At 37.0% G+C, this 72,089-nt stretch overlaps 2 protein-coding genes across 8 annotated transcripts in view; one reads left to right on the top strand and one right to left on the bottom strand.

The window, feature by feature from the left end:
- The window catches only part of COMMD6 (COMM domain containing 6), a 14,617-nt gene extending 6,314 nt beyond the window's left edge, over window positions 1-8,303 (bottom strand). The window contains exons 1-2 of one of the 2 annotated variants that reach the window (XM_084879955.1): window positions 8,191-8,303; window positions 8,089-8,100 (exon numbers count right to left, since the gene is read on the bottom strand). In XM_084879955.1, the coding sequence (XP_084736081.1) occupies window positions 8,089-8,100; window positions 8,191-8,232 (54 nt within the window). In that variant the 5' untranslated portion in view covers window positions 8,233-8,303. The remainder of the gene's footprint in view (window positions 1-8,088; window positions 8,101-8,190) is intronic. The other variant, XM_084879956.1, reaches the window with a different exon arrangement.
- Window positions 8,304-21,951: 13,648 nt separating this feature from the next.
- On the top strand, window positions 21,952-62,284 carry UCHL3 (ubiquitin C-terminal hydrolase L3). 6 transcript variants are annotated; one of them, XM_084876476.1, is made up of 10 exons: window positions 21,991-22,092; window positions 24,362-24,389; window positions 36,205-36,333; window positions 40,856-41,012; window positions 41,390-41,475; window positions 43,306-43,353; window positions 53,786-53,977; window positions 58,084-58,159; window positions 61,117-61,175; window positions 62,006-62,284. In XM_084876476.1, the coding sequence occupies exons 3-10, from the start codon at window positions 36,259-36,261 to the stop codon at window positions 62,087-62,089; spliced, it is 777 nt and encodes a 258-aa protein (XP_084732602.1). In that variant the 5' UTR covers window positions 21,991-22,092; window positions 24,362-24,389; window positions 36,205-36,258; the 3' UTR covers window positions 62,090-62,284. The 6 variants fall into 6 exon arrangements, with proteins under 6 accessions (XP_084732604.1, XP_084732603.1, XP_084732601.1 ...); XM_084876475.1 differs by lacking the exon at window positions 24,362-24,389 and having other exon boundaries at window positions 21,955-22,092; XM_084876479.1 differs by lacking the exon at window positions 53,786-53,977.
- The last annotated feature ends 9,805 nt before the right edge of the window (window positions 62,285-72,089 follow it).

The raw sequence follows: 72,089 nt of genomic DNA, 5'->3' as shown, positions 1-72,089 counted from the left end.
AGGACCAAAATTTCCTCGACTGGCTTCGGACCAATCAACTACAGCATGAAGGTCAGGTTGGTGCTCATAAAAGGTTAATGTATTTAATAAGTAAAAAGACTGTATATGTACATTTTAAATAAAAGCATCCCACACAAAAAAGATAGTAGGTATATAACAAAAGAACTACCAATGAATAAACATATAAAAGGAGCACAGGGAAATGCAATTTTAAACCACAATGAAATACCAATACCACTACACACCTATCAAAACAGCAATTTTTTAAGTCTGACAATTCTAAGTATTAGGGGGAAAAAAGATGTGTCATATGCCGTTGATGGGAGTCTAAATCGGGCCAATCTTCTGGAAAAATTTGCTTTATCTAGGAAAGCTGAAGTTATGCACGCCTTGCAATCCAGAGATTCAACTATGAATACAACCTAGAAAAACTTGTGTATATGTACACAGGATATCAAAATGTTTCTGGTAGCTTTATTCATAATAGCCCTAAATTATAAATAACTCAAATGTACATCAATATTAGAATGGTCAATGAAATGCAGCAATGAAAATGAATGAACTTCTGCTACACGTAACACCAAAAATGCTGAAATTAGTAAAATTATTTGATTAATTCACTTGAGAAACAGAAAATATAACAGTTTAGGAATGCAAAACTAGATGGCAAAACTATGAGAAGTGACAATATGATTATCACAAAAGGATAGGAAGGAAGAGGTTTGATTGGTGAGGGGCATGTAGTTAGACTTCCAGGACTGGTAATGCTCCATTTCTTGAGTTTTAATTGTAGTTACACAGATATTCAAATATAAATTATTCTCTTCTATTTATAATATAACTTTACTAGAGGCTGGTGTGTGTGTTCCTCAGCCCAGCCTACACACTCTCCAATCTGGGACACCCCTCTCACGATCCAGGACTGCTGGCTTCCAACCGCTCGCCTGCCTGCCAGCTTGAAAAAGTTTGTGTTTGGTTTGGTTTTTGTTGCAAAACTAGGGCTAACTAGTTTTCCCTGCCAGCCTGATCGATGCCTAACTGCTCCCCTGCCAGCCTGATCTCCCCCAACTGCCCTCCCCTGCAGGCCTTTTCACCCCTAACTGTCCTCCCCTGCAAGCCCAGTCCCAACTGCCCTTCCCTGCAGGCTTGGTTCCCCTCAAATGCCCTCCCCTGCAGGCCTGGTCCCTCCCAACTGCCCTCCCCTGCAGGCCTGGTTGCCCCCAACTGCCCTCCCCTGCAGACCTGGTCCCCCCAACTGCCCTTCCCTGCAGCCCTGCTGGCCATCTTGTGTCCACATGGAGGCAGCCATCTTGTGTGTTTTAGTGATGGTCAATTTGCATATTACTCTTTTATTAGATAGGATGAGATGAAGGTTAACTAAATTTACTGTGGTGATCATTTCACAGAATCTGTATGTGGAGTCATTATGTGGTGTACCTTAAACTTATATACAGTGCTTTATGTCAATTATATCTCAATAAAACTTGGAAAAGTTAAAATAATTCATTAGCCTGTCTATATGTTTTGTATAGATGTTATTTTGCACATATAGCAGAGTGGAATATAAGTCGGTGAGTTCCTGGTTGAAAAGAGAAAGTTATTGTAGGCCTGGGTGATCAAGAGAAAATGTTACAGAAGGGATAACTTTAAACTCAGTTTGAAGAATAAAAAGAACTAAAATTGAGAGAAAAATGTGGCTTATTTATAAATTCCATAAATACACACCTACCAAATAAGTGCCTAATAAATATTAAGCTGAACCAACTAGAGATAAAAAGAAAAATAAATCTGGTTAAGGAAGAACATATTTCCTATCTTAAGCTGGAAGGCTTTTGTAAGGAAGTTTGGAAAATAAAGCCAAGAAAGGTGATCAAGAGGCCACCAATTCTTTACAAATTATATGAATTTTCAGAGGTTTCCAAAATACTTTCAGGTTCTTTATCTTATTATGGAAAGCAATGTGTCATATAAGTCATTTAAACTTTTTCTGCAGGCAAAGAGAATGTTATATCACAGAGAATGATATAAAATAGTGTATTGATTAAAAAATAGCCATCTGGTGGCAGCAAAATACAATAATCCAAGTATATTAAATGCCCGAGCGAAGGTGGTGACAAGTAGGATTGAGCTGAACCTAAAGAATGAATCACTAGGTACTGATGATTATCTACACAGTTATGGGAGGTATCAAAGAAAAACAACTATAAAAATTTGAGCCCAGATGACTGGGAGAATTCTGATATCATGTATCAACCAGGACTTTATATATTTTAGGTACGAAGGTATTACCAAGAAATGAAAAGGAACATCTAAATAAAAATGTTCAATAAGTGGCTAAAAATCCAAGAACACAATTCAAGGGGGTTCATGATTAGAGACAGATATTTTATATCAGTTCAGTGGTGATATCCAAAAATATAACTGGATCCATTTTAAACTTATTCATCCTATACAACTCCTTGGTGTAAGAAGTTCCTTTTTTTTTTTTTTTTTTTTGTCCATAGTAAAATAGTAGAGTAAAATATTGCTTATGTGACTCTCAAAGTCTGAAATAAAACTCTGAATTATCTCAAGCAGAAAAGCAATTAAGGAAAACAGAGTTGGAATCCACGGACCATTACAATGGTGAAACTGGCAGATGAGAAAATGACAGCTGCCATTCAGACACTCCGTGTGCCAAGTTAGTATTCATGGGTTAAAGAAAGCTGGGTTTAGGTTTATGAGATGAGAATTTCCAAAATTCTAAACTGAACACTTAAGTGAAAATTAAAAGCAGTCCTTTTAAAAAATGTAGTTTAGCCTTAAATAAAAATTAACTGCATATATTTTTTTTTAAAAAAAATCAAAACAGAGCACACTTATCAGTATGGAGAATATTAAGAATGAAGTAATGTAGCCTTAAAATTCTTATAGAATGAAGAAAATAGTTTACAAAGAAAAAAGTTAGTAGGGGAAAAAAAATCTATAAGTAAAATGAATACATAGAAGAAAAATAGTCAGAAAACAAATGTAAAGTAAAAGGCAAAACTGATAAAGATAAAATAGATAAAGACCATTTCAGTTTAAATTTCATTTTTATTTTTCAAAACACAACACAGGAGAAAATTAAAAAAAATAATCACACACAACTCCATCCTAAAAACTATTTTCTTATTCCTGTGCCCCCATTTCAAGTCTTTATCTGTATGTAACTTTTATAGCTAGTCACAAAATATACATTTTTATGTTCTCTTCCTTTTAAATGGAAGTTATCAAATGGAAAGAATGTTAAGTGTTCTGCACACATTAATCTCTCTCAAAAGTACTATGAGGAAATGACTGATTAAACCACTCATCCAAAAACACAAAACTAGCAGAGCTGGTATTCCCCACCAAATTTGACTGATTCCATACTCCGCACACTTTTTGTTATACCTACCTGCAACATGATCACTATTTGGAATTAAACTAAGTTCTAGTAAGTCAAGGAAGTAGATTGGGACATGAATGTTTAGCATCTTCTATTGTACATGGTAGACCTGAGCTGTCCAAAACAGCAGCCACTAACCAAATGTGACTATTTAAATGAATTAAAAATAAACACAATAGCCGAAACTGGTTTGGCTCAGCGGTAGAGCGTCGGCCTGTGGACTAAAGGTCCCAGGTTCGATTCCAGTCAAGGGCATGTACTTTGGTTGCAGTAAAAAAAAAAAAAAAAGAGAGAGAGAGAGAGAGCAGGAGCATAATCAACCTAGTTTAGTACTGAATCTACTTAATAATATTTGGTACAAAGTGAATGTTCTAATAAATATTTATTGAGTTAATATGTTTAGAACTTCTGTTAGTCTCCAAAGATAGCTTCTAAAAATTGGTGTATGTACATGATGCTCCTTACATCAAGAAATGGAGCTTAGCCCTAACTGGTTTGGCTCAGTGGAAAGAGCGTCAGCCTGTGGACTTAAAGGTCCCAGGTTCAATTCCGGTCACGGGCATGTACCTTGGTTGCGGGCACATCCCCAGTAGCGGGTGTGCAGGAGGCAGCTGATCAATGTTTCTCTGTCATCGATGTTTCTAACTCTCTACAACTCTCCCTTCCTCTGTAAAAAATCAATAAAATAAAAAAAAGAAATGGAGCTTAGTCAGCCGGGATGGCTCAGTGGTTGAGCCACCGACCCCTGAACCAAGGGGTCATCAGTTCAATTATGGAACAGGCTCAGTTCCCATTAGGAACATGCAGGAGACAGCCCATTAATAATTCTCTCTCATCTCTAATCTTATTTCTCTCTCCCTCCCTCTCCCTTCCTTTCTGAAATCAATAAAAATGTTTAAAAAAAAAAAAAAAGAGAGAGCTTATTTTCCACTGCATGGGGAAATCACCGAGCTGTCCCTGTGATTGCTTTGACCAGCAGAATAAGGCAGCAGAGGCTTTCTGGAATCCTCAAGCATGGGCCTTAGGAGAATCGGAAGTGTCTGTCTCCTTCTTCATAGAACGCTGGCTCTCGGGGCTCTCCCTTTTGGAACGCAGCCACCATGATGTGGACAGCCATGTGAAGGAGAACCAAGTCACTCCCATTAACAGCTCTAGCTGAGCTCTCAGCCAAGGTCAGCACTGAGCCATGTGAGTGACTTCCGGCCCAATTAGGCTCCTGGATGACTAAAGTTCTGGCTGAAATGACAGGGAGTAGAAACTACAACTCAGCTAAATCCAGTTAACCCAGAGTCCTAAGAGATAATTAAAATAATTAAATAGTTGTTTCAATTAACTAAGTTTTGGGTAGTTTGTTATGCAGCAATAGACAACTAACGTAGAGCAACTGGCAGAAAATAACTTTATCAATAAGCTTATCATGATCTATGATTTACCAAAAATCCTAACTATATAATCTGAACTACATTAGTTTATAGAAATTTTAGCAAATACAAATAACCAAAAAATATTACAGGTAACCAGTTACCTCTTAGATGTTAATACACCCAGTAAAAATAATACAAAAAAAATAAAATAAAATCTTTCCCATTAAACACATTCACTACTAGTGCAATGGCACAGCAATGTCAAACATATCACCTTTCCTCAAAAACGTTTTTCATCCTCATTTCATTCCTACCGATGGCCCCCATTTTTCTAGTGATTCCCATTTGAACTGGAATCAACTTTGATTTTTCTCTCCCCCTTCCTCAAAGCATGTATGAATTGCTAGGTATTCAATATTTTATTTCAGTCAATGCCACTGGCATTTATTCCCTTCTTCCCAACCTCATTGTTTCAAACCTACTGAAAGCCCATTTTTAAAATCTTGCCTTAAATTTTACTGAAGCCTCCTAATCGGTTTCTTCTCTAAAGTCTTTCTTGGCTCCAAACCTGTCAAGTCTGCTGCCCTAAGAGCTCATTACCAACCATTTACCTAGCACTGAAGTCATGTCATGGAAATCCTGAAGAGCTTTCGCACTTGTATTCAAACTGCATCTCTTCTTAAGTTAACTTTCAACCTTTACTCATGCTGTTCATGCCTCTTGGCATTCAACTCTCAAACATCTTAAAATTTAAAACTCCTCTCGTATTCTACCCATTCTGTGAAGTCTTTCCTGGTTTACTCAGCCTTCCTATGAATGTTCTGTGTCACTTTTTATACCCTAGCATTTAGAACATTTTGCCGTGTATACTAGTTATCTGTGGGTGTGTTTCTCTCCCCCATTCACTGTACTACAAATGCCTTTGGGGCAGCTGGTACATCCAATACAATACATAGAACAAAAACAGTTACACATTTATGAAGCACTATATACACTGTACAAAACTTGTCATTATTTCTTATACATAGGAAGAGGGAAAATGGCACACTAGATATTGTGTCAATACAACATATTTCTTTTAACTTATTCCATAAAAATGGCAAGAAAATAAATAAAATGTGGCAGCAACAGGAACAACCATTCATCTATGAAGAGTTCTAATTAGACATCTATATAAGAGTCATGAATTACTTCAAAAATGATTCCAAATATCAGAGTGTGAAGTAATAGATATCTTACACCTCTAGTGCTGGGCAATATAGCACCATGGTTTGTTAAATTTAATAAGCACAGAATCTAAAGTCAGGCAGACATGAGTTTGAATCTCAGACTTTGTAGATAATGACTAAATTGAGAATCCTGAGGCGAAGTGTTTCCTGGGTTATTTTCCATGTGGGCCCAATGTAATCAGAGTCCTTATAACAGGGAGGCAGGAGAGTCAGGGTCAGACAAGGCAACATAATGATGATGATAGCAGAGAGAAAAGGGACAACAAAAGCCAACGTTAGAATGACGTGCTTGGAAGATGGAGGCAGAACTCACAAGCCACAGACTGTGAGTAGCCTCTAGCTGGAAAGGCAAGAAAACGGATTCTCTCCAAGAGCCTCCAGAGAGACACAGCCCTGCCAACACCTTCGCTGTTAGTCCTACAACACTAATTTTGGATTCCTGACCTCCAGAATGGTAAGATTAAGTTTGTGTTGTTTTAAAAAACAGCACTCCCCTCCCAACAAAAAGGTTCCATTTTTAAAACCTTATAATCTAGTATGATTCAGTTTCAAGATATCTTACTCCAATAAAGATGATTCAGAGTAAGTGAATGCATAAAATGAGTTATGAAAGACTGAATCAAAGTGCACTAACCCAGTAACTCTGAACAAAGCCAGACAAGAATGTGGTTTACTATCTCTCTGAGTTCTCCTAGGAATCCTCAAAAACAACAAACAGCAAGATCAATTGGAGACAAATGACACAGAGCAGTCAATGGTCATCTCTCAGCCCACTGTATTCTCATTCTTTCTTAATCTCTTACAGTATTTTGTATGGACCTGGGTGACTCCTGACCTAAAACAATACGGTCTTAGTACTGTTCTTCTGGGAAGTGTGTTGTCTAAAAACAGTTTATTAGCTAAAATAGGACAAGAACACTTGTTAACAAAGAATCAGGATTAAGATATACCTCAGAATTCAAATTCTTATTCTTAGTATAAATATATAGGGTGTCCCAAAAAAAATGCACACACACTTTGAATAATTATAAAGGCTGTTTATTAAAATACATTTCATTTTCAAAATTGAGCTATCAACCCTAGCCAGGATGGCTCAATAGATAGAGCATCAGCCTGCGGACGGAAAGGTCCCGAGTTCGATTATGGTCAAGGGCACGTACCTCAGCTACAGGCTCCATCCCTGGCTCTGGTCAGGGGGTATGTATTGGGGGGTAGGGGGAAAGGCAACTAATCCATTTATCTCTCTCAAATCAGTGTTTCTCTGTGTTCTTCCCCGTCCCTTTCACTCTTTCTAAAAATCAATGGAAAAATATCCCCGGGTGAGGATTAACAAAACAACAACAACAAAATTGTAGCTATCAGCTCTTAAACTGTGATTACATTTTTGGGGGGACACCCTGCATACACATTGGAAGATTAAAGAGGTATACTCTCCATTCTTAAAATAACTGGCTTTTAAGACTAAGAAAATGTTTGCGGTGCTATCTTTGTAAAGTTTAGTAATTTATTCCCTTAATAATCATTCTGAAACATATTGTGTACCTAGCCCCGCGGTATGCTCAGTGGTTGAGCCTGGACCCATGCACCCAGAGGTCGCTGGTTGGATTACTGGTCACGGCACCTGCAGGGGCTGCAGGCTCAATCCCCAGTAGAGGGCGCGCAGGAGGCAGCCGGCGGATAGGTCTCAGCTAGATGTTTCAATCTTATCGATGATCCTCTCTCTCTCTTCCCCTCTCCCTTCCTCTCTCTAAAAGGCAATAAAAACATTAAAAAGTACTGTGTAACTAATCTTGAATAAATGGAACCTAATCAAGAGCAGTACTTGGCCTGTACTCTTTGGGGCTGGGGAGAGAGGGGAGGTTAAATGACGATGGCAGTAGGCAGTGGCAAAGAGGAAGGAGCGACGCGGGGCCACACAGGGTGGGGGGACGACGGGGACCGGCTTGCGGGCACGGGCCTTGGACTTGGCGGGGAGGGGAGGCAGAAAGCTGGGGAAGGCTCACAGGCGCGACGTCCCCGGCGGCCCAAGGCCCGCCCCTTCCCCACGGAGGCCAGCGAGGACCGGGCGGGGCTGCCACGCACTCACCTGGTTGGTGACCTGAAACGGAAGCAGGAAAAACAATTCAGGGAATGACCTTCCTCGCACCAGAAGCCCGCTTCCCCGCCTGCCACCGGCCCCAGGGCTTACCTTGTCCTTGGCATCCAGCAGCGGCTCGCGAGACCCCTCCATGGCAAGCGTCCAGGGTTCTGCACCTCGGACTCCGGGGACGCTCCCGGAGCCACAACACTTCCGCTTCCGCTTCCCGGCGCGCGTGGCCTGGCGCACGCACCGGGAGGGGGGCGCCGCACACAAGCATTTTTGTATAACTCGCCCATATTATCAATTAAATACTAGTTTTAAGGAATCCACTCAGACAAAAACGTTAAATAATCTGGGAATGTGGTTTCCAGTACGTAGGCTATAGCCTACTATGGAAGGACCTGGGACTTTAGGGTGCCGTCTCCCCCCTATGAACGCTGTAGATGTGGACTCTTCCCATGGGCACAGCTCCCTCTGCGCAGGCGCAACCTAGTGGCCTGCGCGAGTAGTTGATCCTAATCAACTTGGAGAGCGGCCTCCCTTCCCCACAGAAGTTCGTTTTTCGAGGGAAAAGCTGCGGGAACTATAGTTAATAATCAGCTGTCGTCACTCGGGTTTCCTTCACAGGGGTCACTGGTGGGGGGCGGGAAGGGGGTGCTTTATCCCCGTTGCCATCCTGACCGCAGCAATAGCTCTCCATCTGGGCTTCCCGCTTCCTTCCCTCCTACTCATGGCAAATCCACTCTAGTTCCAGAGATTCCTCCCCCACCCCCTTCAATCCCCCCCATCTTTTGATTTAGAAAAACTTGATTTTCCCCCCAGAAAAGTTGCAAATAATTCAATACACATAAGTATATACTTCATCTAAATCCACCCACTTAACATTTTTACACATTTTGCTTTAACCCTAGTTTCATACTAGGTTACGGTGACCAGATTTTAACATTGGTAAAGCGGGACACCATTGATGGGGGAGGGAGGGAGGTGTTCTTGATTAAAAATTTGGTCTATATGGAGCAACAAAAATTTTCATAGAACACAAAAATAGTATTGTAATATATATATTTTTAAATTTCAACATAAGTACAATTTATAAATATAATAAATAAATAAAAATTATGTATAGCCGTATCACTTTCAAGGCCGGCGCTAGACTTTTTGCTGCCACTATAAAATATAAATAATAGCTGAAACCGGTTTGGCTCAGTTGATAGAGCGTCGGTCTGTGGACTGATAGGTCCCCGGTTCTATTCCGGTCAAGGGCATGTACATTGGTTGTGGGCACATCCCCAGTGGGGGTTGTGCAGGAGGCAGCTGATCAATGATTCTCTCTCATCAATGTTTCTAACTCTCTATCCCTCTCTCTTCCTCTCTGTAGGAAATCAATAAAATATATATTTAAACTATAAATAATACGAGTACTATCTGCTAAATTCAAGAAATTTATGTATTTATGAAATAAATAAATTACTTACCTAAGTTATTTGAATAGCTGATTTGTAATGACATCACTTGTTTAACTAGCTTACTAGCACACAGTACGATGCGTATAGTCTGAGAGACAGTTACAAACTGTTTTCGTCATTGCCAATCCCAAAAAATGCCATTGTTCATTAAGTCCAAACAATGGTGGTCGAATTCTAACAATTGATCAACAATGCGAATTTTAATAAGCAGTTCTCTATAATCAGTTCTCAACAATTATTTATTATTAAAGTTTAACATTATAAAACTAACAAAAATAATATAAAACTCATATCCTGGCTAAATAGCCACATGGCTGCCAAAAACCTATATTCCCTTCCCGTTGTCCTGCTGTTCCCTAGCTTGTTGTGCATTCTTTCCAAAAATCGGGGCTTTTTTAAAACGCCAAGGGACGCGGGACAAATTGTTAAAAATCAGGACTGTCCTGCCAAAAGCGGGACATCTGGTCACCTTATACTAGGTGTACCGGTTAATAATGACAGATTTTGTAATCAAAGAAAACATGACAATTTCAAGAGAAACATCAAAAGTGCTTTATTCAAAGTAATGTCCATCGCTAGCTATACATTTCCCCCATCTTTCAGATAATTTGTGGATATCTTCCCAATAGAATTTTTCTTGTTTTGAGGGAGACCATTCAGAGACCCAATTTTCCACTTCGTACTTTTTGAAGTGCTGCTCAGAAAGTGTATGTGCCATCCATCCGAACAAGTGGTAATCTGAAACAAGGTCTGGTGAATTTGGTGGGTGGGTTAAAACTTCCCAGGCAAGATCTTTTAATGTGTCTTTAACTGGTTTTGAAGTGTGTGATGATGCATCATCATGAAGCAAAATTACTTTGCCGTGTCTTCTGGAACATTCTGGTCATTTCACGATCAAAGTGTGGTTCAAATTGATTATTTGTTGTCAGTAGTGATCAGTATTAACAGTTTCACCTGGTTTTAGAAGCTTATAGTATACCACACCTTCCTGATCCCACCAAATGCAGAGCATTGTCTACTTTCCGAAGCGATGTGGCCTTTGCAGTCCAGGTTGATGGTTGTCCTGCATCAACCTATGATTTTGTGCATTTGGGATTCTCAAAATAAATCCACTTTTCATTGCCAGTCACAATTCAATGCAAAAATCACAATTACCACACTCAAGAAATTTAAAACTGATAAAATGTTATCTACCGCATGGGCCAAGTGCAAGTTTCCTCTGTTGTCTCAATAATATTCTTGAAAACTGCTCCCCACTGTACCCACCAATGTGATGGACGGCCACCAGAGGCATTTGGTTACAGTGTCTCCATAGTCTCCTCTAATCTAGAACTGCTCTGGTCAAATGGCAGGACTGCCGTGGTTCCTCCCTGGAGGCTCCGGGGGAGAAACCACTTTCAGGTTTGGGCAGAACTCAGTTTTACACAGCTGCCATTTCCTTGCTGGCTTTGGAAAGGGGAGGGGGGGGGGAGGGATTCTTCAGCTTCCAGAGGCCACCTGCATTTCTTTCTCCATCTTCAAAGCTAGTAATAGCAGGGCAGGTCCTCTGCACACTTGGAACCCCTCTGACTTCCCATTCTGCATCACCTTTCTTTCACCACATCGTTTTTAAGGTCTCAAATTATGACATTGGATTTACCCAAGTAATCCAGAACAACCTCCCTGTCTTAAAGTCCATAACCTTAATTTCATCTGCAAAGTCCCTTCAGAGCAGTGCCTAGATTGTCTCTGATTGAATGACCAGGAAGAAGACTCTTAGGGGGAGGGAGGAACATTTTTAAAATTCTGCCTACCACAAACAACCTTCATATAATTGTTGGAGAACTACATTAGTTAACACATGTAAAGCCCCTAGAACTGTGCCTGCCATGGAGCACTCAGAATCTATGCAAAAAAAAAAAAAAAAAAAAAAAAAAGGCCAAGGTTTTGGGCTCAATATTATTGGACCTGATTAAAAGTACTAATTAGCTTAGGAACACAATCTCTACAATCTCTGAATGAGAAAAGTCATTTATTTTCTATGGAAGTCTGATGAAAGGTAAGACAATGTGGTGCTTCCCTCTGGTCAGTGCATCAGTTTCATTTGTCAGTAAATATTTCTGTAGCCCTTAGTTTAGGGTTAGGGTTAGGGTTAGGGTTTCTCCCCCAGAGCCTCCACGGAGGGAATTGTACTCTATGCAAAGCTGTATGCACACACACACACACACACACACACACACACAACTAAACACACACAGGCCACATGTACACACACACACATTCACACACACACATATATATAAATCTTAACTATATAAAAATGCCCCCAAAAGATGAAATGAAACATATTTAAAAGTTAATTTTTTTATTTCTCTATATTTTTCATGCTTTGCCTTTAAAACTTGATTTTTTACAAATTTAAATTAGGCATGACTGTCCTTTTGTAAAAATCTATGGATCTGATTTGGGGAGAGTAAAATGTCAGTTGTGTGTAGCCCAATCTCTGCTAATTGTGACTCTTGTTCTTGTGCTCCTGACACTCTAGCAACACATGATCAACTGTTTATTTTTAAGACCTCATCTTACAAAATACCAGATTTTGTGCAAGCGTAATACTTGGAAAATGGAGATTTTATGAATAGAACCAAGAAAAATGCTAAAATTAAAGATGTGTAAGCATAACTTTTGTTTTATTTCTATTTTTGTTTTATGACATGTAAGTAGAACACATAAATCAGAAAATTCTTTTTAAAATATTTTTTATTGATTTTTAAAGAGAAGGGAAAGGAGAGGGAGAGAGAAACATCCATTCCCTACAGAGGTCAGCCTCCTCCCACATTCCCCACACCAGGTATTGAGCCAGCAGCCTGGGCACATGCCCGGACCAGGAATGGAACCGGCCAGCCCCTGGTGCACAGGATGATGCTCAACTAATTGAGACACACCAGCCAGGAAATAGTTTTGAGGCCCAGCTGATGTGACTCAGTGGTTGAGCATCCACCTATGAACCAGGAGGTCACTGTTTGATTCCAGTTGGGGCACATGCCCAGGTTGCAAACTCTATTCCTAGTAAGGAGGCGTGCTGGAGGAAGCCAATCAATGATTCTCATCATTGATGTTTCTATCTATCTCTCCCTCTGAAATCAATACAAACTTATATTTTTAAAATGAAAATAGCTTTGAAGCTCTTATAATAAACCTGGTACTGTCAGAAGTGCAGGAGGATGTACCGAGAACTATGGCAAAAACTCTGATCTCACAAGAATTCCAATGTAATGGGGAAAACAAAATTGACACAACTTGAAGCAAGCAATATTTCAAGCTAAGCTTGTATTCTTGGGGCTTTTGGATGCCAAATTATATAAATCCAATTCAAACTAGCCTGAGCAAAATATCAGAAATTACTGTTTTACAGGAGTGGCCCCTGAAATGTAGGGGTGGAACAAAAGGGCCCGATATGTCTGTCTGTTGGCTTCATTCTCTTGGGCTTCTCCCCGTTATGGGGGAGGGGTGTGTGCCCATGCCTATTAGACTGCCAGCATCTTTGGGGTCACAGCCTATGTAGTTCATGCTCCAAGGGGAAAGAGGGAACTGTTCTGTCTCAGTTCTCAGAGAGGGACTCTGATTTTCCTGCTTGGGTCATGTGTTGTCTCCTTGGACCAATAGTGAGTCTAGGGTGATGCATTAATAATTTTTTTCCCCCTGTGCTCCCTGTTGTGGCCACAAGAGGTAGAATTGTGTGATTGGCAGAGTTACTAGCAACAAAAGGAGTGAAATGTACTGTATAGAAGAGAGAAGTGCAGATGATGCAACAAAATGTGGGTGAAAATATTCTGGGAAAACTAAAACAATAGATGTCCACTAAACACATTACCATACCACAACATACCATACCATACCATACCATACCATACCATACCATACCATACCACAAAATACTATAACATACCATACCATACCATCAATGGGGGGAGTAGGCAGAATAATGGTTCCCTAATATGTCAACTTCCATATCCCCAGAATCTGTGAATATGTTAGGTTACTTGGCAAGGGAGGATTAAGGTTGGGATGGAATTAAGTTTGCTAATTAATGGACCTGACTAACAAACTTAATTCCATCCCAACCTTAATCCTCCCTTGCCATGTAACCTGGATATATGGGAACGGAGGAGTTAAAGCCAGAGAACTTTCAGGGATGCGATGTGAAGAAGATTCAGCCAGCACTGCTGGCTCTGAAGATGGAAGATGGCCAAGAGCCAATGAAGGAGGTGGCCTCCGGGAGCTGGAAACGGAAAGAAAATGGATTCTCCCATACAGCTTCCAGAAGGAACATAGCTCTACCCAGACCCTGATTTTAGTCCAGTGAAACCCATTTCAGACTTCTGATCCTCAGGCTGAAAGGGAATACATTTGGGATGTGTTAAGCTGCAGGGTTTGTGGTAATTTGCTCCAGCAGCAGTAGGAAACTATGACAGTGGAGGATCACGCCATGAGCTGGAAGCTTTAGAATCACATAGGCCTGAACTGAAATCTGTCTTCTACCACTCAGCTTTGTGACTTCAGTAAAGCTAGCCTTTCTGAACTTCAGCGTTCCAATCTGTAAAAACCAGGCTATTAATAGTTGTCTTACAAAGTATTTATTAAAGGTTAAATGAGATCACATATACAAAGCACATGGCAAAATTCCTGAACATAGTAAGTACTCTGTAAATACTAGCTCCTATTATCATCATCATATTCAATCCTCTAAAGCAGTGGTTCTCAACCTTTCTAATGCCGCGACCTTTAATACAGTTCCTCGTGTTGTGGTGACCCCCGACCATAAAATTATTTCTGTTGCTACTTCATGACTATAATTTTGCTACTGTTAATGAATCCTAATGTAAATATTTGTGTTTTCCAATGGTCTTAGGCTCTACAGCACCGGTTCTCAACATGTGGGTTGCAACATTAGAAAGGTTGAGAACCACTGCTCTAAAAAAACCTCTACCCTGGCTGGTGTTTCTCAGTGGTTAAAGCACTGGCCTTCACGCCAAAAGGTCAATGGTTCAACTCCTGATCGAGGGCACTTAACTGGGTTGTAGGTTTGATCCCAAGCCTTGGTAGGGGCCAGTGCAAGAGGCAATCAACTGATCTCTCTCTCTCTCTCTCTCTCTCTCTCTCTCTCTCTCTCTCTCTCCCCCTCCCTCCTTCTCTCTTCTCCCCTCTTCTCTATTTACCTCCTTCCTCCCTTCCACTCTATCTAAAATCAATGGAAAAATATTCTAGGGTGAGAATTAACAAAAATAAAATAAAATAAAGTAGAAGCCTGTGGATCATACATTATCTCCATTTTAAACATGAGAAAAACTGAAGTTCAGGAATGTTAAGCAACATCACCTAGCAAACGAAAAACTTTGTTTTTAATTTACAGTCTGCAGTCTGAGTTCAGAGAACTCCAGAGGGATTGAGCACTCCCAGTGTACCTGCTAAAATCCTCCCCAGGTGCCTTTGGCTAATTGAATGTTCTATTTGTGCTTCAGGCTATTCAAGAATGTGAATAATTGAGTGCATGTTGTGGGGGTGGTGGATAGTGGTGGTAATCAGTGGGCAGCATAAGCAACAATGCAGAACTGGGAATAAAGCAGTATTTGTGATCCTAGGATTACAGAGGTTTTAGAGCTTAAAGCAGAGTATACACAAATTCTTAGCCTCTGCACCAAACCTGGTTTACCCATGCATAGAAAAGAAAAGGAAAGGAAAGGAAAGGAAAGGAAAGGAAAGGAAAGGAAAGAAAAGAAAAGAAAAGAAAAGAAAAGAAAAGAAAAGAAAAGAAAAGAAAAGAAAAAATTGTATCGGAAACTGAATGAGAATGCATTCAGATTGGTCTCACATGTTGCAGTTTTGTCCCCGTCCCCACGTTCTTATTTCACTCCACCTGGCCAATTCACACAATTACCTAAAACCTGCATGACAGGACATAGTTTTCAACTTTTGGCTTAGGGGGATCTTACAGAGTCTCTCATTTTAAAAATTAGGTCTAAGTAGGGTAAGTGCTTGATAGATTATGGTAGTCACTATTTCTGACCAAGTGGGAAGAATTATTAAGCCATCCTGTAGACAAATATATAAGATCTGGATATGTTCCCAAGTACTGCAGAAAGACTGTTTGGAGATGGTGGTTTGTCAATGGCATGCAGGCTCATGACAGATGACAGGCTACACACACATGCAGCAGGAAGACAGCTGGATATATTCCTATTAAGACTAGAAATCTGAGATAACATGCCGTCACTGTGGTGCACCATGAATGAATTACAGGTACATAGAGACACCCCAAAGCTCCAGGGAAAACTGGGTGGAGCCTGAACCCGGAAGATCCCTGGGGCTGGTGAGGAGGACTCTGACAACTGTATTTGATTAAGTCAGGTGTTATATAAACACTGCAGTTCATCCATTGTCCAGTTTGTGCTTTTTCACATTTAATGTCTCAGAAATCATATCGCATATTGCATCAGAGGGCTTCTCACAGTGACAGGGAGCCAGGCAGCAGTTGTGACTCAGCTGTTTTTGCATGTGTATGCATGAAGTTGGTCATAGTTGGTCAACCCTTCTATTGAGCTATGGATATTGTTAGCAGTGTATTATGATGTTTAACTGTCATTCAAAATGTCTTTAAAAAGATTGGGCTGTGATTTGGCATAATAAGAAGTTATCCTCATATAGAAATAGGCATGAAAAGAGAACAGTGGGTTGCAAACTTGTATCAGTAAGACAAATGCAGATTATTTCAGGGATGACCAAAATTCCAGGTTTTCTTACAAAGCAACCAAATAATTTATAGTTCCAAAATAAGATAGATAGTCTTAGTAGATAATCAAAAGGGTTGCTTATTTCAGTGTAAGGTGAAGAGATTGCCAAATCCCTCAGAATATAAAAAAACAACTATTAGAATAAATGAGCAGATTTTGAGGTACAAGTACTATTGTTATGACATCAAATATCAAATTGTCCAGAACTTCCTGCTGCTTTTGAATAGAAATTGTTGAATTCTCATCAGTTGCTGAGAAAATGAAACTATGAGTTTAGTCAAGTAAGAAATGGTGGAAACCCTGTTATTATTTGACAACCATTAAAATTAATATGTCAGTATTGAAATTGCATGGTTTATATTATAATTTTATCTGTATCGTGTGGTAAAAAGCCTGGGAAGTACTGGAATAGATAATAAATGCAACTGGCTTTTGAGAAAGAATTTTAGGATGGATGGAGACTGTAAAGTAATAGCCAATTACAACTTCAAAAAATGTTCAAACTCATTAATGAAAATAAAGTTTCTTGACCTCCTATTAAGTTCTAGGGTTTATCTCTCGTAGGATCCTTTTCATGATCCTAACTCTTACCTCCTTTTACTTACCCCCCTCATTCTCTCCCCCTCTTTCTTCCTTTCTTCTCCAACTCTCTTCACGTTCTTCTGTCATGCAGAGGGGTTTAGCAATGATCTGTTGTTGGGTGTTCTCCTGACTCTGGTGTCCTAAGGTCTCAATCTCCAGTCAAGTGGCTCATCAATGGAATCTTTCTATATAGACAGTTCCTTCCTAAGAGCAATTCAGACACTGCTGTTGCAACTACAGACTTTTCACTTTGTTAAAGTTGCAATATGTATATCCATCCCTAAATGATCAGTTCACTGTTTGACCGCTCGCTATGATACGCACTGATCACCAGGGAGCAGACTCTCTCTGCAGGAGCTGCCCCCTAGTAGTCAGTGCGCTCCCACAGAGAGAGTGCTACTCTGCTGACAGAGGAGCACCAGACGCTGGGCTCACAGCTGGCAAGTGCAGCTGCTATGCGAACCTCTCCCGCCTCCCTGCCAGCACTGCCCAGGGAGGCGCAGCAGGGCCAGGATGAGTGGGAGCAGCGCAGTGCCCGGCCTGGTCCCCATCACCTGCCACTTTGTGCACCACTACATCCCTGGGGGATGTTGGACTGCCAATTTTGGCCCAATACCAGCAGGCCAGACTGAGGGACCCCACCGGTGCACGAATCCATGCTTCAAGCCTCTGGTAAATAAATAAAAATAAAGTCATTATCATAGATATAAGCAAGTTTCAACTCTTAAAAAAACCTTTTTATAGCAAATGCTGCTCTCTTTCTTTTTAAAATGTTTTTTTTTTTAATTGATTTTAGAGAGAAAGGGAGGGAGAGGGATAAAGATAGAAACATCAATTGGCTGCATCCTGCATGTCCCCCCACTGGGGATCAAGCCCTCAACCTTGGCATGTGCCCTAGTGAGGAATAGAACCGATGACCAAGAGGTTCACGGGTCGAGGCTCAACCACAGAGCTGCACCAGTTTGGCAAAATGTTTCAACTCTTGACCCATATAGAGGCAGATTTGTCCCTAGAATAATTGACAGCTTATTTCCTTTTTAGCCTTCTCCAACCCCCAGCTTTCTGAGTTCCATTCCCTGGTTTGTGAACATCATGCTGCTCTTCTGGCTTCTTTCCTGCTTTGAAAAGAATCCAAATATGGCTGCAGGAAATCTAGGCTGAAATCACTCTAGGACCTTGGGAAACAGCTTAACCTTCCCAAGCCACCCTTTCCTTGTTTGTAATATGGCGTCAACTGTATTTCCTTCCCTGCCCACTTCACAGACTGTGGTAGGGATCAAACAAATATATGAGAGATGTCAAGGTTTCTATTAAGTGTAACACCTGAATCAAGTCTGAATATCATTTTCATTGCTAAAATAACATCTCATTTAATTAAAATAATGAAACAGTTAATTAACAAATTAAAGTTGCATTAACATACACATTTTTCAAAGAATTCGGAGGTAAAACCACACATTTATATTTGGTTAGTAGAATTTGGGGGGATCCTTTCTGAGTCTCAGCTGAGGCGCTATCCCCCGCACAGTCACAGCGTGTTGCAGGCTGGGGCTCTCTGGTGGGGTTTGGAGGTGGGGCAGTTCTATCAATTAGCTGGGTATTCCTTTTAATTTGACTATTCAAATTCCTGGCAGGTATAGCAATTAGCTTTTGCTATGTCAAAATATAAAAACTGAAATGTCCACAAATCCCCAAAGTCATGCTACAAACAAACATTTATTTAGCTTATATGTCTGGGGGGCTAGTGGTGGGTTGGCCCGACTAGACTGGGCTCAGGTGTCTCTCACTCTGCTCCTGGGACCAGCTGGCTAGCCAACTAAGCACGTTCTTCAAGGCTATGGAGGAGGTGCAAGTCAGCAAGCAGAAACACAAGCTCATTATGGCTCAGATGTGGAACTGACACACCATTATTTATCTCCTATTTTATTGACCAAAACAAGTCACGTGGTAGAATTCAGTGTTGAGGAGTGGGGAAATATACAGTAGAGTCTGTATATTTATGGTATTTATGGTCTATACAGCAGAGTCTGTATATATGTGGTATTTATGGACTATAAAGTCACCATATACACTGAATTAGTAAAGACTAAACCATTGCTCCCAAGGGTTATATGGATTAGGTTTCTGTGAGACTCTGGTCACATTTTCATCCACAGGTCAATATATAACCTAGTTTATGTGTGTTTCTGTTTAAAGACACCTCATTTACTATATATCTTTAGGTCATACATGTACACAGTGAAATCACCAACAAAAATGCAAAAAAAATGTGCCCTGCCTGTGTGGCTCAGTGGTTGAGCATCAACCTATGTACCAGAAGGTCAAGGTTCGATTCCTGGTCAGGGCAACTGCCTGGATTGCGGGCTTGATCCCCAGTGGGGGGCATGCAGGAGGTAGCTGATCAATGATTCTCTCCCATCATTGATGTTTCTCTCTCTCTCTCCCTCTCCCTTCCTCTCTGAAATCAATACAAATATACATTTAAAAACGCAAAAGATTGTGGCACAAAACAGACCACAAAATGATCACTTGTTTCCAATATGAGACTTCAGCTGGGAGCTTGAGTTTTTTGCCATTCTTCCACCTATGTCTGCAAATGACTGTGAAAGTGACAAGAGTATTGATCTGGGGGTTATTGAATTATTAACAAGTAAATGTTAGCAAGTAAGCCAATTCAAAAAGGAGGATTCATGAATATTGAGGATGAACACTACTTTCCCCTTAGTGGAAAAAACTTAATAATAAGGCACAAGATGTGGATAAAGGAAGGGTAAAAATGGGGGCCAATAATATAGAATCTTGGGCCCATCTCAGACTTATGGAATCAAATTTGCATTTCTGACTCCCCAGATTTTTGTATGCACATTCAGATTTCAGAAGTACTGCTCTCGATATGATTGTAGGTACACCCACGGCAGAGGGGGACAGTTAAATCCTATAAAGATTAGGGGCCTACTACATTAATAAAGTTTTATAAAATTTATTTTTCTATTCCTCACCCAAGGACCTGATTAAGGAGCGGAAGGTGGAGAGAGAGAGAGGAAAATTGATGTGGGAGAGAAACATGGGTTGGTTTCCTTTCCTATGTGCCCTGTCCAGGGATTGAACCCAAAACCCAGGTATGTGTCCTGACCAGGAATCAAACTGGCAACCTTTCCCTTGCACAGGATGACATTCAACCAACTAAGCCATGCTGGCCAGGCTAATAAAGTTTGTGGGGTTTTTTGTTTTTTTTTAATCCTCACTGGAGGATATTTTTCCATTGATTTTTAGAGAGAGTGGAAGGGAGAGGGAAATACAGAGAGAAATATCAATGTGATAGAAACGAGTTGTCTCCTGCACGCACTCAGAGCAGGGCCTGGGCCAGGGAGGAGCCTGCAACCAAGGTACGTGCTCTTGACCAGAATCGAACCCAGGACCCTTCAGTCCATAGGTTGATGCCCTATCCACTGAGCCAAACTGGCTAGGGCTAATAAAGTTTTTATGTGTCCAAAAGTCTGGGCATGCTGAGACAACTTTCTAAGGTGAAGAAAACGTTATTGCACATTTTATTTTATATTCATTGGGAAGAGGCGGAGCACTTGGTGGGGCTTTTTGGCATTTGGAGGCAGCATGTGCCACACCTGGGAAATACAGCTGTAAAACCTTTATTGGGAAACACAGGCAACTGTCAGTTTAAGTGGGTCCCTGAGCGCAGTATCGCAAGTCTAAGCTTAAATGCCAGCTGCCTCGCTACTTGGCTCTATGTCTCAGCAGATCCAATGGTGCTTGAGATGTCCATGGGAGTTAAGGATGCCGTATGGAGTCTTAGGTAAGCCCTAATAGGAGAGTCATGGTGCAGAAACTCAGGATCTGGAGCAAGTCCATACCTCTGACAGCAAGTCATTTGTAAAAGAGCCCTGGTATGCCACTGAGAGCCTGACCATGAAACTCAAGTATGATGAAACCCCAGCTGCCCATCGTGTGTGCTGGATATTTCAGATTTACCGAATCACAGTTGGGTGGGGATAGCAGCAAGCTATCTAGTAGATAAGAAAAAAGAGGAGTCGTGGATTGGAAATTCCTTAGAGGTCAAAAAACAGTGACTAGAAAAAACATGAGTGGGAGAGTTGGCAGTTTCCCAAGAAAGGCAAACTCGGCATAATAATCTTTTTCTCACTCTCTGTTTCTCTCCCTGGATGCCCTCTATTGGGTGCATAATAGTAATATGCACTCACGCCAGGTCAAATCTCTGGAGTTACCATTGACAATTCCTGCTCATCAAAAGGATGCCCCCTTAAAACAGTATCTTTTAACCTGTGCCTCCCTCTCGATCTCTATGATTACTACCCTAACTCAATCTCATCAGCTCACGTGCAGGTTTTCTCCATTATTGACAAATGGTGTATCTGCATACCAGGTTATTTTATTCACGCTTCAAATATTTATTGTGCATCTATTATGTATCAGGCACTGGGTTAATTAGGGCTTTTGGATGGGCAGCTGCCCTGTCTCTACCCCTTAGACCAGGCCTGCAGTGGTCAGCAAACTGCGGCTCGCTCTTTGGCCCCTTGAGTTTTTAGCAAAGGCCAGCTTAGGAGTACCCTAATTAAGTTAATAACAATGCACCTACCTATATAGTTTAAGTTTTAAAAAAAATTGGCTCTCAAATTTCAATTGTACTGTTGATATTTGGCTCTGTTGACTAACGAGTTTGCCTATCACTGGACTAGGGTTTAGTGGTGCGCCCCCTAGCGCCGCAGGCTGACGCTGCAGGGATGGGTGGGGCGCTGCCACCACGCGCTGGTCCTAGACAGACGCAACACGCATGCGCAGCACGAGAGCGCTTGGCTCGGATCGGAAGAGTCCAAGCGGGAGGGGAGCAGGCTGTAGTCGGTGCGTATGCATTTTCCTTTTGCAGTAAGGAGCTGGCTCTTATTATTTTCCTCTCCGCTTGTCCCTTAAGTTAAAATGTAAGTGAAGCTTAGCATGAGCGAGAAAGGGGCTAGCGTGCTGTCAAGCTCTTCTTCGTCCTTAAGCACTCCCTCCCCGGTGGGCGGAGGGTTGGACGGTCCCAGGTCACGGCACGCGGGGCGGAAGCGGCCGCCGCTGCGACCGCGAAGGCTGTCAGAGCTGGCGAGCGGCCGGGCGGAGCTGCCATGGAGCGCCACCGCTGGCTGCCGCTGGAGGCCAACCCCGAGGTGAGCGCGGCTGTGATTTCCGCCTGGGGATGCCGGCGGGGGCCGGCGGGGGGAAGCCGGGCGGCTGCCGCCGGTCAGGGGCCGTTTGTCTCTAAAGCGTGTTCTCTGTTTCGTTTCCAGGTCACCAACCAGGTGAGTGAGGCGTCTGGTCGCTCGGGACCCTGGAGCCGTCCCCGGCCGTCTTCACCTCCGCGCCGCCCAGGAGGGTCCCCCCGGCGGGTGTGCCCGTTTCACGGCCGCCTCCCTCCCTCCCACCTGGCTCCTGGATGTCCTCCCAGCTGGCCCGGCTCCCCCCGTGGTCCCATTCCCCCCGTCGTCAGGTGTCCTGCAGCTCGGGGTTGGAGGGATGTTCGTTCACCCTGTGTTCCTGCTCCTCGTTTCTCTCTTCGTTTTCTTCGGTTTCCTTCTTTCCTGCTCGCGCCGATCCCATCGTTTTCCCACCCCAAGTACCTTCTGGGTGACTAACTTGCCGGCTCTACCTGACTCCAAGCTTTGTAAACTCGCCCACCCGGTCCTGGTCCTGGTAAATGTCATCCTCCTCCTGCCCCGTGAAGTCATCTCCCAATCATCTCCGGACCCAGCCGGGCGCCTCTCTCCCCGCCACGCCCCCTTTCTCTTCCAGTTTCTTAAAACTGGCATTCAGTTCCTTTTAGAAAGCTCAGTGCGGTGGTCCCCACACTCTTCCTTGCCACCTAGTTCGTCTGGGTTTGGAGGGTCCAGTTCGAGGAGGAAGAGGGGACATCCCCCAGCCACTCCATGAAAGGAAGAATGAGTGCTACCAGGTGTAAACTTTACATTTCCTGAGGTCTACTTTGCCTTACATTCTCAACAGGTAGTTTACTTTGTATTGCCGCCTTAGTTTATTTTGACCTATAAAATTTTCCTCCCGTCATCTTCATTCTCATCACCAAAGAATAACGTTTGTCACGCACTTCATTGGCTTTTGGTTTTTCGACGCTCGCAGAAAATTCCTTATATGATGAAAGTAGATAGACACATTTGAACGTTGGCAGCAAATCCGTTGTCTTCCTCAGGTTTATTATATGCATTTGATATGACTTATTTTCCCCAACTCATCTCTTCAGTTATCTAGAAAAAGCTTAAAACTCAGCATATATCTTTTATATTATTCTAATGGTGACGTTTCCTATCTATGTTAATTTCCTTTTGTATTACCCCCTTTGAAATGTGCTGTTCATTTTTTTGCCCCCCTAACACATTTTGACTACTTTATAAGCTGAGAGTAATCTTTAGGCAGAAGTCAGTATTTGCAACTTCTGACTTTAATGCCATAGGAAAGAAGCATATTTCTCTTAGACTTAATCCAAAACTAGTTGTACACCTTTTGTGAAAAATCAGTGTACCATATATCTGGAGAGTGTTCCATTGATTTGTGTGTTTGTTCTTTCACCAATACCAAACTGTTTTGATTACTGTAGTTTTATAGTAAGTCTTATTTTTCAAAATTGTTTAGGCTATTTTAGTCACTTTGCGTTTCTATGTAAGTTTTACAATCAGCTGGACAATTTCCACAAAAGTCCTAATTGTGATTTTGTTGGTGAATGTGTGCCCAAATCTATAACTACATTTTGGGGGAAATTAGCATCTTAACAATATTGAGTCTTGCAATTCATGAAGATGGTATATCTCATAATTTATGTGACTTGTTTCAACAGTGTTTGGTAGTTTCAGCATGTAACTATTACACATATTTTGTTAGATTAATACCCAAGTGTTTAGTGATTTTTTTGGTGCTATTATAAGTTATACTGTTTTAAAATTTTAATTTCTAATCATCCATTACTTTTTAAAAAAATATATTTTATTGATTTTTTTACAGAGAGGAAGAGAGAGGGATAGAGAGTCAGAAACATTGATGAGAGAGGATCATCGATCAGCTGCCTCCTGCACACCTCCTACTGGGGATGTGCTCTCAACCCAGGTACATGCCCTTGCCCGGAATCGAACCCAGGTCCCTTCAGTCCGCAGGCTGACGCTCTGTCCACTGAGCCAAACCGGTTCCGGCTCATCCATTACTTTTGTAGAAGTACTGTTTTTGTTTTTGTTTTTAATGAAAAAAAGAAACTTTATTTCAGATAAAATTAATATTTCAAAAATTAAGGATAAAGCAAATATACTTTCTTGTGTCCATTATTTTAGGTAATTGTGATTTCCATGAATAGAGTTACTGAGTATCATTTGAATATTTGCCTATGTGTTTGTTGGAACCTTCTGTAGCCTTGATAGCAATTTCAGTTTTTCTGAATTCTTTTTCCTTCAGGCATTCCATGTTGCATTCTTCATAAAAGGTAGGATCATTGTAGTAAGCCATTGGACATTCTTTCAATGCAGAATTTTCTTTCCAGCATTTTACTACCTAAGGATTCCAGATTCCTTGCACATATGGTAAATCTTGAACTTGTTCAGAACATCTCTCTTGGGCCTTTTATCATTATTTTAGGGATCAAAACATCTTTTTCGACAGGTCTGAGATGCTATTCTGTTGGGTTGAGTGCCATCTCGGCAACAGAGTTCAAGATACTGGTTTTTATATATTGATTTTGTGTCCTACTGCCTTGCTAAAGTCACTTATTCTAATAGTTTGTTTTTTAGATGCTGTGTGATTTTCTATATAGACAATTATATTCTCAATGAACAGACTGTTTTATTTCTATGTGCCTTTTATATCAACCTATGTGCCTTTTATATCTCATTGCACTGGCTAGGACCTTCAGTACAACATGGATGGTTGGAGATAGAACAACCTTGCCTTGTTTCAGATGTTAGGGGGAAAACATTTGATCTTTCATCATAAAAGATGTTAGTTGTAGGATTTTGGTAGATGCTTTTTGTCAAGCTAAGAAAGTTCCCTTCTTAGTTTGCTGAGAGTTTTTTACTCATGTATCAATGTTGAATGTTCTCAAATGACTTTTCTGCATCTCTTGATATGATCATTTAATTGACCAATTTAACATAAACATCGAATAGGAGGGACATTTTTCAACTCATTTTATGACCAACATTACCAGACAAACCATAATAACAAAATCTGAAAGCCAATATCCCCTGTGAACATAGATGTAAAAATCCTCAACAAAATATTAGCAAAGAGAATCCAATAGTATATAAAAGGATAAAATATTCTGATGCAAACAGTTTATCCTGGTATTATAAAGCTGGTTCACCATTCAAGTCAATCAATGTAATTACCTATATTAACAGACTAAAGAACAGAACTATTTTTAAATCATATTATTTCTTTTAATAAGATGTAAGCTTGTTTTACTGGAAACATATTCTGTGATTAAGCTATTATTGGACTTTGTTCCTAGGTAATCATGTAAGCTCTAAAAAAACATTCACTTGTTCACATTAATTAAATAGTATTTTGGGAGCATCTTTTAAAAAAATTATTTCAGAAAGAGGAAGGAAGGAGAAAGAGAAACATCAGTGGAGAGAAAATCATTGATCGACTGCCCCCTGCCTGCCCCTTTCTGGGGATTAAACATGTGCCCTGACTGGGAATTGAATCCTGACCTCGGGTTCATGGCTTGACCCTCAATCCCTTGCCACACCAGCCAGGTGGTGGTACCTGAGAAGGAGGTGGTTATATTGTGGTGATTAAAACATTCATAGTTTTCTGCTTTTCAGTCCAATGGGAAGAAACAAAAAAGTAAGTAAATAATTAGCAATAATATAGGTGCAATGATAGAAATTAACAGGGTACTGTGATGAAGACAGAAAACATCACAGGTTAGATCATTCTGAAGTGTCATAAACAGAAGAGATGTTTTTTGTATATAATTGTATTCTATTTCTGGCATGCTTTGTAGTAGTTCAGTTTGTTTTAAAATAATTTATAAAAGAAGTGATGCACTTTTAGTGGGAGAATGTGCAAGTATCTAGGCAGTGATTGGTTTTAGTCACAATTTTTGTGGTTGTTTCTTTATTCTCTTTATATTAATGATAAAACTGAGGGTAGATAATGAATAGATATTTAATTAACTGACTAGCATTACTAGAATTAAGCCACAGGTAAACCCCAACAACAGTACTCATCTATACCTTTTCTAATTTTCTCAAGTTAATGGAATAGAAGGCCTTTCACTTACCTTGATTTCAGTGTTACCATTTGGGAGTTGCATGTGTTATTATTGTACTTTTAGTTTGAGCAAATATTGGTTTTGCTCTAATGATGCCTACTTTGTATAAGAATGATCAACAGATCATTATTTACTATTACACATTAACTACTAGTAACCATGTGTCTCTAAGTATGTTAAGCAATTATTTCTTTTGTTGTTTAATATGCTATCAATCCCTTCTAAGAATATTTTATCATGCTACAGGTAGGACTTACCTAAAATGAAGTAATAGAAAATTTATTTTAAAAATTTAAGCATCTTTTAATTTACACATACATTTAAAGGGGTCATAGCAGCTTGTAGCAGATTTTAGGTAATTAAGCATAAGAATTATAACTTTAAAAAAAAAAACAAAAAAAAAACCTCCAGTCTGTGATATAGGCAATCATAACATTTCTTCTTATGAGCACACTAGATTTTCATCCTGATTTATGTTTTGTGATTTGAGTACAACACAGCCACACTATGTATATTTTAAATGTTAGTGTGTTTTAGAACCAATAATTTTTGGTATGGAAATCCCCTAAAAATATTCCTAATGGTGATTTTATTGAAGAGGTAATATATTTTCTAGCATTCTATCTAATAAAGAGGGAATATTCTAATTAGATAGTCATGCCCTCACAAAAAGGCAGTGCCCACAGACAATAAAGAGGAAATATGATAATTGACTGCCATGCCCTCACAAGATGACGGTGCCCACAGCCACAAGATTGTGACACCCAGCCTTCTCAGTCCTGCCTCATCCAGCCTCAGTCCCCCAGTTCCCTCAGCCCTGCAGGGGAAGGCAGTTAGGGGTGATCATGCCAGTAGGAAAGTTGTTAGGTGTCAATCAGGCTGGCAGGGAAGTGGTTAGGGGGCTATCACGGAGGCAGGCAGAGTGGTTAGGGGCAATCAGGCAGGCAGGCAGGCAAGTGGTTAGGAGCCAGCAGTCCCGGATTGTGACAGGGGTCCCAGATTGGAGAGGGTGCAGGCTGGGCTGAGGAACACCCCCACCCCCCCTGCACAAATTTTGTGCACCAGGCTTCTAGTAATTATAATATCCAGAGGAGAACAAATGTAACGTAACTATTATATTTAGCTTAGATGCTTAGAATTGGAAAAAGAATTAGAGATCATCTGCTGGGTTTTTGCCATAAATATACAAAGATTTTCTAGTTAGTAGATCCCATCTTGGGGAAAAACCCTGTTACTCCATCCTCCTCTAGCTACTGTCTCACATCTGTTTCCCTTCTTTGTAAGAATTGTTCATAGGAGCTGTTGCTACTTTCTCATCATTTCCCTCCTGTGTTCATTTTTATCTGACTTGTTTCTGTCCTCACCATTTCATATTAAGTATTTTTGTAGCGTTTACTAATCATCACTTTGCCAGATCTATTTGTCATTTTCTGTCCCCAAATTTCTTGATTTCTCAGCAACATTTGATAGAGTAGGCCATTCCATCTTTCTTGAAACATCATCTTTTCTTGGCTTCTATAATATGATAATTCTGATTTTCCTCCCTTTTCACTGTTTCCTAGATTCACATTTGCTAGATCATCTCCCTCCCAGCTTCTAAGAAGTTCCTGAGAACCTTGTCCTAGATTGCTAATCTTTTCTATGTGCATTATCTTCCTAGCGATGGTTTCTATTTTATAGCATTAATACTATCAACCGTCACATAGTTGATCATATTTTCTCTAAGCCCGGACTTCACCAAATTGGAAACCTGTAAAAAAAAAAAAAAAAAAAACCCTCCGGTCTGTGATATAGGCAATCATATATCTCCATTTTGATGTCTTATAGATACCTCAGACTTAACATGGCTGAAAAAGAAATCTGGATTTAACCTCCTCTCCTCTGTCCTCCAAATGTGTTTTCCCCAGGCTTTCAAGGGCACTGCCTTTTTATCCAATGCCCGAGTCACTGTCATTGAATCTTCTTCACAACTATGCTAATTTGGAGAGGCTCTATTGCAGTGATTTGGTGTCTTGGGTTTTATCAGGGCTGTGAGACTATGAGCAGTTCCCTAACCTCTGTACCTTAGTTTCTTATAATCTCTCCTGATCTTGTAAAATTGTAAGGATTAAATAAATGTCTACATGTAAAGTATGTAGAGCAATTTCTAGAACAAAGCATTCACTCTGTGAATGTTAGCTTTTTAAAATATTGTTCTTTCCCTAACCTCTCTCATCCTTGTAGACTTTTCTTTCAAATTCTATTCCAAATCTGGCCATTTTCTTCATTTCCACTACTACAGCCCCAACTACCATCATCCTCAGTTTAGACAACTGCAGTAACCTCCTAATTAGTTTTTCTGCTTCTCCTTTCACCTCCCAAAAATCGTCTCCATATGTACCCAAAGTGGTTTTTTAAAAATGCAAGTCATATCTTTTGTCTCCCTGTGTAAAACGGAACACGGAAGACCAAGAAAATACGGTTTTCCGAACTTTCTGTGGCCTGAGGAGCAAGTACTGCCCCCTGCTGTTCCACTCCTGCTGCGCTGTCTTTGAGTGCCACATCCATTCCTGCTTCAGAGTCTTTGCACTTGCTCACTTTTTGCTTGAATCATCCTGATCTGAGTTGTTTCTTGTCATTTGTGGCTTAATTTGAAGTCACATCCTTAGCCTTTTTTTTTTATTAGCAGTTAAAGTTCCTCTCCACGCCCACCTCCCCCACCTCCCCTGAATCTGCACTGACATTGTGTCCTTTTATTTTCTTCACAATATGTACTGCCTTGTAAAACAATCTTGTTTATGTATTTACTTGTTTATTGAGTGTATACTACTACTAGAATGTAAATCCTATCAGAGCAAAGACATGACTGAAGTACTAAGAATGATGACTGGCTACTAGCGTACTCTCTACATATGGTGAGTGGGAGAATGAATAAACATATAGCTGCTCCAGAAAATTTTTCTCAAAATCGCCTTTAATGTGGTCATGAGTCTTTTATTTTAATATTTTAATGAGCATCATTCTATTGCATATTTTCGTATAATAATGAGTAGTATATAATAAAAGCTAGAAGAATTATATTTGTTGAAACAAAATCTGTTTTTCTATAACTTCTTCCAGTTGCCCATTAGTCAATCCCAGTGAAACCACACAGAGTAAATCTAATTGTTCTTTCATGATATTACTGAATAATATCTGGGGTTAAGGATCATAATAATTTAAGGTTTTTTTGAATGTGCCTAGACTCTCCAGCTATGATGTCTTGCAAAACCTTATCATTCTTGGTCACCTTCCTTTAAGCTTGCTTCTGTTTGTCATTGTCCTTTATAAAATAGGCCTCCCAAAGCTAATATTATAAGACTTTTTTTAAAAAAGTTTTCAATTATAGTTAATATTCAATATTATTTTATAATACTTTCAAGTGTACTGCCTAGTGATTAGACATTATAAAATTTACAAAATAATTTTCTCTGTAAGATCGAGGGCATACTTGGCACAATACAATATTATTGACTATGTCTCCTATACTACCCTTTACATCCTGTGACTATTTTGTAACTACCAATTTATACTATTTAATCCCTTCACTTTTTTCACCCAGTCCCTCCAATGCCCCTCTCATCTGGCAACCATCAGTTTGTTCTCTTTATCTATGAGTCTGTTTCTGTCTTGTTTGTTCATTTATTTTATTCTTTAGTTTCCACATACACATAAAATCATATGGTATTTGTCTTTCTCTGATTGACTTATTTCACTTAGCATAATATCCTCTAGGTCCATCCATGTTGCTGCAAATGGTAAGATTTTATTCTTTTCTGTGGCCATGTAATATCTATATTGTATATGTAGGTGTACAATGTGTATTGTATATGTACCACCTCTTCTTCATTCAATTGTCTACTAATGGGCAGTTAGGTTGCTTTCAAATTTGGGCTATTGTCAAAAATGTTGCAGTGAATATAGGGCTTCTTATATCTTTTCAAATTAGTATTTTGATTTATTTGATAAATAACCAGAAGTGGAATTGCTGGGTCATAAGGTAGTTCTTTTTTTAATTTTTTGAGGAACAGTCATACTGTTTTTCACTGTGGCTGCACCAATTTACAATCCCACCAAAGTATTCTCTTTTCTCCACATTCTCGCCAACACTTGTTTGTTGATTTATTGACCATTCTGACAGGTGTGAAGTAGTATCTCATTGAGGTTTCAATTTGCATTTCTCTGAAAATTGAGGAACAAGCATCTTTTCATATGTCTATTGGCCATCAGTATGTACTCTTTGGAGAAATATCTATTCAGGTTCTCTACCCATTTTTAAATTGGATTGTTTATTTTTTTGCTGCTGTTTGTGTTCTTCATAAATTTTGGATATTAATCTCTTATCAGATGTATCATTGGTGAATATCTTCTTCCATTCAGTAGGTTGGTTTTTTGTTTTGTTGATGGTTTCCTTTGCTGTGCAAAACTTTTTAGTTTGATGTAGTCCTATTTGTTTATTTTTTCTTTTGAGGAGATATCCAAGAAAATATTACTAAGAGCAATGTCAGAGAGTTTACTACCCATGCTTTTTTTCTAGAAGTTTTATGGTTTAGGGTCTTACATATAAGTTTAAGCCATTTTAGCTTATTCTTGTATGTAGTGTAAGAAAGTTTTTGCTTTTTTTGGTATATAGTATATATAGTAATTTTTTTTTTTTTTTTGCGTGTATCTGTTCAGTATCCCAACACCGTTTATTGAAGAGGTTATCTTTGTCCCATTGTATATTGCCTTCTTTATCATAGATTTCTTGACCATATTGGCATGGGTTTATTTCTGGGCGCTCTATTCTGTCCCATTGATCTATGTACCTATTTTTATGCCAGTTTTGATTGCTATAGTATTTTAGTATAGTTTGTTATCAGGTAGTATGATACCTCCAACGTTGTACTTTTTTCTCAATATTGCGGTGACTATTTGAGGTCTTTTGTGATTCCATATAAATTTAGGATTATTTTTAATAGTTCTGTGAAAAAATGTTATCTGATAAATGAATTCAGTAAAATAGCAGGGTACAAAATTAAAATAATGCATCATTTTATAGTAAACTAGCATTGCATTATTTTTGTTGACAATTGTGTAGTTAGTTCATATTGAGCTTTCAGAGAAATAAACCCCTTAATTCCCACATAAAATGTTTCTAGTATTTCCCTATTCTGTACTTTATTTTTCTTCCTTTTTTTTTTATTACATTTCTATTAAAATTAATTTTGCTAGTTTCCAGGTTTTAAGAACCATCATTTTCTCATTTAACTATTAGTTATGCTCCTAGTTTTACATCTAGCAATTACTACTACCGGTAGTATACTTTTAATAATATTTAAATCAAGCAATTACTAAATAAGTATAATTTCTGGCATAACCCATAGCATTAATGAATTTGTAATAAGGAAGAATCTATTGCTGTCCAGGATGTTAGATCTTAAAGACCAGAGAAAGTGGCTTTAGAACACATTTGAAAGAAAAGGAAATTTAATTTTTCTATTAAAAATTATAAAATCAGATTTTTTGTTATTTGACTGTCACCTAAAGATTGAGGGACAATTCATTATAAATCAGGGAAGAAGCTAACAGTGTTTAGATAGAGAACTGCAATTTGTGTGCAAAAATCTGGAGGGAAGAGATGGTTAGAGACCCTTTAAGAACTGGAAGAGTTCATTGTGGCTCAAGTTAGAAAAAAAGGTACAAAAAAAAAAATACTTCAAGCAGTGAGAGGTGGGGCTCGAAAAGTAAATAGGTGCCAGCACATCCAGAGTTTTGCATGTGGATTCTGGCAGCGAGACCTTGAAAAATCATGTAACCTCTCAAACTCAGTTTTCTTATTGGTGAAAACCTACCCTTCCTGTTGCAATAATGTTAAAGTGCATTAAAACTCTGCAAATGGTTTCTGATACATCATAATCTTAAAAATTATTATAAGTAATTTAAAATACTCTTTATCTGGTGGAAAGTTTATCATTGGGTCAATGAATAAAAAGGATAAGTTGACGAAGGATATTGTTATTTACTAATTTTTTTGACTGGCCAATATTTTAGAGGCATTGTGAAAATTTAGTGAGCTAATCAGTCAGAATATTTTGTTATTCTATTACCCAGTGTTTTGAAAAGCCAGGAGACTAGTGTTAGAAGTTCTGAGTCTTTATTTTTCTTCATGTAAACAGTATGCTAATTGTATAGAGATAGCTTTGCAAATGCGTATATAAGATACTTTTCTTCATGAATGGTCTAGAAAGATTTTTGAAGGGTATAATTCTAAGACTTATTTTGGGTTTTCTTCCAGTTTTGTGAATTTAAATAAAATACACATGAGTCAATTCTATTGATTTGTCACTTAGAAGATGCATTTAGCTATTACAAAATTATACTTTTTTTACATATTGAAAAATAAAAAGTTGAGTTCACACTATTCAAGCTAACTGCTGTTAATATTTTAGAGACATTTTTTTCTTATTTTTCTTTAGTTGCCTATAATCATCAAACCCACAGAAGGGTTGGTTTTAAATTATAAAAGTAAAACACCTTTAAGATTTAAAGAGGTAAAAGTTGACGACTTATCTTATACTTAATAGATACTACTTTAATTGAACTTTATATCAATCTCATTTGATTTGGCGATATAAGTAACACATTAAGGAAAACTATGACTCCAGTGATAGTTTTTGTATTTAATTTAATTCATTTTTCTATTTAATTTAATCATTAATTGTGTCTGCAGTTTGATACTACTCAGTCTCACTACAATTGCCACCTTTAGAACTTGGTATTTTTTATACTTGTTAGCTTATAACTTAATTACAATATGGCTTTTAGGGGTACATAACATTACATATACATTTAAATCCTCTTATCAGGGTTAGGGCTTTCAGTACTGTGCAGGTAATATTTGAAGTTGATTAAATGAATGCCTGAATTTAGATTAATAGCCAAATGTATTTTTTTTTACCTCTTTAATGTGACACAAATAAACAAATATATAGCCCTAGCCGGTTTTGCTCAGTGGATAGAGTGTCAGCCTGTGGACTGAAGGGTCCTGGGTTTGATTCCCAGACAGGGCATATGGCCTGGAAGGCAGCCAGTCAATGATTCTCTCTCCCTCTCCCTTCATCTCTGAAATCAATTAAAAAAATATTTAAATAAACATACTAGTATATCTAAGACCTTAATTTTGACCAATCATGTTATTATTAAGTAGAGTTTCTTCTACTGGCTGAGAAATAGATGGGAATACCTGTGTGTAAGATTAATAATATTGTTTATGTAACATGGCTTACTTTCCATCAATTTAGCACAGCGATTTTCAACTGGTATGTCTTAAGGATTTTTAAAACATGCAACACCTGACTGTTGAGTCAGGGACACTGACCTCTTTTTCCTTAGATTGTGAAATAAGAAAATGACAACAGTCAACTCAACAATAGCTGTTCTGTGTGAATGAACTGTCTTAAATCATAAATATATAGGTCATATAATAAAGTTGTGTGCTATTGGTCATGTTGTATAGTAATGTTGCATCTGATTGGTTAATTCTTGATACCAGAAATACTTATATCTAAGTACAGATGCCTGATTTTTTAAAATATATTTTTATTGAATCAGATGAAGGGAGGAAAAATAGAAACATCAAAAATGAGAATCATTGATCAACTACCTCCTGCATGCCCCCTACTAGTGATTGAGTCTGCAACTCTGGCATGTGCCCTGACCCGGAATTGAACTGTGACCTTCTGGTTCATAGGTCAGTGCTCAGCCATTGAGCCACACCAGGTGGGCAGACACCCGATTCTTTTAAAAGTCACTTTGGAGCAAAAAGGTTAGGTAATTACTATTGTTATTATTTTTTAAATCAAAATTATACCTATTTTTTGTTAGAATAGCAAAATATATTTTTGGTGTGCTGCAGAATTTTAGTAATCAGTTTATGTGTGCTATGAGAAGCAAAAGGTTGAAAATTGCCAAGTTAGCAAGATCTGATCTGATGAACATGTGATCATTCTAGGGAGAAATACCTCAGGCACTATTTTATTTTTTAAAATATATTTTTATTGACCAGAGAGGAAGGGATAGGGATAGATAGAAACATCAATGATGAGAGAGAACCATTGATCAGCTGCCTCTTGCACATCCTCTACAGGGGATTGAGCCCACAACCCGGGCATATGCACTGACCCAGAATGGAACCGTAACCTTCTGGTTCATAGGTCAATACTCAACCACTGAAACATGCTGACTAACTGGGCAAGCACCTCTTTATTTTTAAATTTCAGATGATGTTAGACCAATAGAAGCTATAATGTATTTTTGAGGTAAGGTATAGTGATGAATTCTTAATATGATTTTTTTGTTTCCTCTTCTCATTTTTTTTCTGTCATCTGAAACTTATTTTGTGATAGTACACTTTAAAAAACCATCTTTATTCAGTACAGACATTTGTTAAGAATTTATGAAATTGTCATAATTCTCATTATTACATTTCTCTTTTTTCTCTCTGCAGTAGATTAGGGCCTGACATTTTATTTTCCTATGAAATCTTAATTTAAAAATACCATTCTTGCCCTGGCCGGTGGTCTCAGTGATTAGAGCATTGACCTGCATGCTGAAGGGTTGTGGGTCAATTCCCAGTGAAGGGCATGTACCTGATTGGGAGGCAGTCAATCTATGTGTCTCTCTCACATCAGTGTTTCTCTCTCAAACTCTCTCCCCATCCCCAACCCCTTAAAAATCAATGAAAAAATATAATTGGGTGAGGATTAACAACAAAAACAAAACAAAACACTGTTCTTTTGTTATAGTTGTTTTGCCAGATATAAGAATCAGTACAGATGACTAGATTTCATTGTGTACTAGAGGTCAGGAAGCCAGTGGTATACTCCTTATATCAAGCATTCTCTGGTGTTCGCACAAGTCTATTGGACTTTTTTTTGGCTTTATAGACTCTTTGCTTATTGATATTATTTATGATATCTACCTATTTTTAAACTTCAGGCATCATTGGTAAGTAGGATAAATTGTGTTGATCTTCTAAAATAATTATCTCCTAGGACTTGTATGGGTTTGGTGAAATCCTGGCTTATTATGTTCTGTCCCAAAGTAATGGATTTTGAAAAACATTTTGTTTAGTTTCATTCTCTATTTATGGGAAAGCTATTTTATTCTTATTGAATATCAGTAATATTTGTATCTTGCATTCCCTTTTATGTATTAGACTGGAGGCCCAGTGCATGGATTTGTGCACAGGTGGGGTCCCTCAGCCTGGCTGGTGATTGGGGCCTGTTGGGGGACCGGCCGGCAATGGGGAATGACCACGGGAGGTTAGCCAGCCGGTCAGGGGGGATAGCTGGCTGGGGTGAAGGCCTGTAGGAGGTTGGCCAGCTGGTGCCTTCCAATCTGGGCTGATGAGAGGGGGATGGCCAGCTGAGGGAAGGGGCCACAGGAGGTTGGCCATGCAGAAGGAAGGGCTATGGGAGGTTGACTGGGCAGGGGGAGGGTCGCAGGAGGTTGGCCAGCTGGCTGTGTGCGGGTTGGGAAGCTGCCACAGGAAGTTTGCTGTGGGAGTGCACTGACCACTAGGGGGCAGCTCTTTTTTTTTTTTTTAAATTTAAATATGTCTTATTGGTTTTCCACAGAGAGGAAGGAAGAGGGATTGAGAGCTAGAAACATCGATGAGAGAGAAACAAAGACCAGCTGCCTCCTGCACACCCCCTGCCAGGGATGTGCCCGCAACCAATGTACATGCCCTTGACTGGAATCGAACCTGGGACCTTTCATACTGCAGACCGACACTCTATCCACTGAGCCAAACCAGTTTTGGCAAGGGGGGGGCAGCTCTTGTGCTGAGGATCTTCCCCCTGGTGGTCAGTGTGTGTCATAGCGACTGAACAACCTATTGTTCATGTCATTTGGTTGTAAAGATTGCTTAGGCTTTTATATTTATAGATACATAGTATTTACATGTTGATTATTTCCTTATTAACACTATATATATATTTCCCCCCCCTTCTTTTACCAGTTTCTCAAACAATTAGGTCTACATCCTAAATGGCAGTTTGTTGATGTATATGGAATGGATCCTGAACTCCTTAGCATGGTACCAAGACCAGTATGTGCAGTATTACTTCTCTTCCCTATTACAGAAAAGGTAATTGTTAAGTAAAAGTTTTCAGTAAATGCAAAGTTCTCTTTTATTCTATTAAATATTATGCTCTTTTTTAACAACAAATGACTCCCTTTTTTGCATAAAAAGAAGAAATCTAGGTAGTGGGGATACCTTAAAATCTAGTTTCATTGAAGAGATAATATTTAGATTTTGATTTATAGATTGACAATAAAATCCTGAGTTAATCTTTTAAACTTGTGTAATTTCCTTCTTTAAAAAATTTGGTGAGATTGCCTCAACTATGGTTGATGTAACATTTACTCACATTTTAATGTATATACTTCATTTATTTTAAGAAATTTTTATTGATTTTTGGACGGAGAGGAAAAGAGAGGGAGAGAGAATTATTAATGTGTGAGAGGAAAACATCCATTGGCTGCCTCCTGCACACCCCCTACCAGGGATTGAGCCCACTACCCAAACAGATGCCCTGACCGGGAATCGAACCAGTAAACCTTTAGTGCGCAGGACATCAACCAGCCAACTGAGCCACACTGGCCAAGGTTTGATGTATATACTTTAGAAATGTTAAGTAGCTGAAATCAGTTTGGCTCAGTGGATAGTGCATCAGCCTGCAGACTGAAAGGTCCCAGGTTCAATTCTGGTCAAGGGCACATACCTTGGTTGCGGGCACATCCCCAGTGGGAGGTGTGCAGGAGGCAGCTAATTGATGTTTCTAATTATCTCTCTCCTTCCTCTCTATAAATAAATAAAAAATATTTTTTAAAAAGTTAAATAATATGATGATCTTAAACCTGTCTTAGAAAATATATGAATTAAGAATATGTTCAAATTTTCAATATATAAATTATGTAAATTAAAAAATATATATGTAAAAAGAAATCTGCTTTTTTTTAAGGTGATAGGTATAAGTAATGGCATGGATTACATTATTTTCAGGATAAACTTGTTTTGGGTGGAAACACTTAAGATTAAATATAGTTTAGCCGAAACCGGTTTGGCTCAATGGATAGAGCATCGGCTTGGGGACTGAAGGGAACTGGGTTCGATTCCGATCAAGGGCATGTACCTTGGTTGTGGGCATATCCCCAGTAGGGGGTGTGCAAGAGGCAGCTGATCGATGACTCTCTCTCATCGATGTTTCTAACTCTCTATCTCTCTCCCTTCCTCTCTGTACAAAATCAATAAAATATATTAAAAAAAAGATTAAATATAGTTTAATTGGCAGGTTTTGGATGTGTTGGAATTATAGTTATTAGATTTTTATTTAAATTGCAGTCACTGTATTTCAGGCCTTTCTTCTAGAATGATGGCATATAGATATATGTATTATGGAGCCAGAACACTTAAGTTTATTTCAATACAGCTTGTAAGTCCCAATATTTCTGATTTTTATTTTAACTTAGAAACAATAGGATGAACTTGGTAGTTTAAAAAAATGAATTAAATGTTTGGGAAGGTATATGAGAAATGAGGTGTTGATGATGTGGCATAAAATGCTCACATCATCTTATTTTTCAGTAATAGAAGGAGCTGTGTCTCACAGAAATTAAGAATTAGGCTTTTCTCAGTCCTAGAAATTCCTGGATCATTTTCTTTATACCAAAACTAATTAACCTGAGTTTAAGATAAAATAAATACTGAAATATTTTTCTTTTTTAGTTAAGAGTGCTGTAAAACAAATTAGTTAAAGAAGGGATATTTCTTCATATTAGCTGTTTATAATATTCATAGAAATTTAGAGTTAGAAATTTCTTGTGGTTATCCAGTATTAGACTGAACACCTACTTTTAGTGGTGAGGTTGTGATTATTCTGGAATTTGAGGAAGAGTAGGACAAATACTTAAATTTATACTCTCCTACTCCAGTGTTAACTTCTTAAAACTTAGGCTTTTATAGTTGGTATGTGATATAAATATGAGTCTATGTCTAAATTGGAAAATTTCCAAACCATTTATTTTTATGGTCTACTTTTTTTTTTTTTAAAGGAATAAGTAGAATTTGATCTCCTTTATTTAGTGGGTCATCAGTATTAAAAAGAGCATTATTTTTTATTATCAATAGGACTTCTTTAAGTGGATCATTAGTACTGAAAAGCTTATTTTAAGATTGCTAGAAAGAGCACACATTTCTGTAAGTTATTTATAGATAAGTATTAGAATAATTAGAAAGTTATAGATAAGTATTAGAATAATTAGAAAGTTATTTATAGATAAGTATTAGAATAATTAGAATAAAAATATTAGAATAAGTATTAGAATAGATAAGTATTAGAATAATTTTAAAAGTATCTGTAAATAACTTATAGAAATACTTATATAAGTAGAGAATATGGTGATATCTGTTAACTTTTTCATGTCTCTTACAATTTGTAGGTTCCCCATTTCAACTCATAAGTGACATATTAAAGTTACTCTAATTATATCTAGTGGATGTTTTAAGAGATACAAAACGTTTTGGTCTTCTTTGTTCTAATTTAGGAACTGATTATGTTGTTGCAAATGGCTTAAGCATACTAATAGCAAAAGAACTGTCATGGGTACCCTATTACCCTTTAAATAAAGTCAATTATGGTTTTCAATGTGTGCTTTGTAGTTGAGTTTACCAGCCAATGAATCGTAAGTGGAAAGGCTATAAATTATTTCTTTCTAATATTTTGATTGTCTCTTGACTATGTGTTTTCACTTAGATCTGCCATAAGTACATTTTCTTTTTTTTCTATACTTGCTTTGGTATCGTTTTAGGATTTCTCTTTGAAGCATTAAATCTTGTGAAGTTTTCAAATATTTAGCAAGGAACAATAATATTAAACAGCAACAAGAAACTGAATTGTAGAACCATACAAACATATCAGGATAAGACCTTACTATATTGAACATTTAAGTTTTTATCAACTGAACTTATATGAATGAAATAATGGTTCAGAATTTATTATGAAAACATAACTACCAGTTTGTACTTCTTAATCTCTTCTCCTTTCTCACCCAGCCCCCTAACCTCTCTCCCCTCTGGTAACCATCAGTCTGCTCTCTGTATCTTTGAGTCTGTTTCTATTTTGTATGTTTATTTACTTTGTTCTTTAGATTGATATATAAGTGAAATCATATGGTATCTGTCTTGCTCTGACTTATTTCACTTAGGAAAATACCCTCTAGAACCATCCATACTGTTGTAAATGGTAATATTTCATTTTTTATGGCCAAGTAATATTCCATTGTATTTATGTACCACAACATTTTATACAGTTGTCTGTTGACGGATCCTTGGGTTGCTTCCATATCTTGGCTATTGAAAATAACACTGCAATGATGAACACAGATTAAAAATGAGTGAGGAGAATTAGTGTTTTGTGTTTCTTCAGATATATACCCAGAAGTGGAATCACTGGGTCATAAGGCAGTTCCATTTTTAATTTGTTGAGAACCCTCCATACTGTTTTTCCTAGTAGCTACACCAGTCTGCATTTCCACCAACACTTGTTGTTTGTTAATTTATTGATGACAGCCATTCTGACAGGTGTGAGGTGATAACTTTATTGTGGTTTTAATTTGTATTTCTCTGAAGATTAGTGACTTTGGCCATCTTTTCATATGTCTGTTGGCCATCTATATGTCCTCTTTGAAGAAGTGTCTGTTCAGGTTCTTTGCTCATTTTTTAATTGGATTGTTGTTGTTTGTTTGTTTTATTGTGAGTTGTATGATTCTTTAAAAATTTTGAATATCAACCCCTTATGAATTGGAATTCTTCCAATCATTAGGCTGTCTAAGTGTTGTTGATGGATACCTCTATGTGCAAAAACTTTTTAGTTTGTTGTAGACAGTAGAAAAATAAAACTACTTTTGAAAAAGGCAGTTGACTTGATTTGGCCTGTAGATTCTAGTTTGCTGACTCCTACTCTATTGGAATTTGAAAATTATAGACAAAACAATAAAGTCATCTTTCTACTCTCCCCCTTCTGCTTCTACTCACTCATTTTTAACCTTTAGTAAATAATTTTTCAAAGCTGCACAGCTAATAATGGCAAAGCAAGGATGTGAACTCTGGCAGTCATATGTAGAGCTCACATTTTTGACATTCAACATTATACCATATTGGTTTTACAAGCAGTTATTAGAAATAATGGTGAATGCTATCAATATTGTATGCTTATAAATATAGTGTGAGTTTTGTTATTATAGGATGATTCAACTATACAGAAATGTAGAAAGTAGAAAGTAAAAATCCTCTAAAAATCTCTTATCCCAGAGATAACTAAGTTTTTTTTATATCCTTTCAGATTTTCAATGCATATATAAAATAAATATTTTAAAAATATAAATGAGAATTTTATTCATGTATATTGACCTACAAGCACTCTATAATCATAGATAAATTTCTAAGTAAGAATATGTAAATCTACTTTTTTTTAAAAAAAGTGCTTTATAGTATTTTAGTAAGATATCCCATACAGTTAGAATTTTTGAAGTTTTATGTTTAAGTCCTTTTTAAAAGTCCTTTTTAATATATTGTTTTCATATTTCAACTATTTCTTTTTCTTTAATAGTATGAAGTATTCAGGACAGAAGAGGAGGAAAAAATTAAATCTCAGGGACAAGATGTTAAATCATCAGTATATTTCATGAAGCAAACAATCAGCAATGCCTGTGGAACAATTGGACTGATCCATGCTATTGCCAACAATAAAGACAAGATGCATTTTGGTAAATAACTTTTCATTACTACTGTTTTCACCCTTCAAAGTATAAGATAACTTATTGAGCACTAGGTGGTGCTCTAATTCCTTGTTTCAAAGTATTACATAAACTATTTTCCTCCCTTCTTTCATTTATAACGGTGATGTATATACTGTTAGAAGAACTAATAATCCTCCTCTTTTTTTTATATTGTTGATAAGTGGAGGTTTAAGAAACAAACAAATAACTTAAGCGTTATCATTTCGGCCAATATTCTTACATGCCTAATTTACCAGTGAAAGGGTTTTACCTGAAAAATAAGGCAGCATGCTTCTAGTATTTTCATATATCAGTCTCTTTGAGATATGAAACCTTTTTAATTATATCTTCTTTAATATTTTCAGAATCTGGATCAACCTTGAAAAAATTCCTAGAAGAGTCTGTGTCAATGAGCCCTGAAGAACGAGCCAGATATCTGGAGAACTATGACGTCCGTACCATCTATTGGTCTTGATTTCATATGTGGGCAAAGTTTTATGGGGTTGTAGATTCAGTTTGGGGTTTTGTCTTGAAACTGTCAGTTTGAACAATTATGAATTTGGTTGCAGCCATTAAAAAGGCTTTTTTTTTAAAATATATATTTCAGGTAACAGTACTGAAATATCCATAAACGTACTGCTTCATTTCTATGTTCAGAGCTGAATGAGAGAGAAAGAGCAGTTTGTTTTACAAGTTTATATATATATCTTATGATAGGCTATTTCTCACCATTCCTTCCCTTCAATAAATATATGTTCCATGTGTCTTTCCCAGGGGAATTTGGAGTAAGGCTGAGACCAATGGAAAAAACAAAGGTTTAAGGATAGATGTTAGGTCATACTCTAGTTCTTTTATCAGCAAAATGTTTTTGCATGTGTGAAGGCAGAGGCCACAAAATCTAGTTTTAAACGATTGTACCATTTCATAGCATTTAGAATAGTATTTAAATTTTATTATTTTTGAAATCTGTTTTTCTTTTGAATGCATTTTACCTTTTTTAAAATTTATTTTTCAGTTATACTTGACATACGATATAACATTAGGCTTTCTACCTGTTGGTAACATTAAGCAAATTGTAAGTTCTTTGAAATTACAAGCACTGTGGTGTATATAATACTCAGCTAGAATAGTGCTTTATGCAGAGTTTGTTCCCAGTAAATTCATTGATTTGATTATTTATTTTTACCATTGTAATATAATTGGACAATTTTAAATTGTTTTTTCTTTAAAAAACCTGCAGAGCTCATAAAACATCTTCATTTTACATAAAACTGAAATAACACAAAAGTCAATAGTAATCTCACCAATGAGATGTGGCCACCATTAATATTTTTTACAGGGAGTATATATATATATATATATATATATATACACACTTTTTAAAAAGGAATATTTGATAACACTGTAATATTGTCTTATAACTTACTTTTTTCACTTAACTTATCACAAACGTATTACATACCAGTAAGTATATATTTGACATCATCATTTAATGGCTGCATAGCTTTCCATTGTGTAGTATTTTATTTAACCAACAAATTATTGTATTTTTATTTCTCTTTTCACTGTTTAAAAAATACAACCTGGTAATCATTGTAGCTAAATCTTTGCAAATATCCATAATTATATATACTTACATACAATTATATGTAAATGCATAAACTTGTAGAAGAGAAATTGCTGGATCAAACACAGTGCATGTTTTTAAGGCTTTGATAATTATTGCTAAATTGCCATGCATTGAGATTGTACTTTTACCTATAATTTACTACTTTGCCTATTTCTCTTCATCTTTGCTAATAATGGTATTAGAAGAGAACCTTTTTTTAAGTTCAGGAAACTAAACTCCCTAGCTTCTGATAAATGCATGCTTTTGTTCCACATTTCTAAACTGCTGCCTGAAGCTGCATGGTTAAGCATAACTACAGCCAGAGCTACAGAGGAGCATGTAACCTGAAGAAACAGATGAGCTAAGCTTTTTCCGTCTCTGTCGTGAGATGCTAACTTCATTCTAGTCTCAGCTGACTAAACTGTTAAATGTTAGTCCTAACAATTAAGTTAGGATTCCCACTTGCACCTGGAAATTACTAATATTTAATATCCTAAGTATTCAGAGATTTGTGGGTTGGAAAGTATAGCAATTCATTCTTAAATATTTCAAATTAAACTTTTCCTGAGTTTACTTCAATTTGTTGTTTCATCAGTATTTAGTATTGTTTTCATTTAAAAAGTAGGATATAGTCATTTTCCCCCCTATTAATACCTTGCATTCCTATTACAGGCTATTCGAGTTACTCATGAGACCAGTGCCCATGAAGGTCAGACTGAGGTATTTCACATTTTTCAAAGCTCCTCTCCCATGTGTAAATTTAACCACAATGTTATTATATAACATGTAGTTTTTAAAAATTCATTGGACTTCTTTTTTTCCTTTGAAGGAATTTTTTCTTATGCAAAAATTAGTCACGAAGTAGCACAAAAACACATTTTGACAAATTGTTAACAGGCACATTTATATCGGCCATCTCCATTTGTCTAATCATTTAGATAGATTGCAGATTGTGTGTTGTTTGCTTTGGGTAACCAATAGTCTATGACTTCCCTGTAACAGCAATTTTCAACTTTTCTCATATCATGGCACATGTAAACTAATTACTAAAATTCTGCGGCACCCCAAAATATATATTTTTTTTTGCCAATTTGACAAAAAAGAATAGTTATAATTTTGGTTCATTCATACCAGACAGCTATTGTGTTGGCTTGTATTATTTTTTTATTGAAAAGTCTAAGGGAAAAGAGATCAATAGACCTCACTAAATAGGTACTGCATGTTTTAAAAATTCTGTGATTTTGAAAATCACTGCCCTGTGATATTCCTTTAATTTACAGATATTTTGAGAAAAATACTTGCACAGTAGTACAGGTAGATAATCTGCATGATTTTTAATAGTCTTTATCACACCCAGCTTGTAGCAAAAAAACTGCATCATTCTCTTAGCTCAGTATATCTGTTTTGGGGCAATATGATGATTTTCATCATTTGTGCTCTGTTAGCTGGTTCTCCTAGGTTTCCTCTCCTTCTCTCACCCCCTTGTTTCATTCTAATGGTTTTCCTCATTCCCTCCTTCCATTTCTTCTTTTCCTTCTCTCAACCTCACACTCTCACTCTTGCGGGATGTTTGTGAAAAGGTATTTTAATCAAAGTGACTATAATTTAAAGTCATTTGGTATATTTATAACACACTTAAAAACAGAAAATGATAGATATTTTTCTCTTTCATCTCATGTGAGACTCTGAACCGTACTTTTTAATGTACAAAGCTGACATTGCCTTTATGTCTTAATAATACTTTTTAAATACCTGATTTAAAAATAGTTAACTGAAATATTCCTACTACTTAAAATTTTTTTTAAGGAGACAACAATTTGATACTATGGTATAACAACAGTTTTTCATTGATTAAACTGGATAACTGAATGTTTATAATAAAACTATTTAGAAATTTAAACACTAATTCTTCCTAATTATATCATATCTTCTTGGTTGCTGTCAGGTTCTGCTTTCAGAAATGTGGACTTTTTGGGGTTTTTTTTACTGTTTATACACAGACACACATACAGATACACATGCGCACAAAGAATGTCTAAGTAGCTCCAGATTGGAAATTAATGAAATGCTCTGTTTTGTGTTTGTTTGTTTTTTTAATTGCTTTATGTGACCCTTGTATGCTTTACTTTTTAAAATTTTAATTTATAATGTTAAGCTCTAGCTGATTTTACTCAGTGGTTAGAGTGTTGGCTTGTGTACTGAAGGGTCTTGGGTTCAATTCTTATCAAGGGCACATATCTCAGTTGCAGGCTCGATCCTGTCAGGGCGCATGTGGGTGGTAACCAGTGGATGTGTTTCTCTCACATTGATATTTCTCTATGTCTCTCTTTCCCCCCCCCCCCCCCACCTCCCTTTAACTCTCTCTAAAAACCAATGGGAAATATTATTCTCTGGTGAGAATTAACCAAAGGAAAAAAATTATAGGGTTAAAATTAATGATGATTATCAGCATGAGATTTGTAAACTATGAAAACAGTTATTTGTAATAAAGGAACCAAATGTTTAATACCTGTTTACTTTTTAAAAAGTGTCTTTGGGATACTTACCTTGCCGTATTTTAGTTGCTTTATACAAATTATAGTTTTATTGCCTCATGCTAGATAATGTTCAGATCTTTTTTTCCAGATCTAAACTCAATGACCAGTATTTTAGAATGCATATATCCTTCTGTGAGTTTATTGTCTTGTGTCTTAAACATTTTCTTTTCTGTCTACCATATATTTTCCCCACCAATACTAATGTAATTTAAATTTGTTTATCTTCTTGCCTGGAAAATCAGCTGCTTATGTAAATTTTCAGTCTTTAATTTTTTTTTTTTTTTCAAATTCTCACTCATTTTTACACAATTGTGCTGGATTATCTTTATGGAAATATAACCTGAATCATTTGGCTACTGAAATTTTTTAGGGATTCCCTAAATGATTCTCAGGGTGAGGTGGATTGAGAAGTTAGGATAGTCTGGATAGCTTTTTCAAATTGTATTCCCACAAGAATTAATTTCTTCTGAGGGTTTCTCATCTCCCATACTTGGTGTATGTTATAGCCATAAAGTGTGTTCATATACAGCATGGGGCAAAAGTAGGTTTACAGCTGTGATTATGCAAAACACAATTATTCTTATCAACTAGAGGCCTGGTGCATGAAATTCATGCACGGGATGGCAGTCTCCTCAGCCCAGCCTACACCTCTCTAATCTGGGACCCCTTGAGGGATGTCTGGCTGCTGGTTTCAGCCCAATCCCGGGGATTGAGCCTAAACTGGCAGTCGGACATTCCTCTCACAATCCTGGACTGCTGGCTCCTAATTGCTCACCTGCCTGCCTGGTCACCTCTAACTGCCTCCCAACTCCCTGCCGGCCTGATCACCCCTCACTGCCCCCCCTGCTGGCCTGGTCACCCCCAATGCTCCCCCCTCTGGCCTAGTCGCCCCTCATTGCCCCCCCCCCGCCCCCCGCCAGCCTAATCACCCCATATTGCCCCCCCTGTCAGCCTGGTCTACCCCAACTGTCCCCTCTGCCAGCCTGGTTACCCCTAACTGCCCTCCCTGCTAGCCTGGTCACTCCCAACTGTTCCCCAGTGCCGGCCTGGACCTCCCACATAGCCTGCTATTGAGTCATTTGGTCGTCCCTCACTAATGCCTCTGCCGGCCTGGTTGCCCCATGTAGCCTGCTTTTTCAGTCGTTTGGTTGCCCATCACTAACCCCTCTGCCAGCCCCCTCAGCCTCTGAGGGCATGAGGGTCAATTTGCATGTTACCTTTTTATTATATAGGATTATTAATTTTTCATATGAACAACTGGAAACCTACTTTTACTCCATCTTAGATTTATGCACAATTAAAGATAAGTCATGTGTTTGTGTTTGTGTGTATTTAGTTGGCTTTTTTTGCCCAATCAATACAAATTTTCAGAGGGGGTGGGCATAAAATCAAGTTTTATCTTCATTAGGTATATAATATAAGTATGGTTTGCATGGCTTCATTTTACTCTGAAGTATAGTTTTTAGTTATTTCAATCATGTTAAAATTACAAGAAGTTAAAATGTTCACTTTTTTCCCCCCCCTGCTTTACGGATTTATTTTATTCTTTCTCTGATTTTGGAAGAAACTATGAAGGTATTAAGAAGAAACTTAGTTCTTGTATAATGTAGAATTTAAGTTCTGCTTATCTTGGGAGAATCAGATGGAAACAATAAATTAACTCTGATGAAAATATCATGCATTTTAAGCTATATAGTCCAATTTTGTCAAGAAATCTGAAATTGCAACTTTCCGGTTTTTCTTTTCCCCCCATATACTTTCCATATACCATTTTCTTTATCCCATTCCAACAAGACTTACTGGAAATCTTTTTTGGGCAAGGTCAGTCTTAAAATTGAGAAGTGCCCTGAAACTTCTATTCTTGCTTCTTTTACCTCTGTCTCTTATCTTTTTTTTATTGTTGTCACTGCTTCTGCATATCATTTCTTGAATACAGGTATGTTTAGAGTATGAGTATGTGTGGAGTTGAGTGGGGGACTTCAGTTTGAAAGAGTACAAATTAGGATTAGTTATAAGGGGAAATATTGAAATTATTCTTTTAATTCCTCTTTTAAAACACTGACATCTTTTTCCATTCATGTGGTCAGTTCTTTATCTCATATCACTAAATAATGATGTTTAAATGGATTAAATTGGTTGTTGAAAAGTTAAGAATGTAGTTACAACTATATTCTGTTTACACTTTGTTTTTCTTCCTTAACAAATATTTTGTCCTAAAATTGATCAAAAGGGTCTTTTTTCTTTTTTATTCTTTCTTCATCTTTTTTTCTTTTCCAATATCAGATTTGAAAATGGAGATATTAAATTTACTATTTTAAAGGAGATTTCTTAGAATGAACTCATCAGTTTATTCTTACATATCTGACTACATGTAACTCTTCCATCTAAAAATGTCTTCAGCAATAAAAATAGAGTTGAGGCTGTAACTAGGGATGGTGGGTTTTTCTGTTTGTTTTGCTTTAAACCACAACTTTCCAAAGCAGAAATTATGTCAGGAATTAAAGTGTGTGTTTTCATTTATAGTAAAGGAGAATCTTATTTAGGGCTACTCTCAGATTTAAAAAGTAATAACATTTCTGGGACTTTGGCCGGGTTAACAATGATAAGCTTAAGTTTAATGTAACATTTACAGATAATCCATATCTGTAAATGTATTAACAACAATTTCTTATGTGGAGAATTGTAAATTGAAGTGAGAAAACACAATTGTTAAACCATTAGGGAAAAGCATCAAATGTCTTAAAACCTGTGGGCATCTTGATTTATGAACTGAGCAAAATGAAGAAATTTGCCACTATACAGATTTTTCATGGAATATGTAGTGGTATTTTGTGTATTTTGATATCTGGCCCATGTTTTACTCTGACATCTTTGCCAACTGAACATGGATACTGTGTAGGAAAGTTTGCATCTTTTGAATGAATCTGGTTTTACTTTCCTGTTTTAAATTTGGACTTTAAATTTTGTGTAATGCAATGCATCATACTTGAAATTTACTTGAAGTCTACAGAAATCCATTTAGAATTTTGATTTAAACTTTAATAGTTTTATATGTGTGTATACGTTCTCACATATCTACACACGTCCATGTCCTCATACATGTATGCTTACACATCATAATTTTACTTATTTTCATAGCATTTGGCAGCCGTAGAGAAGTTCCTGATTTGTGTAATTTTTTAGATTTATTCCTAACATCTTAAAAGACATGTCACTGAAAGTACATGGAAATAATTTCAGTTTGTTACAATCAAGTTTATTATTTCATCAACATGTCAATAAAAGGAATCGTGATTTCTTTTTTTTTAAAATATATTTTATTGATTTTTTTACAGAGAAGAAGAGAGGGGGATAGAGAGTTAGAAACATCGATGAGAGAGAAACATCGATCAGCTGCCTCCTGCACACCCCCTGCTGGGGATGTGCCTGCAACCAAGGTACATGCCCTTGATCGGAATCGAACCTGGGACCTTTCCAACGGTCTATCCATTGGGCCAAACCGGTTTCAGCACATTGTTTTCTACTAGAGAGCCACAAATATTATTGGTACTAGAGCGGAAACATTCTCAAATTGGTGTTGCTGAAAACATTGGGCATCATTTTGGGTTGCTATAGTGTAGGTCTTTACTACTCTTTAGTGTCATGTATGGGTGAATGCAATGGAAATTTAGATGTTTTTAGGTTTTTTCCATGGATTGTCATAATCTTAATTCTCATTACTTTAAAAGTCTGTCATTTTATAAAAGGTTAATTAACATTTACTGAATGTATCTTATGAGGTAAGCTCTATACTAAGCCCTATAAGTATACTGCTCTAGTAATCTCAATTCCTTAAGATAGATATTATCCAAGTTTTTTAAAAAATATGTTTTTGCTGATTTCAGAGAGAGGAAGGGAGAGGGGGAGAGAGAGAAACATCGATGAGAAAGAATCATTGATTGACTGCCTCATACATGCTCCCTACTGGGGATTGAGCCTGCATCCCAGGCATGTGCCCTGACCTGGAGTTGAACCATAACCTCCTGTTTCATAGTTTTATGCTCAAACATTGAGCCACACCAGCCGGGCTAAACATACAGTTTTACCCATAACCAACTAGTCTTTTGCTAGTCACGTTATATATATTTTGGGTGATAGTAACTATTTTACATATCTATCAACTAATTGTCCCTTTATGTTGAGGAAATTACATGGTTATAATGATTTTTTTTTTTTTTTTGTAACAGGATTTTTCTCATTTAAATGTGCAAAAGTTTTGGGCATAGGCCTAAATCTACTAACTTTATTTTAGCATTTTAGAATAATTTAAATTTAAGCATTTAACCTATCAAACACACTTGATTTCTTAAATACTTGTAGAACTCCTTTTTTTTTTAAAAAAGGGTCTGTATTGTTTCTTTTTTTTTTTTCTTTATTGATTAAGGTATTACATAAGGTATTACATAAGCTTTATCCCTCTATTATGCCCCCATTCACTCCCTCACTCATGTCCTCATTCCATTGGTGTCTGTGTCCATTTGTTAGGCTTATATACCTGCATATAAGTCCTTTGGTTAATATCTCCCCCTTATATTTTTTAGCCTTTACTGCATTTTTAATTCTTCAGTTTTTATTAGATAGTTTAAAGAGCAATCTCTTCTTTTTTTATATATATACCCAGAACATGTACATTAACTGAAGGAAAAATAAGTTGCCTTTTTAGACAGACACACTCCCCCACCTTTTTATTAAAGGTTCAGTTCATTTATTTTTAATTTTCATGTCATTTCTCATTTTTTAATTATTGAACAGATTAAAGAGTTGTTGACTTATTTTTACACTAGAGGCCCCGTGCACAGATTTGTGCACTGGTGGGGTCCCTTGGCATAGCCTGTGGGGATCGGGCTGAAACTGGCAGTCCAGTGCCTCCTGCCGCTCCTGCCTGCTGCTTTTGCTCATCACAGCCTCGCTGCACCTGCCATCTCTGCTGCCACTCAGTAGACTTGCTGCCACTCTGCTATGATCTCTGGGCTGCGGCAGCCAGCCGTGCATGAGCTCTGTATCTGGTGCCCATCAGTCAGCTGAGCAGCACTCCTGCTGTGGAAACACACTGATCACTGGGGGCAGCTCCTTTGTTGAGCATCTGCCCCCTGGTGATCAGTGTGCATCATAGCGACTGGTCGACCGGTCATTTGGTCACAGGCTTTTATATAAATATATAGATGTACAAAGTGACATGCCCGTTCATGGTGAAGGAATAATAATTTGGCCTTTTAGTACCCAGGTGTTCTTTTGTTTCTGAACTAACTAAGTTTGAAAAATAGATTTGAATAGCAGCTGGAAACTATAGATAGAAGTAGTAATAGATTTGCCTCCAAATCAGTTAAATTACTTGAGTGCTACTGGGTGGATGATTTTGTGTGTAATGAAAACACTGAAATTAGAGCCAGGAGCTATGGGTTTTGCCTGTGGCTTTGACAGTCACTAGTTCTGTGGCTTTGGGAAAGTCATCTAAATCCTTGGGCTGCTTTTTAAAAAAGCCCAATCAACTCAGTGATTGAGTGTTAACCCATGAACTACAAGGTCAGGTTTCAATTCCCAGTCAGAGCACATGCCCAGGTTGTAGGCTCGATCCCCAATAGGGGTTGTGCAGGAGGCAGCCAATCAATGATTCTCTCACATCATTGATGTTTCTCTCCCCCCCTTCCTCTTTGAAATCAATAAAAATATGTATTTTCAAAAGTAACTAGGCCTGGCTGGTGTAGCTAAGTGGTTAAGCATCCAGCTATGAACCAAGAGATCTTTGGTTTGATTCCCGGTTGAGGTTTTGGGCTTGGTCCCTTGTAGGGGGCATGTGGGAGGCAGCCAATCAATTTCTCTCTTTCTCATCTATGTTTCTATCTCTCTATCCCTCTCCCTTCCTCTCTCTCTAAAATCAATAAAGACATATATATTTTTAAAAGTACTAAGTAGGATCATAGAATTTTCAGAGTTGAATGAGTCTCAGAAAGTATTCAGGAAAAACCCCTTCATTTTCCTAAAGAGACTAAGTCATGGATAATAAAATCCATTATCACTAAGCAAGGACTATTGCTGCTTCTCATTATGGTAATAAGTGTTTTTAATTTTTTCATGCTGATTTAATATTTTTTATTTCCTGTACTGACTGGTGTTATTTGTTGGAGTAACATTTATAAAGTTTTCATTTAGATCAACATAAAAAGTTAGTTATCATAAGCATGTTCATTTAATGAAAAACTGTTGGGCCAGTTTTGTCTTTTATGGTACCACTAGAGGCCTGGCGCACAAAATTCGTGCACAGGTATGGTTCCTAGGCCTGGCTTGTGATCAGGGCCATCTTCCCCAGCAGCTGCATCTCCCGTCCCCCACCGCCACCACCCTGGATTCCCCATTTGCCATCGGGTGATCGGTGCCTGATTGCTTGGGGAAGGGACCGAGAGGTCGGCTGTTCCCCACCACTCGCCGGCCCTGCCCTGCCGTGGGCGGTCATCAGGCAATCAGAGCCTGCCGACTGGGGAATGGGACCAAGAGGTGGTCAGTGTGCCTCATAGTGACTGGTCCAGCAGTCGTTCTGCCATTAGGATCAATTTACATGTTACCCTTTTATTATGTATTATAGTATGGTTTATGAAAGGGTGACTCTCAATATCTAATTTTAAGAGGATTACCCCCTCATTAGAATCTGGTCTAATAACTTAGTATTAAAATCTTTCTCTTGGCCACTTAGGCTGTACACCACAGTGATTGAGAGCATTGGGTTCTAGAACCAGATTTCCTGTGTTTGAATCCCAGCCCTGCCATGTATTGGTAATGTGCCCTGTACATGTTAATTAACTTCTATATACGCTGATTCCTCATTTGTAAAATGGGAATAATTATAGTGCCTATATCATGGGTTACTGGAAGATTAAATAAATTTATACATGTAAAGTGCTTAAGAGAGTGTCTGGCACAAAGTAAGTGATACATATTTTAAACTAGAGGCCCGGTGCACAAAATTCATGCAGGTAGGGTCCCTAGGCCTGACTGGGATCGGGGCCTTCTGGCTGCCTGCCAGGGTCTTCCTTTCTTTCCTGGCTGACGGCTAGGGCCTTCCTTAATTCCATGCCACCCCCCTGGTGGTCAGCACAGGTCATAATGAGCAAACTCCCGGTCGAACTCCCAAGGGGACACTTTTTGCATATTAGCCTTTTATATATATAGATAATACTATAGTTAGGTTATGATTGCTTTCATTTAAGTAAGAAGAAAATTTATGCAAGTTATCAGCTTCAGAGGTGCTTATATTTCTTCACTTTATATTTTAAAGTTGATTTTTAGTGCTTATTTTAAGAAATAAGATAAGAGCTCTTGCTCATTTTATTCAATGATTTATATTTAGGAAATGTCAATATAATCTGCTTTAGGTAGAAACAATACAGACAAAAGAGAAATAAAATATTTTATGCCTGTTACTGAGTGTTCTCATATGTTGTTTTAAAAAATGCATTTAAGCCGAGACTCAATGGATAGAGTGTTGGCTTGGGGACTGAAGGGTCCCCGATTAAATTCCAGTCAAGGGCATGTACCTTGGTTGCGGGCATATCCCCAGTAGGGGGTGTGCAAGAGGCAGCTGATCGATGACTCTCTCTCATCGATGTTTCTAACTCTCTATCTCTCTCCCTTCCTCTCTGTACAAAATCAATAAAATATATTTTAAAAAAATAAATAAAAATAAAAAAATAAAAAATAAAAAATGCATTTAAAAAGTATCATTTATGATGCTCTGCAGTATTTTATAGTATTAAATTATATTACTTAATTTCATATAATTACAATTTTTAAATTCACAGATTTTTTTAAAGCTGGAAGGAAAGTAGTAAATCATCAAGACTAAATGCTTCACTTTATAAACAAGGGAATTGAGGTTCCAAGAAGTGAAATGACTTACCCAAAGTCACCAAGACTAGAGCTGGCAACCTCTCAAGTCGATTATTCTTTTCTTTCTTGATGCATGCTGTTCCACTTTCAACTTGTACTGTCATTTATCAAGCTTTCTCTAAAATGCTATTTATAACGGAACATCTAGCTGGATAAGAAGTTGAGTGGTTTTGTTTGTTTTTCCAAAAGAAGGCTTTGATTAGTGGTATTTCATTCCTCCAGGAAACATGTGTAATACTGTCCCTGGATTTCCAGTCAGTCAAATGGCCCTGGATAAATTCTTAGGTATATATTCAAGGGAGCAGGTTAAAAAAAATAACAAAACAAAAGAGGTATTATTTTCCTTGTCCAATTAAGAAAAGAAACTTTATGGCAGATTTTATTAAAGTGATCAAACAATTAAATTGCAGCCTATATTTTGTTCCTAGAGAATTTGAATACAATCAATGCCACCAGTCTGCTATGCATATGAATATATGTAAATATTTTAGATGTGCACTTACAGAACCTATGGCATATACCCTGATACCTTGATTGGCTTTTAACCAATATTCATTTATGGTCTTTTTCTAGATTACAGTTGATTAAAAGTTCTAGACCATATAAATACAAATATGACCATACGTTGCTTTTAAAAATAAATGATCGCCCGGTGACGTGGTCTAAGTAAAATGTTCTCTTTTTTAATTATGTAGTCCTCCTCGCCATCCTCATCACAGCCTCATTGTAGCCACTGCAGAACGAAGGCCTCATCATTGTGTCACCATGCATCCCTGCCCTGGGTCAAACGTAACCATGTAGACCCTGCAAAGGCTACCAGTCCATCTCTCCGTCTTCGTCGCTGGCGACCCTTCTTACGCCTACCATCTTTGGGTCTCCATTCTGTTGTAAGTGTAGTCAATCTTCCATCTCTTCTTCCAGTCCAGTGACGAGGGCAGTCCATTTTCCCCCTTAAACTTCTTCAGTCTTCAAAACGCTTTTCTCTTGGTTCACTCAGCCACTAGTTTTCTCTCCCAATAAGATTGTAAGCATACCTCCATGCTTTGCAGTCTAGCTTGACTTTCACCAATGCCTTGGTGAAGTCTATCTTTCCACTTCATATCCTACCACTGTAAGAATGCCTGCCTTTTGATGAGTGTTAATTGACATTCATGATAATGTGTAAGTTCCTATCATTTGTTAAAGTGAATATGTATTCTTTTACCCTTCATCTTTCCGATGTCATTTAGTTGACTCAGGTCAACAAATGCTGTGTACCTTCTGAGTTCTATACCATTTCTTACTTTTTTTTTCATGTTTCTGAACATGACTTCAGGCTCTTGTCATGCTCTGGGGTGCTTTACTTACTCTATCCTAAATCTAATACTTCCTGGTGTAGGGTGTTCCTCTAAGCTATTTTTTCCTGAGGTGGCTCAGGTACTTGGTTTAATCTTGATCCAATCTTCCCTGCCTATTCATTTTAAAGAACATCTTTCTAAGTAAGAGGCAAAGATTTTTTTCCTTGTGAATTGATGTAGGCTTCCCACAAATTTTAGAATTTCTCCTTCTTGAGTAGATATTAGCAAACTATTTAAAAGTGAGTATATGTTCTTGTAATCTTGCTAATTTTCTTAAATGTTGAGGTTGATGATGGAATTCTAATTATTTTCATAATTGAAATAAACTGCAGGTTTTGGCAACTACAGCTCTTGTCTTTCCAATGTTTTAGACTGTTAGTGGCAATGACTATGAATTGGTTGAGCCTACCTAGAAATGTTGTATCTGAGAGATTTGGTATATGCCATACATTTATAAGAAACTTGACACTTCTATAAGTCATCATGACTTTCGAAGCCAGAAGAAGTCTGATTATACATAATGTTTAATGCTTAAAAAAAAAAGTTGGTGTCAAACATTCTTTCCTCCCTTTATTTATTTACTCTTCTAGAGCTATATTCAAATTATGAAGTGGAATCGTGGCACTTTTCCTTAATCATCTGCTTCCTCCAAATATCAGTATGGTCATCAAAAGAGCCTTTGATTTTTGCTGAGTGTCAACAAAACTGGTGTCTCTATGTTTCATTATCCTCATTGGGTCACAGTGTGTATTTGTCATTTTTATTCATTTATCATATTTGTTGTTTCTCTACTGTGCCAATTTGTACAGTAGGAGATATAAGGTGAATTAAATGATCAGAGTAAAACCCTAATTTTGTAAAGTCTAACTTGGACACAATTGATTCTAAATATGAATAAATTCTTTTGTACTTAAAATTATTCTAAATATAAATGAGCATATCATAAAATTTTTTTTAGGTTTATGTGTTTTTATATAATTTTGATCTTTGCTCAATATTCCATTGCTTTATATCTTCATAAATATTTTCATAATCTAGTGGTTAAGAACACAAATTCTAGAATGACACTCCTGGATTTGTTATCTAGAACATGTTACTTAATGCTTCCGTGCCTCAGTTTTCTTGAGAGTAAAATGGGTATAATTATATTACCCACCTTGCAGGGTTTAAATGATAATTAATTGGTTAGTACATATAAAGCACTTATTGCAGTGCCTAATATATATTAAGTACCATATAATTATTAAGTTACAACCATACCTTATTTTAATTTGAAATATCTATTTAGTATTTAATTTCTGTCTAGTTGATTTGTTATATTACTTTTTAATTATTTGAGATAAGTATTTTATTCTAAATTAGGGAACTTTATAAAAAATAATATATGTAAGTGTAGGCAAAAATGATCCAAATCTATAGCTTCTGTTTTTTTTGTCCTTTGTTTATTATATGTTCGTAATTTTTTTTAATGAAAAACTTATTGAAATTTGCTTTTTATTTATTCTTGTTTTGGGGTGGAATCATTTTTAAGCAATGAATACTTACAGGTTTTTAAGCAACTAATAATTGCAGGTTTCAGATTACACATAGTCCAAAGAAAAAGGTTCATAGCAAGTACTGACACAATTTTAAGTCACTAGATTTAGTGATTTCTTATATTTTGTGATAATGTAGTATTAATATTATAGTAAAACATAATGGTTAGTATCACTTAACTTTTTACAAAGTAATACATTTCATTTAGACCTCAAAACAGATAACAAAATCAGTGTTTACAGGGCTTGAGTATATATATTCATATCTCTGACTCCAATTATACTACTTTTATCTCCAACACAGTTGTATTTACTGGCAAGATACAAAAAATTGAAGCTATAAGATGCAATATTCTTACAAAGAAATGTTAAAATAATTTTAAAATTTTGAAAACATAGATCAAAATATTTAAAATACTTGATATCCTATTGGATAATCATATCTTAAAATGAGAAAACCAGAAAGACCCTTTTCTTGTTGGATAAAAAATTATTTCTGGCATTTTTTATAGAATTGAACTTATCATTTGTAGAATTGCCTATGTTTAGCCTTGAAAAATTGAATTCTCTTTTGGTCATTGGTATTAGATTGAGCAATCAATAATACATTTGATTCTCTGACCGGGAAAGTAAGGGAACTCACTATCACCATCTTTAATTATCTGAAGAAACATCATGCTCGGGAGCTATTAGACTCTTAATGAGAGGATGGAAAACGCTGGGAAACATATTTTAGCTTCAGTATGAGAGATAACTCTAACAAAGCTGTCAAAGATGGAATGGACTGCTTAAAGCCCAGGGACAGTTCCCTGTGGGGGGCTGTGGTAAAGAGGAGATTAACAGCAGTTACCTAGGTGACTTTGATGGCTACCAACTTTGGAATTCTTTAGTTCTATGTTGAAGTTAGGAAGAGTTAGTTTGCCACATCCATTTTTGTTGCTGTTCTGTCATTCATAAACTTGAAGAAAATAATTTCTGAAGAATAATGAGAGATTACATGAGTCACTCTCTCTGTAAATGTTTTAAGAGCATTCAGTAAATCCAAGATAATGTTTCTTCTATATCTTTCAATTTCTGCATCTGAAAACTTCATATTACTACTACTTAAAATTATGTAATTACTAATGAGTAAAAAATGCATTTTAGAGTTAAGCTACTATTGTGTTATAGGATGTTATGTAATGTAAGAAGTAATTTGATTTATAGCTTTTGAAAACTTTGTCTCTAAAATTTGTACTTGCATTTAACACTGATTGTACTTCATTTCACACCATTTAGATTTGATAAATAGATAACACACATTTGTATTAACTGTGTAGTTACTGTGTATTAAAGACAATGTCAGTGAATCATGTATTGACTTTGCATAAGTTACTTGAATGTTTAACAAATGTATCAGATATTACTCATGAAAATTGAATTTGGTAAGCAAAATAATCTGGGTACAGTTTTAATTTCAAAGCGTTATACTAAGAAAGCAAGAGAAAAATAGGTTATGGTTAATTCTATTTTAATTTGCTCTTATCCTTATTTTCCCTCTTTAACTTTTTGGGTTAATTTCCTGCGTCTATTCATTTATAAACCTCTTGAATGTAGGATGAGTAAAGATACTTATTTTACTCTAAAACTCCTTATGTTCTATTATCAAGGTAAAGTTATTAAAGGGAGAACTCACTCTCTTGAAGTCTTAAAACTTGAAAAAAGTTTTTTAAAACTCTGTTTATGCTATTAAAATGTAAAATATTTTCTTTTTCAAATTTCAAAAGTTAGACAAATCACTTTATGCATTCATTTCATTTGAAAAGTATACATTGCACATTTACTATATACCAGGCATTATGTGAAGTGCTGGGTCTTTGAAGGTGAACAAAGCTTTAGGTATTTAGATTGTTAAGATTAAGAAAAATGTGCTTGTAGTTGACATTTTTCTTGTTGATGGGTGAGCACATTGTTATAAATGTAAACATATTTACTCATTGTCCACTATATCAAAGGTTAAGCATTTAATTATTTTGGATAAATGTTCTCTGATGTGATTTGATATTTGTATGTGTTTACATGTACTTGATTGATTTGTTTGACTATTAACATATGTAATATGTATGTTTCCTCCTATTGCAGGCACCAAATATAGATGAAAAAGTAGATCTTCATTTTATTGCATTAGTTCATGTAGACGGACATCTCTATGAATTAGGTAAGAATTTTAAAAATTTACTCTAGTGAGAGAAATTGGAAATGAAAAAGTCTACATTTATGATAAATAGGATTTTTGGTATTATTTACTTAAATTAATTGATTGCCTAATAGCATTGAATTGGCATAATGAACGTGTTTTATTTAAGACTTTTTACTTGAAAAAAATAAAATTTTTCTTTGGTGTTCAAGCAACTTACAATTCAAGATGTTTGCATACCACCTTTACATTTTAGCAAAGCAGTAAAATAAAAATCATTATAGGAAACTCCTGTAAATCACTCCAGCAGTTTTTACTAAATTATTGAGATAGATAGCATCAATATCTGCATAAGCCATTTTGATCCTGAAACTAGTTTTAAAACAGTGTAATATTCATGACTAGTTTTTATATTTGGCAATGAGTATTACTAGTTTTCAGGCTTTTGTACTAACTCTTTGTATAACATCTGACTTTTTAAAAACATGTATTTTTATTGATTTGAGAGAGGAAGGGAGAGGGAGATAGAAACATCAGTGATGAGAGAGAATCATTGATCGGCTGCCTCCTACACACCCCCAACCAGGGATTGAGCCCAAAACCTGGGCATGTACCCTGACTGGGAATCTAACCATGACCTCCTGGTTCACTGAGCCACACTTGCTGGGCTACATCTGACTTTTTAAAAGACTTTACAAGATTCTCTTTTCTGGCATCTTCCTAAGGCATATGTCAAACTTTGCATGATTAATTACTTAGTATTTTGGCCTGTAAATGCACTTAGATTTTAAAAAGCTTTCTATAGATTATTTCAGGGACTATTTGGAGAAGATCTTCATAATTTGAATTGTTTCATTCAGATAGAGAACTTCTTATGACTCTTTCATAATTGATATATAGTACTTTAGTACTTATGAGTCCTTCTTGCTCTTCTCCATGAGACCTTCTTGTGTTAAAAAGAAAAAAAAAGGGGGAGGGGGGGCGCCGCAAATAAAGAAACAACAAAGTGAAGTACTTTTCAATATTAACTTGCACTTTTAATTTTCTTATTTAAAAACAGTTTTTGAATTTTTCAAAAATCTTTTCATTACAGTTTGCATAAAACACTTTTTTGTACTAGTTTCAGGTGTACAGCATAGCTGATAGACATGTAAGTTAAGGACAGAGAATTTTGAAAGAACTCAGACTCAACTGCAAATGAGGTCCATAAAATTTAGATGGATTTTGTGTTTGAAATCACTCTATTTACAAAGAAATCGCTCTATTAAAGGGGAAAAGGAGAAGAGATAACATAGTATTTATAAAAATTTATGGTTGTCTTTTATAGTTAAACGATTCAGTAGGAATCAAACTAAAATGAAAATAAATTGTTATGGGGGTATATAATAGACCTCAGAGCTTCACTAATTTATTCTATAAATTTTACATTTGCTAAGTCAATCTATAAAATTTATATAGAAATAAGGTGTAATAGTGATTGGGGATTTTAGTTGTGTGACTGATTTCTGGAAACTTCATTTTCTCTCTGAATAATAAGGAATTACTAGTAGAAATGGAAATAAGAGAGTGCTGAGACTTAACAAACACATTCTATTGACTTTAAGGAAGTAGATTTAGAAAAGGCCAGAGAAACTATATGTATTATCCATAACCAAGGACTAAAAGGTAATGATGACTTTCAGGATAAAAAACTTAGTAATAAAATAAATAATAACATTGAAAAGATATTTAGAAAAAAAATTTTAATTATCCATATTTTTTGGTTTGTTTGATTAATTTTTGTGTATATTTTTTCTTTAAATGTAGTATCTATTAGTCCAAGTCTACTACTACAGATACATATTGATTAAAAATTGTATTATATTTAGAAGCCATAGAGTTATAGAAGGGATTATGTTTTATGAATTGTACTTGAAGTGCCACTTATAAGTCATCTGAGATTATAAATTTTGATGCACAGGATGGGGCGAAAGTAAATTTACAGTTGTAAGTATGCAAAACAGGGTTTACTCTTTTGTATTATTATTTATTAATTATTCTAATATTTTCCATTCGAACATTTGTAAACCTACTTTGTGTAGAGTTATCAGTTACCTTTGGGTAGCATGAGTTTATATAATTCTAGACATTTTCATAGTGTTGAAAAATTACTAGTTTATTTAAGTGACTATAGTTGCAGTTATTTTTCCTGGCCAGAAAATTAATCCTAGTTTATTTAGATAATTATTTTATACTACTACCATGGGGGTACATAATTAATAATAATATATAAAACTTGGGATGGCTCCCTTTTGTTGATGTAAACATGTCAGTTTTACTTGGAAGCCTTCTGATTTAACTTTTAAAGTGAAGAAATAGTTGGGTTTTTTTCCCATATTTCTGAGGGTAAAAACAAATCCTAACTTAAAAAAAAAAAAAAAAAAAACCTGACATTAATTTTGCATATTTTTTAAGGAAATTAAATCAAGCCAATATATATTTATAATAAGTTCTGTTTATGAAGATAATTTAGGTTTTCAAACATGAAAGCAAGGCTTTAATAACTTTACTTATAATCTAACAACTTAATGTTAAAGAATATTCATAGGTAGCACATTTAAAATATTTGTTTTAGGACATATTATTTTAAATACTAGAGGCCCGATGCACGAAGATTCATGCAAGAATAGGCCTTCCATGTCCTGGCTGCTGCCACCCGCTTCCCTCCAGCACCTTTGCTCTGGCCACCGCCTTCCCGCCTTCGCTCCAGCCGGAGCCGCCTTCCTACGCTCGCCTTGTTGCGTCAATTTGCATATTCCCTCCTTATTGGCTGTGGGTGCTGCCATATTTGTTGTGGAGTTGTGGTCAATTAGCATATTCCATCTTTATTAGATAGTATCATTAATTTTTGCCTCACTGTGAGAGGAGGAAAGTGGAAGTTGAAGTACATTATCTTATACAAACTGCTAAACATTCAACTGTTTGTCTATTTTTTATAGATGGACGGAAACCATTTCCAATTAACCATGGTGAAACTAGTGATGAAACGTTATTAGAGGTAAGAGTGAAACTCGTTAGTTCACTTTAAGTGTTATTAATGTTCTTGTTATTTTTGAAACATCTCTAAAAATCACTTGTATAACATTTTATCTATATTTGGATACTTCCTTGTCCTTGCTTTCTTGGAAAAAATCCAAAAAGAGAAATTTGAACTAGTGTTAACCTATAGCAAATAAAGAAGTATTCAGAGCTCTTCGTGTGAACAAGCATCAAATTTGAAAAAAGCAAGAATAGTTTTGCTCTGGTTGAGTGGCTTATTTGGTTGGAGTGTCGTTTCATACACAAAAGGTTGCAGGTTTGATTCCCAGTCAGGGCACATACATAGGTTGGTTCTATCCCCATTTGGGGGCACATGGGAGTCAGCCAATCAATGTTTCTCTCTCTCTACCTCTCTAAAAATCAATAAAAACATATCCTTGGGTGAAGATTTAAAAAAGAAGGAAAAGGCAAGAATACTTTTGAAAGAGTTGCTCTTTGTATCCCATATATCATTAAATCCAAGATAATCGACATTTCTATCTTGATCCTGATTTTAGAGTTTTTTAAATTTATGAACAAATTATGTGGCTTAGAATTAATGAAATGTAATTGTCAAGTTAAAAATTTCTTAAAAGCATTTTAAGAAAGAATACTTACTGCATCTTTTGGACTAAGCTAATTAGGCCACGAAATGTTCGTTCTTCTGGTATGCTTTAAGTTATTCTTCATTTGGAAAAAGAAGTGTGCAGTATAACATTAGTACAAATGAAGAAAGTATGAAACACTTATGATTTGCAAATAAAACACATATGTTTATAAACTGAAAATTTATATATTTTATCCCTATAGGATGCCATAGAAGTTTGCAAGAAGTTTATGGAACGTGACCCTGATGAATTGAGATTCAATGCAATTGCTCTTTCTGCAGCATAGTTTGTCATAATGGGAACACCAAGTACTGTATTATTTGCAACAAGAATTTAATTTCTGCTGCCATACACTAACTCAAAAATTTTGATATTTTCAATAACTTGACTGATTAAACTTTATGTGAATTAAACTTTGATTTAATCTGTGTTTTATATTACTTTGTCCTGAATTAAAACTGCATTTCTTTTTTTTCCTTTCTTTCCTGTGAAGGATTTAGCTTGATAACTAGCAATAACTTTCTTATTCTCTTTAAAATTTTATGGTAACTTTTGTATTGGAACACAGACACAGTTTCCATCTGCATAGTGTGTACATACAGAGTGTCCCAAAAACATGTATGCACTCTTCAATAGCTGCTGATCACTCAATTGATGTTTCTTTCTTTTCAGCCAGACTAAGCTTTGAACAAAGGAAATTCATCCTAAAATGCTAAGCGAGTTTGAAAAGGTGGTTGAAGTACAAACACTGCCTTTATAATTATTCAAAGTGTGTGTACATTTTGTATACACCGTGTCCCCCAAAATGTATACACTTTAACAGCTAATAACTCACTTTATATTTACTCCTTTTCAGGTTTAACTGATTAAAATAATGGGTGAAGCTTTGAACAAAGAAAATTTACCCAGTAGCCTTTTTTATGGGGATACATAAAAGGTAAAGTTTACTGTACAAAACTGGGAATAGTCAATGAATGGAGGGGACACAAATACCGAATGAAATGATTCTTGATGTTTGTGATTTCACATTATCAGCAGTGCCTGGACCAGAACAGTCATCAATTTGAAAACAGACAATGATACACAAAAAACTATTCATTTCTATAGATTATTTTAAGTTTTGAAAATGAACTGTATGTTAATAAGCACTGACTTTATAATCATTCAAAGTGTGTATACATCCCTGTATATCATGTGATAACATTTATTTAGCAAACATTTGTTGAGCAATGAGCTGGACAGCGTTCTAGGTGCCTAAGTTATAGCTGTGAGCACTGTTGACAAGTTTTATTGTCATGGGGCTTATTTTTTTTTGTGAGAATAAAACACATTAATAAGATAGATGCCACAATAGGTGCTATACAGAAAATTAAAGTTGGACTTGTGTTAGACAATCTGAGTGTCTACTTTAGATTTTGTGGTTAGGGAAGGCTTCTCTAAGGAGGTAACTTCACAGTCGAGCCACCTAATAGAAAGGTGGTGGGGAGAAGAAGAGATAATAATTAATGCAGATCCCTAAGACTAGAAAGAAGATTCATATGATCAGAGTACAGGAAGTATTGGAGAAAAAGGAGGGGCTTAGTGATACAGAAATACAGGAAAAGGCATTGCATTTATTACAGCTGTGATGGTAAACCCTGCTGTGATGGTAAACCCTTGGAGGTTTTTAATCAAGAGAGTGACTGGATTTGATTTATAATTTTAGGAGATCACTGAATGCTCTGGATAATATTTTGGGGTAAGAACAGAGGTAGGGAGACTTGTGAGGAACTCACTGCATTTGTTCAGTTGGAGATGACAGCCAAATCATGAAAGTACAGTAGTTCCCCTTATCTGGGGTTTTGTTTTCCATGGTTTCAGTTAGCTGTGGTCAAACAGTCTGAAAATATTAAATGGAAAATTCCAGAAATAATTCATAACTTTTAAATTGTGCTCCATTATGAGTAGCATGAAACTTCATACTGCCCTTCTCTGTCCTGCCTGGGCTGTGAATCATACCTCTTTGTGCATCATATCCACGCTGTTTGCACTTTGCCTGTTAGTCACTTAGCCTTCTCAGCAGGTCCACCATGATGGTATCTCAGTACTTGTATTCAAAGGGCTAGAGTAGTGATGCTGGTAATTGAGATATGCCAAAGAGAACCCAGAAAGTGCTTCCTGTAAGTGAAAAGATGTGTATGTAGAGGAAAAACTTATATACCGAGTGGCCAGATTATTATGATTTCTGGACGCATAATAATCTGGCCACTCAGTACATATATATATTTGGAGGTCATAATATATATACTTAGAGGCCCAGTGCATGAGTTTGTGCATGGGTGGGGTCCAGCCAGCCTGGCCAAGGAGAAGGGTCATGGGCAGTTGGTCGGCCTGCCTGCTGGTCAAACTCCTGGTCGAGGGTACAACTTGCATATTAGCCTTTTATTATAGAGGATATACACTGAGTGGCCAGATTATTATGCATTCAGAGATCATAATAATCTGGCCATTCAATGTATATAGGATTTGCTACCATCTACAGATTCAGGTATCCACTGGGGTCTTGGAACATATGCCCCTTGGATGAGGGGGAAATGTTACATTAGTAATTTAGATAGAGGTCTATGAGTGGAATTTGGGCGTGTTTTGAAGGAAGGGCTGAAAGGATAGATAGGAGGCAGTGGAAAGGTGGCAGGGTTATTTACCGAGCTGGGTCAAAACGGGGTTGTGTGATGGCAATGTCCTTCCTATAGCTTTTTGGGAGAGTATTGGTTACACAGGTGTGTACATTTATGGAAACTCAACGAATTAATTGTTCATTTAAAATCTGTACCTCACGGTATATTCATTGTACCTTAAACAAAGATAAAAGCAAAGTTGAATTGGGTTGGTTGGCATCAGTATAACTTTTAGGAGAAATACCAAATTGGTTCAGAATGAAGCTCTGATAAAATTGAGTGTAAATGTTTATATAGGATTCACTAAGTTAATGTAGATTTCTGAGACAGTATCATGAGGTTAAGTGGTATTTTAGGAAAAGTAATAGGTCCGTGGCTTGCAGAATGGATTAGAGCTTTGTTATTCAAAGTATGGTTGCATCAATATCACCTGGAAACTTATTAGAAATGAATTCCAGACCCCACTTTAGACCTACTAAATCAGTAAGATCATACTGCATTTTAGGTAAGATCCCTGAGTGAGTCATATACATATTAAGTTTGGGACTATATTGAGGAAGGTTTACCACCTTTCTATGGTGAAGAAGGCTTAAATGAAGCAATAGCAATAGGAATGGAGAAATAATCTGAAGTAATTCGATAAATTACTTAGCTGATGCTTTTGTAATGCCAATTAACAACCACCTGGTATTCTATTCTTTTGTTACATTGTTTGCATTTTGTATTCATATCTGTCTTGCATATTACCTTAAATATTTCTGAGCAGATTTATACCTGTTGCCTTGCAAGATTTCTCTTACTATATGATTTCTTAATGGGTCCTTAAATGGCACCTCAACAAGAATTTACATAGTTTCTCAGTATTTAATATGAAAATACTGACTTGGCCACTGTTAATGGAAAAGAAGGGGTTGAGATTAAATACCTTTTGAAAACATTGGGTAAAGTTACTTTTTAAAATGTAGATATATTAGGTGGGGGCAATTGCAGAACTCAGGCTTTTTTTTTAAATAAAATTATTCAGTGTCTATGAATATCATTTATAAACATTTTATGGAGCAACAATTGGAACTAGCATTCTTTTGCACACAGTTTAGGATAATAGTCCTTTGTGGAATATAAATCTTGAAAATTTTCTTTTGCTTCTCCCTTCTTGGGTTATATCTAGAATTTTAGTCCTTCTCCAACTCTATTTCCATCAATACTTAGTTTAATCACTTTCTTAAGATTTAGCACTTATAGAAGAAATTACATTTGTATGGAAACTTACAAAAATACTAAGAGTGATCAAGTTGTGGGTCATTTCTGTATGTTGCTATTAATGACCATAATACATTTGGGACAATGAAACTTAAATGAGAACTGAAACTTTAAATGTTTTCACTTGGTAAACTTTAGGAAATTGACTAAACATCACCTTTCACCAGATGTAATGGTTTGCTTTAAATTATTGAAATAGAGGAGAATTTATGAACTCCTAATATTTAACCCCTAATATTTTCCATGTTCATTTGTGATTAAAACCAAAGTTCAAACTAATATATTTTAAATGGAAACCATCATTGATGTATAAAAATTAAAGAAATTCGATTATTTGTGTATAGTACTTATTAGGTAAGCTTTATTGTTGCTTATTTAATTTGATTAAAACAGTTTAAGAGAGATTTTCAGCCATTAATATTGGTCTAATAATATAACTTTCAAAATAAAACATCGATAAGCTTAAGATTCTTGCCCTGCTGGTGTGGTTTGGTTGGCATCAGTATAACTTTTAGGAGAAATACCAAATTGGTTCAGAATGAAGCTCTGATAAAATTGAGTGTAAATGTTTATATAGGATTCAACTAAGTTTAGTTGATTGGAGCATCTTCAGGCCCATCAAAGGACTGTGGGTTTGATTCCCAGTTAGGGCACATGTCAGGTTATGGGTTGGATCCCTGGTTGTGGCACGTGGGGAAGACAACTGATTGATATTTCTCACATCTATGTTTCTCCTCTCTTCCTATTTCTCTAAAATCAACATATTTTTTTAAAAGATTCTTACACTGGTACTTGCAAGAAAATTGTAAAGGATAGTTTTGTTGCCATTGTAATTAGTTATTAATATTAATAATAGGAAGCAAAAGGAGGCCAGACATTATAAGCATGGGCATCTGGGCATCTTCACCTGGAAGCTGCAATTTCCCTCTCCCCAGGGAACCACGGGTCTATTCCCTGCAAATGGATAAGGGAAGGGACCGGACAAAGGGAAAGGCAGGCGTATACAAAGTAAAGTTGGACTGACGTAGGGAAAATATGTGTCTGTCAGTCTGACCTGGGAACTAAGGTCTTTGGCTAGAGTGGTGGGGCCCATGGAAATTTGGGAATACGTAATCCCTAGACAAAGGAATTCTCTCTTGTTCATCTGGCTTGGCTCCTGCTTTTTTGCTCTCACCTATCTACCCTCCATAGTCATGTGGCCCTAGAGGATGTATGGCCCTTGGCCAGGTGGACCCCACATGCAATGACCGCACCTGGGGTAAGTTAACCTAGCCAGATGCTGGACAGGACTCTGTTAGGACTGTAGGGCAATATGATCCTTAATTGCCATTTGTAAGCTTCCCACCACAGGAGAACAAAGACCAGAAATCAGACCATATAAAGAATCGAACTGTCCTAAAGACACCTGATTGCACACTGCATTCCATCCACACCAAGCTCACCAATTTAACTGCCACCATTGACTGCATATAAGGATGAAACTCCAGCTCCTGTCATCAACCCAGTGTTGATGGCTCTGTACTGTTCAGCCTTTATCTTTAGACATCCTATCCCCTATCCCCTTTTCCTTAAATCCAATTAAAAAAAAAAATCACATTCTGAGATGGCTATATAGCCTTCCCATGCACCACCATGTTATTCTTTCATACTGTGCAAATATGTAGTGGAAATTCTGGGCAATGGCTTTAATCCTAGCTCTGCTGAAGACGACATGGGACTTTTTCCTTGGCAGGAGAGAGAGGGGCGGGGATCTTGGAAACTCAGAGATTTAATTCCATGCATATAAATAGCACTCATTCACTCATGCAAATCTCGGAAAATTTCTTTTCTCATGACATTGTAAGAAGCCCACTTCCACCACCAGCAGGTGGGGACATGGAGAATTTCATTACTTTTTTTATATTTCTTAAAAATCTATTGATTTTATAAAGAAAATCAGAGAGGAAGAGAGAGGGAAAAAAAAACAAACCAAATTGTTGTTCCACTTATTTCCACATTTGGTTGCTTCTTGTATGTGCTCTTGATTGGCTTGTGGGCATGGCTTATGGGTGTGGCAGAGGTATGGTCAATTTGCATGTTTCTGTTTCATTATATAGGATTCTAATAAGGTGGTTGGTAATCTTTGGTTTAGAGGCATTACATTACATAACTTCTACTGAAAGCTATTTTGCAAAATGAATTATGTAAAATAATTTAAAATTCTTGGAAATATATAAAAAACATTTTAATCTATAAGACAAATATGTGTATAAATCGAATAACTTAAAATAAAAATCCACGTGATCAAGAACGAATCCCAAATGTTATAAATTTGATTGTGCCCTTTATCAGTATACTAGAGGCCAGTGCACAAATTTGTGCACAGGTAGGGTTCCTCAGCCTGCTCAAGATCGGGGCTGATCGGGGCTTGCAGGCCTGGGGAAGGGACCACAGCCATGGGAGGTTGGCTGTGGGAATGCACTGATCATTAGGGAGCAGATCCTGCATTGAGAGTCTGCCCCCTGATGGCCAGTGTGCATCATAGTGACTGGTCAACCGGTGGTTCAGTTGACTGCTCATAATGGTCGCTTAGGCTTTAATATATAGGCAGTTCTCAGGTTACGTTGGACTCAATATATGGTGTTTCATGGTTATGTCACCATCTCCCATGTATTTATTTAAAAAAAAAAAAGTTCCGTCATTTTGATGTATGTACATATGTGCTTTATGTTTTTTGTTTTTTTTTTTTGTTTTTTTTTTACTATTTACTGTATTTACTACAAATAAAGGTCATGAATTGTTATCTTTCTTTTAAATTTTTTTTACTATACTTCATTACTGCCGTGCTCCAATTGAATGATGTAGGTGCTTATGTAGGTGGGTTCCAACTTATGGCGAAAATTGCATTATGTTGCCCCATAGGAACAGATCTTAGATGTAACCTGAGGACCTACTGTATAGATAAACAAAATTGATATTCAAGTAATGTTCAATAGTGTTATCTTTTAAGAGCTTAAAGGGTAAGATCTCTGTGTCCTACACATGTTCTGTGAGGATAAGATGAAAATAAATTGCTTGAGGCTTTATTTGTATCCTACACATGAAAGACAAAGTACATGCATGCAAAGGTTGTAAATTAGACTATTCTTAAAGAATGTTGTAAAACCTGTCTGATGGAAAGTTGCCTATTGAGAATTTAACTACCAGTGGTACACTACGACAAAAGACTACATTTGAATTTTCCTTTAGGGCTAAGTGTTAGTTACTTTTCTTTATTCTGCCCTGAATACTAAATATTTGAATCCAGAAGTTCCTCCATTCCACCACCAGCATAGAAGTATGCACATTTGAAAACAGTGTAGAGTTAATGCTGATGTTACATTATTCATATTTTTTGCCATTGAGACCAAAGCATGATATTTTCTAGTCTGCACATCATTTTTTAAAAATGCATTCTTTTGATAAATTTATTTGTTTTATAAGAAAACAGCAGCCAAAACCAGTTTGGCTCAGTGGATAGAGCGTTGGCCTGTGGAATGAAAGGTCCCAGGTTCAATTCCGGTCAAGGGCATGCATGTTGGTTCTGGGCATATCCCCAGTAGGTGGTGTACAGGAGGCAAATGATCAATGTTTCTCTCTCATCGATATTTCTAACTCTCCCTCTCCCTTCCTCTCTATAAAAAATCAATAAAATATATTTTTTTAAAAAGAAAACTGTTGAAACTGGTTTTGCTCAGTGGATAGAGCGTCAGCCTGCGGACTGAAGGGTCCCAGGTTCGATACCGACCAAGGTCATGTACCTTGGTTGCGGGCACATCCCCAGTAGGGGGTGTGCAAGAGGCAGCTGGTCGATGATTCTCTCTCTTTGATGTTTCTAATTCTCTATCTCTCTTCCTCTCTGTAAAAAAATCAAAAAAAAAAAAAAAAAAAAAAAAAAAAAAATATATATATATATATATATATATATATATATATATATAAAGAAAACTTCAAATGGCTTAAATATTTCTTCAATTTAATATGATAAAAATAACTGCATTTAAGGCCATATTTTAGTATATATATATATATATATAAAAGCCCAGTGACTGCTATGGCAGAATGACCAGAATGACCAGTCCACCAGTTGCTATGATATGCACTGACCACAAGGGGGCAGACGCTCAACATAGTAGCTGACTCCTGGTGGTCAGTGTGCCCCCACAGGGGGAGCACCGCTCAGCCAGAGCCGGGCTCATGGCTGGTGATCTGCAACAGCACCACCAAATAGTGGCAGAAGGCGCAGTGGCCAGAATGAGCGTGAGCTGCCTGGCGCCTGTTTGGGCTCCTCCCAGGCCACCAGCAACTTGGCCCACTGCTACCCCCCTCCGGGGATGGCCAACTGCTGGTTTAGGCTTGATCCTCACAATCGGGCTTAAACTGGTAGTTTGACATCCCCTGAGGAGTCCCAGATTACAAGAGAGTGCAGGCCAGGCTGACATTCAACACAGGAGGAGGGGTGGGGAAGCAGAAGACAAGAGCTTACTAGTATACCCCAATTGCTACAAGTATTCCAGTGAAATTTATCTTTATTGTTGAGAGTATTACAAATGCGCCCCCCTCCCATTTCCTCCTGTATCCCCTCTCCACCTAGCTCCCACTCCACCCCAAGATCTTTTAGTTTTTCAGGGCTAGTAGCCATCTATGGTTTCCTTACTGTGTGTGGAATGCCTCGAGAAAGTGATATCTGTAGCTAAATTAATAAAACATATGTCAATGTAAGAAATATTCAAACCTGTAGAAAATTTTCATAAGTTTATTTGAGCCAGATTGATGAAAATTGTTGGGAAGCAAAATCTCAGTGGGTTGAGAAAATGCTCTGGAAAATGGCAGTTTTACCACTTATTTTACACATCACAATCAAAGGGGAAAACTTAAGGGGATTATAAGAAATTCTTTGGTGATAGATTAGGGAGGCAGAAGAAAGCAAAGGAAGGGGGTGGAATCTTTGGGATTGGATAAAAAAGTAAAATGGATAAACACTTTACAATTTTGATTTTAGGATAGTTAACAGTCAACAATTAACATGGTAACAATAACAGCGGATTTTGTGGTTTCTGCTCTGGTGTGTGGCTCTGCACAGAGGGGTCTGGGGAAAAAAGGGAAATTACCCTGAAATCCCTAAGGTTATGATAGATGCAAAAAAAATAATAGACAGGATTAGTTAAGCCCGGCAGTGTTTCCCAAACTTTTGACATATGTGTACCCCTTCTATAATTTTCGTAACGCTGAGTACCCCTCGTACTCATGAGAACGTAGAATTAGGCGCAGCTAAGCACGGTGCAGTGCATATCCCCACCAAACTCCGGTGCAACGTGTGCCCCACCAAACTCTTCCCATACCCCTGGGGGTACGCGTACCACACTTTGGGAAACACTGATAAGGTAAAGACTGACCTTTGTCAGGGAAGATACTGACCTAGGACATGACTATCTGCCATGACCTGCCTCTAGTTATAAAATTTTAATTTCAGACCATCCTATGTGGTTACTTTTGGTCTCTGAGTTTGTAAGGCCACCATGCAGGCCTCCCCTGAGATTGTCAGGTTTAGTATTCAGAGTCCTTTTTTCACCCTCAGGAGAAAAATGCTTAGGCAAATTTATTTACATCCCTCTGATATTAATTTTATAATTGATAACTATATAGATCTTCGGGATTTGTTGAGCATCTAACCCAATTTTAAAATGGGATCCAGTTATTCTTAATTTTTTTGGTCTCAGGAGCCTCTAGATATTCTGAAAAATTATTGAGAAGACAAGAAACTTTTATAGGGGTTACATCTATTGATCTGTATTATAGAATAAAGCAAATTTTGAAAATATTTATTGAGTCATGTAGAAATAAATTACATGAATATTATTTTTAGAAAAATAACTATTTTCTTTTAAAAGCAAGAAGAGTAGGATTATTTTACATTTTTGCAAAATTTCCTTAATATCTTCCTCATGGAAGATAGCTGGGTCCTCCCATCTCACAATCAATGTAAAGTGCTTACTGAAATTGGCAAATTACAGAGTCAGTGGTGATCTATGTCAAAACAACTTTGGAGATAGTCATTTGAAGACTAGGCCCGTGTCTCCTGCATATCATTTTATCCTATGAGTCTGAGCTAGTACTTGGCATACAGTAGGGACCAGATGATATGGTTATTAGAGAAAGTGGGGATCCCTTTCCCCACTGAGTGCTGGGGGTGGGATCCTGAGGATATCTGAAGAAATAGAATTTTCTGCGACTCACACAGGAGAATGAGTGATCTTTATTTGCAAAGTCCCATTTCCCTTAATTCCGTCCTGGGAGATAATGTAGCTGGGGATTCAACAGAGCTAGAAGCAAAGCCAGCACCCAAAGTTC

This window comes from Pipistrellus hanaki (assembly GCF_964339955.1).
Source record: "Pipistrellus hanaki genome assembly, chromosome: 3".
NCBI lineage: Eukaryota > Metazoa > Chordata > Mammalia > Chiroptera > Vespertilionidae > Pipistrellus > Pipistrellus hanaki.
The sequence above is the reverse complement of the archived record's forward strand: the minus strand, read 5'-3'. Positions and strand labels throughout refer to the sequence as shown.

Excerpts from the sequence above, each read along its gene's own strand:
- UCHL3 (XM_084876475.1), top strand. The coding sequence starts at position 22,039 with ATGGAGCGCCACCGCTGGCTGCCGCTGGAGGCCAACCCCGAGGTGAGC. Across the intron at positions 43,354-53,785 it reads CCCATGAAGGTCAGACTGAG|TCCTCCTCGCCATCCTCATC; the intron begins GTATTTCACATT and ends TTAATTATGTAG. Across the intron at positions 53,978-58,083 it reads CTTTGGGTCTCCATTCTGTT|GCACCAAATATAGATGAAAA; the intron begins GTAAGTGTAGTC and ends CTCCTATTGCAG.